The sequence below is a fragment of the Gossypium raimondii genome, chromosome 9 (genome assembly GCF_025698545.1).
Source record: "Gossypium raimondii isolate GPD5lz chromosome 9, ASM2569854v1, whole genome shotgun sequence".
Classification (NCBI taxonomy): Eukaryota; Viridiplantae; Streptophyta; class Magnoliopsida; order Malvales; family Malvaceae; genus Gossypium; species Gossypium raimondii.
The window spans coordinates 30,235,912-30,308,000 of record NC_068573.1 but is presented as its reverse complement, the minus strand read 5'-3'; the positions used below and the strand labels follow the sequence as shown (position 1 = coordinate 30,308,000).

General features: G+C 32.6%; 5 protein-coding genes across 5 annotated transcripts; all 5 read left to right on the top strand.

Moving 5' to 3' along the window:
• The first annotated feature begins 18,315 nt into the window (after positions 1–18,315).
• LOC105798932 (hypothetical protein) lies at positions 18,316–19,701 on the top strand. Its single transcript, XM_012629192.2, has 2 exons — positions 18,316–18,539; positions 18,682–19,701. The coding sequence occupies exon 2, from the start codon at positions 18,691–18,693 to the stop codon at positions 19,228–19,230; it is 540 nt and encodes a 179-aa protein (XP_012484646.1). The 5' UTR covers positions 18,316–18,539; positions 18,682–18,690; the 3' UTR covers positions 19,231–19,701.
• Positions 19,702–29,759: 10,058 nt separating this feature from the next.
• On the top strand, positions 29,760–30,218 carry LOC128032469 (uncharacterized). Its single transcript, XM_052620641.1, has 2 exons — positions 29,760–29,897; positions 29,988–30,218. The coding sequence occupies exons 1-2, from the start codon at positions 29,771–29,773 to the stop codon at positions 30,179–30,181; spliced, it is 321 nt and encodes a 106-aa protein (XP_052476601.1). The 5' UTR covers positions 29,760–29,770; the 3' UTR covers positions 30,182–30,218.
• Positions 30,219–38,798: 8,580 nt separating this feature from the next.
• Positions 38,799–39,509, top strand: LOC105797894 (hypothetical protein). The gene has a single exon (XM_012627776.2). The coding sequence runs from the start codon at positions 38,822–38,824 to the stop codon at positions 39,341–39,343; it is 522 nt and encodes a 173-aa protein (XP_012483230.1). The 5' UTR covers positions 38,799–38,821; the 3' UTR covers positions 39,344–39,509.
• Positions 39,510–63,586: 24,077 nt separating this feature from the next.
• On the top strand, positions 63,587–67,014 carry LOC105798930 (autophagy-related protein 8C). The gene is made up of 6 exons (XM_012629190.2): positions 63,587–63,790; positions 63,882–63,944; positions 65,625–65,680; positions 65,775–65,827; positions 66,564–66,682; positions 66,773–67,014. Exons 2-6 carry the CDS (start codon positions 63,908–63,910, stop codon positions 66,865–66,867), a joined length of 360 nt encoding a protein of 119 aa, XP_012484644.1. The 5' UTR covers positions 63,587–63,790; positions 63,882–63,907; the 3' UTR covers positions 66,868–67,014.
• Positions 67,015–67,647: 633 nt separating this feature from the next.
• Positions 67,648–70,345, top strand: LOC105798929 (cysteine-rich receptor-like protein kinase 44). The gene is made up of 6 exons (XM_012629189.2): positions 67,648–68,644; positions 68,745–68,884; positions 68,977–69,187; positions 69,271–69,508; positions 69,606–69,756; positions 69,844–70,345. Exons 1-6 carry the CDS (start codon positions 67,732–67,734, stop codon positions 70,189–70,191), a joined length of 2,001 nt encoding a protein of 666 aa, XP_012484643.1. The 5' UTR covers positions 67,648–67,731; the 3' UTR covers positions 70,192–70,345.
• Positions 70,346–72,089: the final 1,744 nt, after the last annotated feature.

Sequence of the window (72,089 nt, the reverse complement as noted above, 5' to 3'; positions counted from 1 at the left end):
AGAATGAAACAATGAGATGAATGGAAAACTACTTTTAAAACTAAGTATGGCCTGTATGAGTGGTTAGTCATGCCGTTTGGCTTAACTAATGCTCCTAGCACATTCATGAGATTAATGAACCACATACTTAGACCTTTTTCAGGAAAATTTGTCGTTGTGTATTTTGATGACATGCTGATTTATAGCAAAACTTTGAATGATCATGTTGGGCATGTTAAATTAGTATTGGATGTGTTAAGGCATGAACGACTCTTTGCTAATCTTGAAAAATGCACCTTTTGTATGGATAAGCTTGTTTTTTTGGGTTTTGTGATAAGTTTTACAGGAATCCATGTGGATGAGGAGAAGGTAAAGGCAATTAAAGAATGGCCTATCCCTAAAACTGTTTCTAAAGTAAGGTCTTTCCTTGGGTTAGCCGGTTTCTATCGCAGGTTTGTTCGTAATTTTTCCACAATTGCTTCACCTTTGACTGCACTTATTAAAAAGAATGTATCTTTTCATTGGACAGATAAGCAAGAATTAGCATTTAATGAACTTAAAGATAAATTGTGTAATGCTCCCATTCTTGTTTTACCTAATTTTGAAAAGACCTTTGAGATTGAATGTGATGCTTCTGGTGTAGGTATAGGTGCCGTCCTCATGCAAGATAGTAAACCACTAGCCTACTTTAGTGAGAAAATTGGTGGAGCACATTTGAACTATTCAACCTATGATAAAGAGTTGTATGCCTTGGTAAGGGCATTAGAAGTTTGGCAACATTACCTTTTACCAAAGGAGTTTGTGATTCACACTGACCATGAATCACTTAAGCACTTAAAGGGACAAGGTAAGTTGAACAAGCGACATACGAGGTGGGTTGAATTCATTGAATCTTTTCCTTATGTTATAAGGTATAAGAAAGGTAAAGATAATATTGTGGCTGATGCTCTATCAAGGAGGTACACTTTACTTAGTACTTTGCATACTAAGTTATTAGGTTTTGAGTATCTCAAAGATTTATATGCCACTGATTCTGATTTTGCAAGCATTTATGACGCATGTGAACATAGTGTATTTCACAAATTTTATAAGCATGATGGCCATCTTTTTCAAAATAATAGACTATGCTTACCAAAGTGTTCAATGCGAGAATTGTTGGTTCGAGAGGCTCATAGTGGTGGTCTTATGGGTCATTTTGGAGTCACTAAGACTTATGATGTTTTACATGAGCATTTTTATTGGCCTAACATGCGACAACTTGTTGAGAAAATTTGCTCTACTTGCATTACTTGTAAACAAGCTAAATCCACTATGATGCCTCATGGTCTATATACTCCTCTTCCTGTTCCTAGTTCACCTTGGACTGACATTTCAATGGATTTTGTAATAGGTTTACCAAGGACAAAGCGTGGACGAGATAGCATCTTTGTGGTTGTGGATCGATTTTTCAAAAATGGCTCATTTCATTCCATGCCATAAGACTGATGATGCAACCCATGTTGCCGATCTATTTTTTCGTGAAGTTGTGAGATTACATGGAATCCCAAGGACTATCGTTTCCGATAGAGATGCAAAATTTCTTAGTCACTTTTGGAAGGTGTTATGGGGTAAGTTAGGTACTAAACTACTTTACTCTACTACATGCCACCCTCAAACTGATGGTCAAACCGAGGTGGTAAATCAAGTTTTGGGATCTTTGCTTAGAGCCATAATAGGTAAGAATGTTAAATCTTGGGAAGAATGGATACCCTATGTTGAGTTTGCTTATAATCGCTTCTGCTCATTCTTCCACGTGTTTTACTCCTTTTGAGATTGTATATGGCTTTAATCCACTTACTGTTTTAGATTTGCTTCCTTTACCTTTGAATGAGATTGCTAATTTAGATGGTGAAAGGAAAGCTGATTTAGTGAAAGAGATCCATGAGAAGGCTCGTAAAGCCATTGAGAAAAAGAATGAGTCCAATGCACATCGAGCAAATAAAGGGCGAAAGCAAGCCTTGTTTGAACCTGGAGATTGGGTGTGGGTACATATGAGGAAGGAACGATTTCTTTCTAAGAGAAAGAATAAACTTGATGCACGAGGGGATGGACCATTCCAAGTACTCGAGAAAATAAATGACAATGCTTATCGCATTGATCTTCCTGGTGAGTATAGTGTTAGTGCTACTTTCAATGTTTCTGATCTTTCTCCTTTTGAATTTGATATAGGTTCAGATTCGAGGACGAATCTTCTTGAAGAGGGGAGAATGATACGAGCCAAGGAGGTGACACTCAAGGGGTTGTTTTTCCTGGTGATCCAATCACTCGAAGCAATGCACGACAATTAAAATCAAAGATGAATGCTTTTGTCCAAGACTTTGTTGCTACAAATTTAAGTCATCATGTTCGTGACGTTGACAAATACGGGAATGCAATTCACTGGACCAATCTTGCAATAGTGAAAGCCCATGAATTGGTGGATTAATCTTTTATGTATCTTATTATTATTATTATTTACTTAATTCTCATTGGTTGGGACACATCATTTATGAGTTAAGTAATTTTATTGGTTAGGTTATTATTTATTTATTTTCTTAGATAATTTTAAAGTGTTTTATTAGGATTCAATTACTCTTTAAAGAGTTTTTATTAGGATTCAATTACTCTTGTAATTTGCCTATAAATAGGCTTGTTTTCTACACATTGGAGGATATAAAAAAAGGAGTATTTGTTTTCTTCCAAATTTGTGTGAGGCAAATTTTTGAGAGTAGAGTGATTATTCTCTTGCTATTAGTTTGGAGTTTGTTACTTTCGAGGGTATTTCGGAGTTATAATTATTCAAATTTCTTTCCCGTTCATCGGTGTTTCTAGAGGTTCTTCTTCTAGGGGTTTCGTAGGGAGCCGCTCAATCATTGGCGTTTTTGGGTACAAGTTAACCAAGGGTTCTATAGGGCAAATCTATCCTTTTTTATTATTATTTAACTAATTTTATTTATTCTCATTTTTATTTCTAATTTGTGTTTCTCTTGTGTCTAGATCCGGGATTCCGCATCAAGTGGGGTTGAGATTTTGACACATATCCTATTTATTTTTTAATTTTAAAAATACAACTTAATTACACACGACAATATCTGAACTCTGCTTGTGGACTTAAAAGTTCTCATCGCCTGTGTACCAAATAATTATTTTAATATTTAATAAATTTTTATTAAAATTTTATATATAATCATCTTAACCTTTTTTGATGTTTACATTATAGTATTATCATATAATACTATAGATTTAATTTTATGTGTTATAAATTACATAATATAAAAAATTACTAATTTAATAACAAGTTGGGTCAAGTTGAGCTCAGGCCTTGAATGTTCAAACCCAAATTAGACCCATATTTTAAATAAACCTAATTTTTCGCTCAAGCCCATTTTTTGGGCTTAATATTTTTGCCCGTACTCTTCTAAATTTCAGATGAGCCATTGGGTTTGGACAAATAACCCAACCCATGAACAGGTCGAGTACTAACTGCTTTTGGCAGTGCACAAGTCACACAAACTTGCCTTGGGTTGGTGATAATTTGAACTAGAAATAGGTAGGTTTATATTTCTATATTTGTTTGAACGATGGATGACCTATCTTTAAAGCTCAATCAATGTGAAATAACATATTTTAAAGATTGGAATGGATCTAGAAAATTGGAGTCCCAAATTAAGGAGATTGTATTGAATTGATGTAAAGAATTATTTTGGATATCTCCACAATATTTTGGACTTTATGTATATATGACTTGCTGTTTATTTTGTTAATTTGATGGGAGGATTGATTGTAATTAGTCTAATATGTTAGCAAGTCGAGAAGCTTATGTATTGAGAGTTTTAGCTTTTAATTTGTTCTTCAGGAATTTTTTTTGTAAGTGCATTTAAAAGAAACATAAACAAGTGTGTCTAATGCTGGCAAACGGGTGGATTCGGGTTGGGCTTCAAGCTCAAATTTTCTTAGGATCTGATCTGTTACACACTTAGATCTTCTCGGGCTTGGACCCTTTAGGACTCGGATTTTTTCGGGCTCGAATATTTCAGATTCAAGTTCAAATCAAGCGGGCGGTCTTTGACAAATCCAAATAATTTTGAATTTCATAAGTTAAAAATATTTTAATTTCAAACGTAATAATGCATCTTACTATATTATATATTGCTTTTAATATCCTATAGTATATAATATATTAATAGTTTATATATATGCATCAATGATTAAACATTATAATATCACATAATACTATATCTTTTACTATATTCTATAATATAATAGTTGTACATTATATATTACTTATTATCATATATTATTGTTTATTATTATACTGGTTGAAATATGCTCTAAGTCCCTATACTTTTCATATATTTGAAAGCTAACCCTCCTATTATATTATATAATATTATATTATATCATATAATATATAATATATTAATAGTATATAATATATTGATAGTATATATATAATAGTTGTACATTATATATTACTTATTATTATATATTGTTGTTTATTATAAAATTTTAATATAAATATGCAAGCTTATGAATACATTTTCAAAAATAAAGAATTATTGGTTATTTATGTAACACCTAACATATATCAGTCGTATAAGACTGTACAAGTGAGGGGTAACATAACATTTATCATTAACATAATCATTATAATCATTCGACATTTTCAACTATAAAACAAAAATAAATATATCAGCATCCAAAATCCCGACTCAATTCGACTCAATTATGGCATGTACCTCTAGACTCAATTCTGAGCTCGATTTAGCTTGAGAATCGGTTAAACCTGCAAAGATCTGATACCACTAAATGTAACACCCCTAACCTATATCCGTCGCCGGAATAGGGTTTCAAAATATTACCGAAGTTTATCGATCAAACAAACATAATTCTCAAACATTTCATATTATTAAAACAAGTCATCAAAGCATCATTTTAATCCAAATTATAAACATGCCAAATCCAAATCAATTTGCCTAGTTCATGAGTACTTAAACATAGAATTAAATTTACATGCACCTATCTAGATTTAGTTCAATTTATGATTCCATAATATGACTTAAAAAGCAAACACATATTTATATGTATAAAACCAACAAATATTAAATTTATAATCTCATTTACATTCAATCCACAAAATAACTATTATTTAGACACCCTAGGTACATGCCGACACAAAAGATAAACATCACCACATTTGAGTTCGGGATCGTTGTTAGATGCAGAATCAGAGATCGAAAGTTAAGTACCTAACATGCGCACGGAAAAACAAAATCGTACGCTGAGTAAAACTCAGTGGTATTTCTATAATCCGAATATTTAAAGACATAATAATATAATATGCACATATTAATTATAAACACAATTGAATATTTAAAACCACATTTATTCATACAATGGCATTAGCCATTTAATACTCAATTCATAAATACCATACTCAATTCTCATCACTTGCTATATAATAGATTTTTTACATTCTATTTTCAATTCACTATATCACTTCCATTTCTCATATTATGCCTTATCATTATCAATTATAGAACTTTATTATTTATTTACCCCTATTAATAAAACTCGGACTCGGATGGGCATACGGATCCAACCAACACACCAGTTTGGCACCTAGTGCCTCATCGGATAAATCCGAAGTAATATGTGCCCAGCGCAATATAAATTTGACACCCAATGTCTCATCGGTTAAACCGAAGTAAATTGACACCCAGTGCCTCATCGACTTGAGGTCAAAGAAATCCCGGAACTCTTCCTATCCTATGACATGCTATTTATATTCGACTCAGCCCAATACAGTTAATAGGGTTCCAATTCACTTTCCAAATGCAACCAATATCCAATTATCATATTTGCACATTATCACATTTACACATATATATTCATAATATATATCAATTCAATCCAATTCAATCAACTTTAATTCAATTCAATATCAAAGTACCAAATATATTTTTCATATAATCCCATATACACATGAAATCAATTCAATAGTTTCAGGTGCCAGATACTCACCTCAACCACTTACCGTATACATTAAATCAAAATACAACAATTAACAATTAGGTTCGGATTATAGAAATATAAACCAGGAATTCCGAACTATTCGAGGTCGACTTTATCTTTCCCCTTTTTAGTCGAGGATTCCAGTACGACGTTAGCTAAAGAATTAAAACAATTAAAATTCATCAATATAACACAATTCATTTTCATATTAAATATTTCAATTTTGACTCAATATTTGCCAAAATTTCAATTTAGTCCCTAAACCGAGACTAATTTTTATTCTTCACAATTAATCTTATATTTTCATAGAAATTCCACTTTAAACTAAATTTAACTCCTTATTTTTACTTAAACCCTAAATTTTTAATTTTTCACAATTTAGTCCCTATAACTCAAAATTTACAATTTATTTTACAATTAAATCCTTTTTCACTTCTAGCTTAAAAATCTATCAATTCAATCCCTAATACTAAAATTATTCAGCATTAACAACACTTAAAAACTCAATAATTGCTAAAATTTTGATATGGGTCGGGTAGTACTTAACACTGGGATTCCAAAAACATACAAATTACAAGAAAAAAGGGACTAAATTGACTAACCAATTGAACTTAGAAACTTTGAAATCCCTAAGACTTTGTGTCAGTTTCTTTCTTCTTTTCTTTCTTTTTCTTTCTCAATTTTGATTTTGCTTTTATCTTTCTTTATTTCTTTTACTTATTTGTTTCATTATATTTACTTTATTATTATATTATATATATTTACTTAAATATTAAGTAAAACATATTGTAATATATATTTTAACTTTAATTTATTAATAATATATAATAATTTTACACTTATGCCGCCTCATTAAAGAAACAATGGCATAATTGCTTCTTTAGTCCCTTTAACTTTTCTTTAATCTATAATTCAACTTTCACCTTATATGCAATTTAGTTCTTATACCTAATTACTCTTAATTCATGCCAATTTATTTAACCGAAATCTAATTAACTATACAACTAGCTTAGTAAATAATTATTAAAAATATTTACGAGTCCGATTTACAGGAACGTAGTCCCGGGAATGTAATTTTTTTTCAATTTGGTCCTTTTTAATTAATTAACTATCGAAATGTTAAAATTTCTTAACAAAAATTTAATACCACCTTAATGACATTCCGTAAATATTTATAAAAATATTTACGGCTCGGTTTATTAAAACAAGGTCCCGATACCTCATTTTCTAAAACCACTTAAACTTAATAAATCACTTATATAACATAAATTATCAAATTAAAAACCTTTTTAAAAATCACACTTGTCTCGTAAATATTAAATAATAATATTTATGAACTTACTCGTCAGACTTGGTGGCCTCGAAACTACTGAAAAACTGGCTGTTACAATTTATATTTTATTTTTATTTTTGGTAATATCATAAAATTATATTAATTATTAATGTCTAATATGGTTCTTAGTTATAAAGTTGGGCTTTTTCAGGCTTTGGATCGAATTTATCTTGAGCTCAGGCTAGATCGATTTCTGGCTCGGGATTTCTTGGGCTCGAATTTTCTTGGGCTCAGGTATTTTTGACCTTCGATCTGTTACAAGATTGGGCTTCCTTGAACTTGGATCGTTATGGGCTCAGATCAACAGGGGTGGACTTTCACGCTTGGGTCTATGTTGTCAACTCCAAGTGTGTCCACTTGGTTTACAAACAAAGTTTTCAAGGTGAAAAATTTAGAGGTGAGTAATCTAGATCTTTAAATGTAAACATGAAAGTATTTTTGAACTTAAATCACTTATTGTATGAGGTTGAAATATAGTGAATTAACTCTCCAAGTAAAGCTCCATAAACATAAAGAATCCGAACTATATAAGCAATCTTTCCATGTTCATCTTTGTTGTTTCATAGTTCCACAAGTAGTTCGCATCACTTTTTAGCACTACTCAAAGTGTTTTTTTTTTACAAATATCGATTGCATTATTCAGAGGCAACATGAAACACACAATTTTTCTTATTAACCAATTCATCAAATTAATATTTTCGAGTAAAGGATCACTACACCAAAACAGGTTTTTAGCGGCATTTTTTTAGGCCTTTAGCTGCACTTTTTAACTCCACTAAAGGTATTTGCGGCGCTTCCACAAGTGCCGCAAAAAAGGCCGCTAACGAAAACGTCGCAAACGTTTGCAGCGTTTACAAACAAAAACGCCGCTAAATACCATGTTCTTTAGCGGCGTTTTTGTTTGTGCGCCTCTAAAGAACATGTTCTTTAGCGGCGTTTTTGTTTGTGCGCCTCTAAAGAACATGTTCTTTAACGGCGTTTTTTTCTAAACGCCTCTAAAGAACATGTTCTTTAGCTGCGTTTTTTTCTAAGCGCCTCTAAAGAGCATGTTCTTTAGTGGCGTTTTTTTTCTATGCGCCGCTAAAGAACATGGTCTTTAGCGGCGTTTTTTCTAAGCGCCGCTAAAGAACATGGTCTTTAGCGGCGTCTTTTTTCTAAGCGCCGCTAAAGAACATGTTCTTTAGCGGCGCTTTTATACAAAAATGCCACTATTTTTGGGATTTTTTTATATTAAAATTTTCATTTTTTCGGCCCTCCTGTAGCAACAAATCAAAAGCAACCAGAACTAAACCAGCCAATAGCAATAAATTTATATAATATTTCAAATTAAACGAATAAAATAATATTAATATCAATAAATAAAAGTACTGTTCATATTATTTTTGCAAAAAATGTTAAATATTAAAATGATAAAAATATTTATGTCATACACTATGAAGGCGGAAGTTGCGACTTAAACATCTTCATCATAATCTGAAGCTGCTGCTGGAGTTCGTCGTATTTTTTGCTCTGCTCTACTTCTCTTGCTGCAGCCTCCGCTTCCCTCGCTGCAGCCGCTGCTTCCCTCGCTTCCGCCTCTGCTTTAAGTTGTAGCTGAAGTTCTTCATATTTCCTTTGAACCTCAACTGTGCTCGTTTGCATCTGAGCCATCTGGTCTTTTAACCTCTGAACTTCAGCTCGAGCCTGACTCCCCGAAGCCATGTATTGGTGGGAGCTGGATCCAAAATATTGGGTTGGGCTAACAAAAGATCATTGAAATCGAACCTGACCATACCTTTCAGGATCCAAAACTTCAGTAATAATCCGGTTATCAATGTCTTCAAGATTAACAGAACTATCACTAGAAGCAATCGCTTCGTACTCCGCCTTTTTATCCTTTAGTTTTTCCTAATAAATATATCACATAGTTAGGAACGCAATATTATATATGAAAAACATATGCAACATAACAATAGTCGCATTACAAGCAATGAATTAAACCATTAGAAAATAAACACTATAAATAACTAAAATAAATCAAATCGTATTAAGTAAACGTACCATTATTTCACCAGCTTCAGGAGTCATGGGAGATCCATCTTTCTTCCTATATGTAATTTCAAAAAGTTGAAGGCGTCCAACTTTTTGACCGGACGACAGTTCCTACAATATAGTAGTATAAATATTATTTAATAGAAAGTTATACATATTCGACAATATTAAAAAATTAAAATACCTCCGCCTCACCTACACATGCAAAACTTCTAATTCTACTGTGGGTGAATTTTTGTTTCTACCTGCTGCTTTTTCCAACTTGTTCACGATCCTACGTTACGAAATTTTTTAGTACGTAAATAGAAAATACTATAAACAAAAATAATTACAATAGTTTGGAAGTACGTCATACCTCGCCTTTTTTCGAATGCCAAAATCTAACTGCATCTTCCCATTGGTATCTCAACATACCCGGCGGGACATTTTGCAATTTTTCATCGAGGGTTGTTTTTGTCTTATAATAAATTTTCTTCAAAGTACTTTTGTTGTCTCTCCATCTTTTTCCCAATGCCTTCTTTACATAAGCATCCGAGACCTCTAAAGCAAACCTCGCCTACAAAAAAAAAACACAAGTTAATAAAGTAAATATAAATGAAACTATTTCCCAAGCATTACAGATGACATTAACATTTTGTTACCTTAATATTATCGAGGGCTTGGTTTTTGTTGCTATCGGACATTTGAGGCCATGACTCGTAGTTGATAGGCAACATATTCGGATTTTGTGCTAAAATGCCCATGTATCCTGCTAAAAGTCGAGCTTCTGATCCAACAGGTTGACCAAAACTGTTTCGTCCAACTTTGACACGCTCGACTGGATCTAACTCGTATAACTCTCTAAGTAGCGTACGTCCTCGACCTCTGCGCGTCCCACCATTTTCAGCTACAAATGGTATATTATAATATAAGAATTTGAAAAATAAATCAACTATAACAGAAACACGCATGTAAATTAAATGTAAAATAACCCTTAACAAACCCATCAACAATTAGATGCTCGTATACAACCTCACGATAATGCCAGTTTATGTTGACACATTTCTTACATGGGCAAAGGATCATGTTCTCTTGGCTTGCATATTGAAATGCAAAATTTAGAAAACTCTGCACCCCATTTCGATAACCTTTGCTAACCTTTGACAAATTCATCCAAGACCGGTCCATTTCTTAATTCTTGAAGTCTGACGTCGACAATAATTTGCTCGGGTTAGTCAAAACGCCAGTTATAACTATAAATGAATTTCAGAAATTTGTGATATGATATATTTTTATGTATTATGTAAGTTATGACAGATTCAGATTATGTATTATGTATGCCCCATGTAAGTAATGTAAGTTATGTAAGTAATGTATTATGTAAGTTGTGTACTACATCATTATGTGAGTTGTGTATAATGTAAGTTAAGAAGGTTATGTATAATGTAAGTAATGTAAGCTATGTAAGTAATGTATTATGTAAGTTAAGAAGGTTATGTATAATGTAAGTTACTTAATTTATGTAAGTTATGTAAGTTATTTAATTTATGTAAGTTATGTAATTTATGTAAGTTATGTAAGTTATTTAATTTACTTAATTTATGTAAGTTATGTAAGTTATTTAATTTATGTAAGTTATGTAACTTATTTAATTTACTTAATTTATGTAAGTTATGTAACTTATTTAATTTACTTAATTTATGTAAGTTATGTAAGTTATTTAATTTATGTAAGTTATGTAAGTTATTTAATTTTTGTAAGTTATGTAAGTTATTTAATTTGTGATACCTAAACTATTATTCAATTATGATTTTTAGTCTAAATGTCATAATAGGGTTTAAAAAATTGTTCGCTATTTTAATAATCACATACTGTAATGTGACATTTTAATTTCATGCAAACTATATATATGTCTTTTAATTTAATTATCTTAAATCATTATTATTTTTCCCATATTATCTTTATTACTATCAATGCATCTTATCTACAATCTAAAATGTGGATATTAATTTTAAAAATTAATAAAATTTAAGGTAAATAAATTATATAATTCCTACCATATAACTATGTTAGGAACATCTTCGATTAATTATATCGAATATTAAACAAAAATCATTCAAACTTTATTTATCATTCAAAATATACGAATACATGCAAAATTTTGAATACAATAATATTAGATTAGAGATATGTACCTTATAATCGAGATTAAAATCGAGATATATTGTGCATATTAAAAGTTCAGAGGTCATACTCTATGCAGTTATAATTGAAGCATGCATTAAAATTTTTAATGTAAGAGATTGTTGTCCCAATTTTGTAGAAATTTAAGACGGTTAAATTTGTTATCATTGTTAGAGATTAGAGATATGTATTAGATCAATAAAAAAGTCTCGTGTCAGCTTTTCATCTCTCATTTAACAACAATTAATCGCATTTCGTGCTAAAGTATTTAATTTCAAAAAGTTTAGTAATTTCAAAATAGAACAAATAGATTAGTCACTATTTTTATACTTTACAAAAAAATCTAACACGCTGTAGCTTTTCGTAGGACACTTTTACTCTGTCCGCATTGTGAAAGCAAAGCTCCTTAGCAAAAACAAATAATATTATGCAATAACATTTGGACCAAAGACATATAATACATTTGGATACAATTAATTTAGACCAATTAATTTTTTACGTTGTGCACCAAAGGCATATAATATATTTGGATACAATTATTTTCAAATTTGAGTACTTCTAAGTATTCAAAAGGATGAAAACCCAAATCTAAACATTTTGGACCAAAAGAAAAAATTTATTGTGGAATTCATTTTCCTCCTAAATATGTAAGTTGTGAGCTTAGGGCATGGGCTGATTTGATTTTAAAACATAAATAATTTTACCAAAATTTACACATTTTGGTAACAAAAACTTTATTCACAAAACTCAACAAGAATGACAGCAATTTGATAATACGTGACAGTCCATTTGGGTTCTCTTAAAATAAGCCATTACCTATAAGCTCAACTGTGTCATTACATAACAATGTTCAAAACACTCATATTTTACAATGAACCACTAGCAATGGCTACTGCTATCAACAAACAAGGCTCATCTTTTTTTTAACAGTAGGCCGTATTTTTTTAACAACCATGTGCCTAAAGCTTCATGTTTTTTTAAAAACCACATCCCCTCAATTTGCAACTTTTATCATAAAGCAAAGCTCAAATTTATCATAAAATAATGCTCAAATTATGCAAGTTATGAAAAACGATATTGCATAATGTAAGAACAAAAAGCAGAAAATTGATATTATACCTGATAACTTGTTATTAGAATCTAACCGCAGCTTCGAAAGTGGTCAAGTTTTCAATATTTGATGGCCTTTCACCTAGAAATATAAATAAATTGGTCAAAATAGCTTCATTCCATTGCTTTCTGTCCAACCTAATTTTAAGCTTATTCTGGCTAAATTTTAACAACACTAAATTCAAATGGCAATTTTAGGTAAAATTCCAATTTTAATCCCTCTGCAGTGTTTGAAAAACCTTTCGATACAAGATAGGGCCGTTCTCACATGAAAGAAGAGAAGAAAGGATTGATTCTATTTTTTCTCTTTCTCGAGGAGGAAAGAGAAATAGAGTCTTATGGGGGGAGGGGGAACATTCGGGCGCATTTATAAAAATCCTCCACTGCATCCAGAATCACAAGTGGAACACTAAGCAGGGGTGGGAAGGCAGCAAACTACTGAAAAACATTGATATTTAATATTTAATATAATTATTTGTATTGCTAAAATAAATAATTAACACTGTAAAATACCGATTAAAATACTGGGGCTATGATTTTCATCGAAAGCCATGAAATTACTGCCATGTAAATGCAACTGAAAAAAATCGTCAAAAACTAATGCATCATTTTTTACCGATGCAAGAGGTATACATAGCTTATTTGTTACATAAGGCACACTTTAAAAGTAATTAAATTAAATTACAACAATTTAAAATATCGTAATTGGGGCAGGAAGAACAAGAAGCAAGTACGGACGGATATTTTGCAGCAGAAGATATCACAAAAACTTACCGATTGTTGCGGCAGAGGAGACCGACGGAGGGAGACGGTGATGCGCCAGAGGAAACGGCAACGTTGCAAGAGGTTGGGTTTGGGGAAATGTGGATTAGGGGAAATTTCTCAATATTTCAGGGAGAAATGGATTTTGGGGATAGGTCACAATTGGTGGGGTTTAAGTTTCGGTTAAATGTATGGGGCAGAGGAGACCGACAGAGGGAGACGGTGATGCGCCAGAGGAAACGGCAACGTTGCAAGAGGTCGGCTTTGGGGAAATCTGGATTAGGGGAAATTTAGGGATTTGGGGGAGAATGGGATTTTGGGGGATAAGTCACGATTGGGACTCTAAGTTTCGGTAAAATGTCAGGGAAAAAAATGATGACGTTTTTCTATGAAATTGAAATCATTTGCGGCGCTTAACAATAAGCACCACTAATATCAGTACAAACGCAGCCGTTTAACACACATTAGAGTAAAACTTGTGGCGCTTAGAGTAAAAACGCCACTAATAACACGGACAAAACGGCATCGTCATAAGATAACATTAAACATTTTTGCGGCGCTTTATCTAAAGCGCCACTAATAAAAATAGGAAACGGCGCCATTTCCTCAGCTCGTAGTAAATATTTGTGGCGTTTTTAAAATGCGCCACTAAAAGAAAAAAACAAAACAACACCGTCTTCGTTACAGTTAAACGAAATTTGTGGCGTTTCTTCGTAAAACGCCAGTAATATATCACCTTTAGCGGCGTTTTTCATATGCGCCACTAATAACAAGGACAAAACGGCACCGTTATAAGGTAACATTAAACATTTTTGCGGCGCTTTAGCTAAAGCGCCACTAATAAAAATAGGAAACGACACCGTTTCCTCAGCTCGTAATAAATATTTGTGGCGTTTTTAAATTCGCCACTAAAAGAAAACAACAAAACGGCACCGTCTTTGTTACAGTTAAAGGAAATTTGTGGCGTTTCTTCGTAAAACGCCGGTAAAATATCACTTTTAGCGGCGTTTTTCAAATGCGCCACTAAAGGAAAACAACAAAACGGCACCGTCTTTGTTACAGTTAAAGGAAATTTGCGGCGTTTCTTTAGAAGACGCCGGTAATATATCACCTTTAGCGGCGTTTTTTTATGAAGCACCGCTAATGCCTTCCTCCAAGATTGAAGTCAATTTGATCCAAAATTAAAACAAAATTTATAAAATGAAATTATTAATTAATAAAAAAAAGGGAGAATAATGCATTTTAAAAAATAAATTCATGTTCTAAAATTTTTTACATCAATATATTTTTATATTGAATAAATATAAATATTTATGTATGCAATATATAAATGAAAAATGATGTTAATTATATCAATAATTGTGTTAATATTTTACAATATTTAGATTAAACTAAAGTTCATGTATACAATTGAACATTAAACTGTTGTTCATGTACGCTTTTGGGATTTAACCCATTTTGATATATATATTTTTTGAATTAATATTTTATATTTATCTTATTTACATTTATATTCTAAAAATCTAACCCCTAAACCCAACAACCAAACCCCAAAATCCGACCGTCAATATACCATAAACCTTAAATCATAAATCCTAAACCCCAAACCTAAAACTCTAAACTCTAAACCGTAAACCCTAAACCGTAAACCTAAACCATATTTTTTGGAATTCGTGTGGCCAGTGTTAGTGTAGTACAAGACATATATTTTATATTATTATATTATATATATGGCTGTAGTACAAAATGGCATGAATCCGAGTAAAATCCAAATGTTCTTCAATTTCCAAACTAAACCCTAAAACCCTAAACTCAAACCTTAAACCCCAAACTCAATCTCTAACACATAAACACTTAACCCAAATTAATAAACAGTATACCATAAATCTTAAACCCTAAACCGTAGACATTAAATCTTAAATTTTAAACCCTAAAACCTAATAAAATAAAACGATGGATTTTGCTCAACACTTTGATGCGTTGAAACCCTAACCGTAACCCCTAAATCCCTTAACCCCTAACCCCTAAAGCATAACACCTAACCCCTAAACTTTAAATCTCAAACCCTAAATCCATACCCAAGACTACTCCTTAAACTCTAAACCGTATACTATAGAGATAATTAATTCAATATTTTAAAATTAATACTATCTCTTTTACGATTATATAAGAAATTATTTAATATATAATCTAAAAAAATCAGTAATGTATCCAAAAAATTTTAAAATTATTTTAAATAATAGTATTTTAATTTTTCCATTTTTAACGAATATTTTAAAATACTTTAAACCCCTGAGCATTAGCGGCGCTTCCCAAAAACGCCGCTAAATCCCCAAAAAGCTCCGAAAACGGCACCGTTCGGCTTAGTTTATTGCGGCGCTTTCTGAACAATGCCGCTAAAGGAAAGCATTAGCGGCGCTTTCTTAGAAAACGCCGCTAAATCCACTGAAAGTTAAGAAAACGGTGCCGTTGGGCACCCCAAGCATTAGCGGCGCTTCATTAAAAACGCCGCTAAGGCCTCGAAAGATCTGAAAACGGTGCCGTTGGACATATTTTTTTTTGCGGCGCTTCTCTAAAAACGCCGCTAAATCCCTGAACATTTGCGGCGCTTTTGTCAAAGTGCCGCTAATTCCACGAAAACTGAGAAAACGACACCGTTTGGCTTAGGGTTTTTAGCGACGCTTCCCCAAAAACGCTGCTAAATCCCAAAAACTATGGAAACGGCACCGTTTGGCTTAGGATTATTAGTGGCGCTTAATTAAAAACGTCGGTAAATCCCCAAAAGCTTGGAAACAGCGTCGTTGGGCTTTGGTTTTTGCGGCGCTTTTTGGAAAACGCCGCTAATTCTTATTTTCAGCGGCGTTTTTCGTTTTGCGCCGCTAATGATCTAACTTTAGCGGCGTTTGTCATCTAACCGCCGCTAAAAGCCTATATTAGTGTAGTAGATTATGAATGTAATCATAACTCAAAGGAAAGAGAACCATTGCAAGTCTCAAACTGGGTAAAGGATGAGCAATACTAATCCCACCCGATTTACATGAACAAATCGCACTGTTTTTTAAGGCCATGTGCTTTCTCAAGGAACTTCCCAATCTAGTATCATTGCTTAAACACACCATCTACTTTAATCTTAATGGTATCACCTATTGATGGCCTCCCTACCACGAGACGAAAGAATGTGAACCCACTATAATTGTGAAGGAAAACATATAATTTTTTTATTTACCCACTTTGAGGGGAAAGTTGAGAAAACAAAGACAATATTTTTAAAGATGTAAAATATCATTTTTGTTCTAATTATATTTTATGTAAATATTTCATGACATGATTATAATTGGAAAATCTCATTAAAATCAGTCTTTTCCTTTTCTTTACACCTTTTACCAAACAAAGATGGTTAAAATTTATTTATTTTTATTTTTATTAATTTTAATTATCTAAATAAAATACACATATTTTTAAAACCAGTCTTTTCCTTTACTTTCTACCTTGTACCAAACAAAGATGGCCCGAGCAATGACACTAGCCAATCTGTTGTCACATTGCAAATTGAAGTTGCATGATATAAAACCAGCCTAAGAATAATTCGATAAGATGAAAGAATATTGTAAGGTCAAAATTGATTATGCAATCAGTTGAAGATTTCGGATTGTTTTGTCCTTTAATGATGTTGAGAGTTTTTAGTGTATGAAAAGACGACAAGTTTACTAACTTATCGAGTGTCTGAGAAAACGAATCATGCATATTGTGCAAAGTTGGACTCAAACTCATGTTTTAGAGTTTATAGTCCAAGTGGTAGTATTCTCCTACATAAATACCTTAAATGCTATAGGTTCGAGTCAACTCATGTTGTTTTGTGAACTTATTAAAAATACCAATGATAAGAAATTAAAAATTAAAATCGTGGGGTAATTTCAAGAATGAAAAAAATTAAGAGGTTGGTTTATCTTCCCTTGCTAGCCACTAAGGTTGCCTTAACATTGGGTGACATTGAAGGGACCAACACCTAAATGGAAATTATAAAATTGGTGACTAAGATTTTTAGATAGATATTCATGGGAGACTTGCACTTATCTCCTAAAAAGGAAAACCAACAAGATATACCCAAAGATGTGCTTATCTTATCAGTCCTTTTTATCTTTTTTTTTCTTCCAATGGTAGCAACGAGGTTGTTCTATACTGTAATTATCAACAAGGTTAGCTTTGGTAACTTCATTTCTATCCATCAAAACTCAATTCTCCTATAGCATTCAAGTAATAATATGTATAGTAGTTTTGGGTTAAATCTAAAGTTCTGGGGTAAATTTTTCTCTTAATAATCTAAAATTTGGAAGGGGGATAATATGCTCCCACTTACCAAGTTTTGATAAAATAATGCGAATGATGAACCAGATAAATTTGTGATCATATATATGTATCAAAAAGCATCTCAAGACCCTTAATTCACCATGTAGGAATGAGGTTGAACAAATTTTGATCTATTGAAACACTCACCTCTAATTCCACCATTCCTATCATTGATTTTAAAAATCTATAGTCCGTTGTATTTTATAATGTGATATTAAACTTGTAAAAAGATTGATGTTGTATTTTTAAAGTAAATTAGATGTTGCACTTATATTATAATAATTTTATTACTTGTGATGATTTATAATATTATAATATGACATAGCATCCATTTAATTTGATTTTTTAAGTATTATAATTCTATTTGTAAAATTAAATAAGGAATTAATTTCATGTAAAAAAAATCTTCATTAAAGTGTCTTTTCTGTTAGTTTTTACCCAAGTTAATCCTTTGAAATCCCTCCGATACCACTACACCAACAACACTTGTTGTTGTTAGCTCTATATAAATAAATCTCATCAATGCAGCCTCAATTCTTATAATAAAACTACTATAAAGCAATAAAGCCCCATATGAAGAAATCTGTCGACTCTGAATAACAGAAGTAGGTTTCTACTATATAGCATTAGCTGGTAAATATGCTGTGATCTGAAAAGACTTGCTTCCTTCCTAGATTTGCTCAATGCCCCCTCCTCTACTTCTACCTTTACCTCTACCCTCTTTTCTGTGGGTGCCAACTGCCAAATACAAATCCGCCTTCACACATTAATCCGTTTGGAGGTGAGCTTATTTATAGTATCATCATGCAGCAGCATTCATGTCATCACTATATATATATATATATATATATATATATATATATGGGGATGACAAAAAGCATATGAACTAGATGTACTCCTTGTATTCTTTTTTTTTTTCTTAGATCAAAGTCATGGCAGATTGGCATGGTAGTGGTCGCAGTAGGAATTCAATCAACGATGGAGATTTTGATGAAGAAGAAGTTTGGTCCTATGAAAAAGAAGATTCATCAAGTCCCACCTCGAGCAAACCTAGGGAACCCTCCTCGAGTTCTTCATCTGCATGGCGGCTTCCAAGCGCACCGAGAACGATCCGAAGAGGAAGCAACTCATCATCAGCAGCAAGGCATGAAACCGAGGTGACTCGGCAATCATCGGCTCCGTTGAACATCCCCGATTGGTCCAAGATATATGGGAAGCATGCAAACATGGAACCATCAAGAAACGAGTCATGGGTTAATACAGGTGATGATGATGGTGATGATGATGATGATGGTATGGTGTATGAGGATGGAGATATGGTCCCTCCACATGAATGGCTTGCTAGGAAGCTTGCAAGGACTCGAGTTTCTTCTTTCTCGGTTTGTGAAGGGATGGGAAGGACACTTAAAGGCAGAGATCTCAGCAAAATGAGAAATGCAGTTTTGACAAGAACAGGTTTCCTAGAGCAGTAATGATGATCATCATGTAACCTTTTTCCTTTTATTAGCTTTCGGTCATAATACGTTGTGGGCATGTACTATTGAACTTGGGAACAGAAAAAAAAGTCGTAAATTGCAACTAGGAGCTGCATTTTTGTGAGATTTTTCTGGAAGAGGGAAAAATTAGATAGAATTTTCAACGTGACGGAAATGAAAACTAGTGCATAGTTGAGTGATCAATGGTGCAATTCATCCTTTTAGTACAAGATTTAGCGAAGGAGACTGGGAGTGGTTTACAAGTGAGTCTGAAGAGCCGTTAGAGGTCATTCCTTGAAGATTTGAGGAAGTCTTGTGATATTTGGGCAAAGCTTTGGTCAATGCTGCAAAACTCTGATTAGTAGTGAAATTAATGTGCTTTTGATTCAATTAGTTGAATTGTTAAATTGCAATAATTAAATGAAAAATTATAAAAAATATAAAACATTGCATTGATTTTTTTATCAATTCAGATCAATCTGTTTTATTATTATTATTTATCATGCCGAATCAATTTTGGATTCAACGGATTGATTCAGTCCGACCTAAGAAGTAATGAGATTTATATAGAAAAGGGGCTTGTTGTGGACTCCTCCGGACACATGTCTTATTATGGTAGAGTCATGGGGTACTCTATTTGGGTGTGGCTTGATAGAGTCAACGATAGGGTGATGAGAGTAGCTCTTCAGTGGACTTCAACATGATGGGCACACTTGGGTGATCCCCCATGCAGGCGAGCCCTTCTAACTGAGCAATTGATCGTCTTTGCAAAGGTAGTTGGGTAAAAAGGATGCAAGGGTGAAGTAGTAATTTTAAAGGTGAGACAGGGTAAAGTGGAGCAAATATTTACCAAACTGTTCTGTTCTACCATATTCATGAAAGAAAATTTCCTATTCGAAATCATCACTACATTTTACATTTCATTATTCCTTTTCTTTTTTTAATTTTCGATAGTTTCTTTGTAGAGTTCTATTTTGATTTTGATCTCTATTATAATAGAATATAAAATATAATCTTTTATTTTATTTTATTTAAAATTTGATATAACTTGATATGTAAAATTTTATTAGCCAGTCTAAATGCTAACTATTTGGATTAATAATTTGGACAAATTAATAACATTATAATAATATGGGACTAAATTGTGATAAGTTAAAATATGAAGAATAAATGTTAAATTTGAGTATAATAAAAAGACCAAAATTAGGATGATGATTAGAAAAATTGATATCTGAAAAATGAAACTAAACCCAACATCTTTTATATAAAAGTGTCCACTCCAAATATTGCCATCACCTACTCTAACCTAATAGTAATAACACATTGATCATATCGTCTGTGATGCTTTTAAATTCTACGAAAGTCAAAGATCCAAACAAAAACTTGAAGCCTCAAGCAGTGACACTCGCCACTCGGCTCTCATATTGATAATTGATGTTGCATGATTTCATATAAAATCATCCTAGGAATAATATTGTACGGTGGAAATTGATTAATGCAACCTTTGTTGACTTAAAGATACTAATGATTTCCAATGTGCAACTTAATGGTGAGAATTAAAATTGTGGGGGCAATTTCAATAAAAATAAAAAGAAAGGCTGGTTTATCTTCCCTTTCTAGCCACCAAAGTCGCCTCAACATTGGGTGGCATTGAAGGGACCAACACCTAATTGGAAAAATATATTTTTTGTGAATAAGAGTTTTTTAGATAGCAATTCATGGGAGACTTACACTCATCTCCTAAAAAGGAAAACCAACAAGATATACTCCAAGATGTGCTTATCTTTTCAGTCCTTTTTATAATTTTTTTTCAATGGTAGCTATGGGGTTCTTTTATACAATGATTAGAAACAAGGTTAGCTTTTGGTAACTTCATTTCTGTCCATTAAAATTCATATCTCTTATAGTATTCCAAGTAATAATTATGTATAGTAGTTTTGGGTAAATCTAAAGTTCATTATCTTTTGGGGGGTAAATCTTTTCTTTCTTAACAATCTAACACTTGGAAGGGAGATAATATTCTCCTACTTACAAAGTGTTGTATCAAGTAATGTGAATGATGAACTAGAAAAGAAACAATGAAAAGCTAAAGCGTTGACCCATCACACCCCTTTGATAAGTTCAGTCACAGTTAAATCTGTGATTTTATATATATATTCACCCATCAGATGCTAAGATCTTAACCAAAAACAAAGGCACCCCACCATAAATATATTATGAATGCTGCTATACATCGTCCAACCAAAAGATTTTGCTCCTTAAGCAAGCAAGCAAGGCAGGCACCGCCACCATCAACACCACCAGCCTTTGAAAATTGTAAAGTTTGTTCCCCTAATATTTTCAACACCATCAAAGCTTTTCACTCACTAACTAAGCCAGTGAGCCCCCTTTTTCTTTCTCCTTCGCTATTAATTTCCAATGATCTGAGTCGCTGGTTTTGAATACCGGTAAAGTTGGTCGCTTATATATGGTATACCCAAAATAAACTTGCTAGGGAGTAACACCGTCAACCCAACAAAATCTAAGAACCGACTCAAATCTAATTAGACGGAAGCCTATGAGAATAGAAGCTCACTATAGAGGCAAGGATCCCCTGTTCCTAGATTCAAAAAGTGCTCCATGCACAAATTAGCTCTACCTCCAAAGTCCTTAGCACGGGCGTCACAATTGGCACTCAAGTTGCCACAAAATCTTGTATAAATAGCAAACTCCTTTACCATTTGTAGATATATATCACTTATGGCTAGGTAATCCAATTTCACGAAATTAATTCGTATTATTTTATCCCATAATCCCCTTATGAAACAGTCTTTCATTAACTTCATAGATTACTTAAACGACATTATCTTTCACCTTCACATAGTAATTTTCTTGTCCTATACACTTCGTAATTGTTTTATAAAATTATACCCGTCATTACTTACAATGAGCACTTATTCATTAAGGGTCAGTTTAGGAATGCTTCTCAAAAGTGTTTTTAAGACAAAAACATTCCTAAACAAGTTATTTTTGAGAGGAAAAAAACTGCTTCTCTCAAGTCAAAAATTGGTCCAAAAGTACTTTTTTTTAGAACTTGAAAATTTTAGCTTCTCCTCCAAAAGCACTTTTGAGAAACATTCCTAAACTAGGCCTAAGTACTTTACTACGTCCAATTACCTTTGAAACATATCACTTACATTAATAATTCATCACTTCTGTTTATAATTCATATCACTTATCACCTTTACAATAAAATTTTATGTCTCTTCTATTATTTTTCCTCCTCCTCTTCTTCAATCTGCATCCTTAATGTATGTGTGTGTATGAATTTTAATTTTGAGTATAGTAAGCTTATATGTAACATTAATTATGATTTTATTAATTGCATGTATGTTTTTAGCAAAGTTGTCCACTAGAGCAATAGTCACTAAATTATTTATATCTTGGCTACACTAATCTAAATTAAGATCCGATTTTTTCTTTTAAAACTAGACTCAATAAAGTTTTTACCATAAAATTTTAGAATTTCTACATAAGTCAATTAATACAATAAATTCTTTAAATTCTCCCATGTTCTGCTGGTAGGAATCTTTGACCTTTTCCACTAAAATTAATTATCTTTCCGTACAAGACTCATATTATGTTGCCATTTGTTTTCATTTAAAATGGACTTGCTAAGATTTTATTCATATAAATTTCATAGCCTAAACATATTTTTACAAATTATAATAATTTTCAAAGTTAAAACAGGGAATCAAAATCATTTTGACATTGTCTCACAAAAATTATTATATCTCATAATATACAATTTCATTGCTTACAACTTTTCTTCTATGCAAAACTAGACTCAGAAGATTAAATTATTTCGATTCAACCTTTAACTCGATTTCCATAATATTTGGTGAATTTTCAAAGTTGAAGAAACTGTTTTAATGTTAATACTTACTTTTCATGGTTCTTTGCATTAATTTTCATTTTACATATATAATCATTATACTTTTAATTATTATCCAATTTAATTCTTAAAACTCACTTATCATCAACATATAGTTTTATCATAACTTCTCTTAATTCAATGACAAATTTTAGAAGTTTACAATTTAATCCCTAACATCATAAAAATTATTATTTACTATAATTTCACCTTACATCACTTTATAATTAATTCACTAACACTTAACGTTCCATTTAGACTTCTTAACACAATACTTTATTTAAATGTCAAGCTTTTGTACACTTTAGAATTTAGTCCTATTATCATATATTCAATGCAACTTGTAAATTTTCCCACACAATCACTTTTTATACCATCACTATTTCATCACACTTTACTTACATTTTCTTTTCAACATTCAAATTCACATAACTTATTTCCTTTACTTTACAATTTAATCTTTTTCTACTACTGCAGTGTACTAATTTAATTCCATACATAATGTTTGCACATTCACAATTAATTCAACCAATTTAGCATACTCTATACTTGATTTAAATTAAATAAAGTAAAATTCTTAAAGTACTTAGCTTGTCTCTTTAATCTCCTCACTTTTTCACAACTTTTCCATTTCCACTTCCATTTCTTTATTCCAAGATGATATTCTAACTTTCTAGTATCACTACTTCATTTCTTCTTTTGGGTGACTATAGAAATTATCAAGAAATTTGGGAAAATAAATGGAGTTTTATGATAAGGGACCAAAATGTAATAAAATGAAACCCTCGTTCGCATATTTATAGAACCGTGAGAGGTATGGGAAGGTGGAGGAATTTCCTACACATTTCCTACATTTCCTCAAATTAGTTTAATTATTTAAAATATCAAAATATCTTATAAAATATTAAAATATTTAACCAATCATATTGTAAATACTTTTCTTTTAATTATTACACCTTATAATTATCTAATTTGAGTAATGACCATTTTGCCCTTCATGTTTCTTTAAAATTCCATCATTGAGTCACTATTCACTTTTGGTACAATTGTAATTTAATCCTTCATATTTCTTCATTTATTCAATTTAGTCAATATACACCAATTTTATGTCATAAGAAATTAAGTTATTTTCACTTTCGGTCCTTCAATTTTTCTCATAATTATAGTTCAACCCTCAAATTTTGAATAATTATACTTGGACCTTAAAACTTTTTACATCGTTACGATTTAATCCTTACTATTAATTTATTAAGCCACAACATACTTCTTAATTTAACTTTCTTTGATACTACCCAACTTTCTCTTTTATCACTTTCATTTCTTTATTTTACTTTATAATGAAATCAATTATACATATTTTTAATTTATTACTACTTTTATAGTATAACAATTTTAGGGGCGTTACAACAATTCTACCAGTTTCTATAATAAAGAGATTTAATTTCCTACTAAAAGTAAAAAAAAAATATTTTTGGTTGTGTTTGATTCGAAATTGTTTGAGCCTACACTCGAAGCAGCTTGTGGTACGAGAATAGCAAAGAAAGTCTTTTGGTTGAAAGTCGAGAATGTTTGGGATCCGTGTTGGGGATCAGTCTGATTAAGCAACGAATAAGTAAAAATTGCGGAAGAAATTGAGAATTTGAACACACAAATTTAACGTGGAAAACCCCTTCCAAAGATGATAAAAAACCACAGGGCAAATATAACTTTATTATAATGGCAAAAGAACGAAGAGTACAAAAGATGGAGATTAAAACTAAACCCCGAAACCTAAAAACAAAGAACCCTCAAAACGTAAATACAAAAATCTCCAAATGTGTTATGAGTTCTAATCTTTAATGGGTGTATTTTCTAAGGTTGTAAAAGAGCCTATTTATATGCTAAATTTGTATGTCAAATAATAAAAAATAATCTAGACTAATTAGAGTTCAACTGAAACAAATAAACAAAGTTTAATTGAGAGATTATCTCTCAAATTTGACTAAAATATGAGTAATACTCAACAAATCTCCATATTAACTCGTATTTCCACAATGCCATTTTTTCCAAATCCCACCACGAGCCTATCTTGAACTATACAGGGAATTAACTAAGTAAAATTTGTTCTTAGAAGTTGGAAGACTTCTAGCCTTCGACTTGTGCATTGCCAAATTAAAACTAACCCGGGTCTGATTTTCACGAACATAGTGCCTTAACTTTTCAAAACCTCCATCCAAAAGAGAACCTCTGTTCAACGAAACGGTCATACCTTATACCTTCCTATGACCAAGTTGTCTCCACTCCAAACGAGTTGACTTCGACTTTGTAGCAGACAAGGAACGTCCGGTTTCACCAGTCACTATAGAACCTTCCAGAATATAAAAATTGTTGGTCATTTTACCTTTTAACAAAACGAGATCCCTACAAGACACCTTAATACTGCTCAACTTGATGTTGATTCTGTAACCTTTCGGGTCTAAAATACTCAAAGAGATGAGATTCTTTCGTAAATTAAGTACATACCTGACATTTGAGAGTGTCCTAATCGACCCATCGTGCATCCTAATTTTAACAGTTCTAATATCGATTACCTTACTGGATGAATCGTTTCACATGTGCATAACTCCACCTTCAACCGAACTGTATGTGGAGAACCATTCTCTGTTGGGACACATGTGGAAAGAACATCCTGAATCTAGGATCCACTCAGACGTAAGCTCAGAGTTATCGCTCGTTGACACTAACAATAACAACATGTTTGGTTTAGTGTATTGGCTATGCCAATACACCCCTAATCGGTGGGCCCCACCTAATCCCCCTCTAATCTGCCGTTTGGTTTAATGTATTGCTAATCCCCCTCTAATTCGTTACTTTCCTAATCCTCGAAATTCTCTGTTTCGTAATCCCTGCATTCTCCTCAGTTTACATCCGTTTTTGGTTTCACGCCCTAATTTGCCCTCCCAACTCGAAATCCACCTCCAGCCTCTCCCTCCCAACATCAAATAGAACCTGCGAGCGAAGTCACCTCCACCCGACTCCACCGTCTCAGGTCTCCGGCCCCATTGTTTCGGTAAGTGCTTCTTCACTGTATCTTTCCATCCTCTTTTTTACTGTTAGGAATTTTAGCTTTGATTTTTACTGGAAAATCCGGCAACTTCGGTTATTCCAACAAAACCAGCCACCAGAAACCTACTAGACCTTGTAACTTTCTAGTCCACCAGAAACATACTATTAAAGGATTACTTGATCATTGCGGTTTCAGTTTCACATTTATAAATGGAACTTTATTACTGTACTTTCTACTACATTTTTTAGCAATATAATTTGTGACTGAAAGCATGTAAAATAATTCCATGCCTTTCTTCTATGTTTAATTTTATTGCCTTGCTGTTTACCTTCTGGTTTGGAGTGTGAGAAAGTTATCTTATTTCCTTTCAGGAGGAGCTAGAAGGAAAATTCTTTAAAGACAGAAGACGTTTTGATTTGCAAGGTTGGTTTTGCATTTGTTTTCATGATGTTATTCTTTCAATCCATTGTCTCGAGGTGATTAGCATTTTCATTAGATATAAGCAAAATATGCTTGATTTTAGTATAAATTCTCAAATAAAATGAAATTAAATATTTTGCATTGTTAGAGGCGGATATTTGTTTCATTGAGCCATTTTCTTAATCTTTTGTTGCATATGACACATAGATTCCTTTTCCATGATCTTTTAGTTCCACAATGCTAATTTTGATGGTGTCTATATAGGAAACCTACGTTGCGTGGTATAGAAACGTTTATTGCTAATCGTAAAGAAAAGGTTTAAGGATGCGCGATATTGACAATATGGGGTTTGGAGATAAGAGTCTACTTAAGAAGTATGTTCAATCACTTCTTGGAATCTCAAGAAACCGGTTTCATTGTTAATGGATTGATGACATCAACCTAAGAGAAGGATGGGAATTTTGATATTAAAGAAGGTAGAAAAGAAATGGGTTGTGTTTGCTAAAAACTAAGCACAACAATCATAGTTCTTAGGCTATTCGGGGCCTTATACTATAATTGTGAATAAAAGAGCCAAACCATCGTGGTTTCAGTGTCGACTATCTTTGTCTTGATGTGGTTTAGGGAGAAAACAATAGCAATTAAAAGAATTAGAGCTGAACAAACGAATAGGAAAGATGGAACTCTAGAAAACTTAGGTTATAGAAAACCTCTAACTTTTCTATTAATTCAAAGGAAATAATCGAATAATAATTATGGTCAGAAAGTCTAAAACTTATTTATATAGGATTTCTCTCTTGCAAGTTTCTAGGCTTACTTGCAAATAAAGTTTTATTCTAACCTTAGCTTCAAACCCTAAAGATAACTAATAACCCTAGCCATCTATAATATATCTAATACTTAAAATAAATATTGTGAAATAAACTAAAATAATAAAATATTATAATAAAAATAAAAGTCATTGCGTCATGAACTCTTCAAAGAAGGGTTTAGGTCGTTGAATATGAGTGCCTATGCTGATATAATGCATGCATATCTCAATAGATGGTTGAGTGGTTATGTAGTGTTGGCATAGATGCCACTGCATGTTGATTCAAATATGTGCTTTATTGGTTTTCAATTCGGATCATGCCCCAATTGATTGAGACAAAGAATTGATAATTTGCATTTATTCAAATTGTATTTTTGCCTATGTTTGTGCTTCATAGGCATGTCGTCTGAAACATTGTCAAAATTTCCTCCGATGAAATTAGGACATACATTTATTAGTTGCCCTTTTTTGCGTTTCAACTCTAAGCAAAAGGAAATAACTTTTCTTTGAAACAAATAGTTTAACCAGCCACAGACACATGTAGAAACCTATGATATCATGTAAAGTTACTAAAATAAATTTGGTTTGCACACTGTTGATATCATAAAAATGCCTTTTTTTGGCAGAAAATGTGTAGGAGAGTCGATATACATATGTTGTTCTATGCTCTTTCCAATTTTAGTTGGTAGTGAGGTTTATATATATATATATATATATATATATATATATATATATATATGTTGCATAATGATAATGGGATCATACCAGAGCAGAGAAATATGCATTCCTTAGTGAGTTTGAGAGAGGTGGACGGAAAGAGGAAACTTGCTTACAAATGCATCCTACAGCAGTTGACCAAACTCATATTAACCACTGCTTCAAACATTTTAATACAACATTATTCGAGTAAAAGCTATTTTAATAAGACATCATGTAATTAAAATTTAATTTAATCTTGACTTATCATCCACATGTATAACAAATGTTAACTTTTCCATCTATTTTAGAATGATTTGATAAAAAATACAAATTGGAAAAATAAAAAATTAAAATGGTTCAGAAATTGAAAAGCAAAAATATTTTCCTTTAAGTTTCGGTTTTAATTCCTGTGGATAAGAGAGTTTTGTTTCGGTTTGGAATCTAAGTTTACTCAATTCTAGAGTCAAATATAAAGTTACAATTTACATGCTTGAAACGTATGCCATTTATGACTACACTAGTGGCTTATTTAATTATTAATAATATTTGAGATTATTTAAAATTTGATATCTTAATAAGATTTTATAATATAATTTGATTAACATTAATATTGTTGTCAATATAAGAAAACGTGAATTCAAACACATTAATACGTTTTTATTTTCCTATTTTAAAATTAATAAAAAACCTTTTATCATCCATAAAAATTGTTGTTATATAATATACAAAACTAAAGACAGTGTTTAAAATGTTCATATCATATCCTATTTTAATTATTTTTTCTATTATGTTTATGTCTACTATTTTATTGGGCTCCGAACTAGCATATTCATATACATTGCTCTAAAATATACAATGTCCATAAATTTGCATCTCTAAAGTGTGCGGGGATTGATACTGAGTTCTAATTTTAATATGGTGCAGTAATGGCTCGTTTGCCCTTAATTGCACAAAGTGTGAGGCGTAAAAGAATTGGTGCTGCATTGACAATATGGCTGGAAATTTGTAGAATTGCGATTTGGTTCTTATTTAGAATGGGTACCAGCCTTAGCCTACATACTTATAGACCAAGGATTAGGTCCTATACCTTAGATTTTTATGCACAACGGGATTATGTGAAGAGGCTTGTATATGCTAGTGACGAGACTTGTATTGAACAAGTTAGGATGAATAGAACTGCCTTTTTTAAACTATGTGAGATGTTAGAGTCGATAGGGGGATTGAAGTCGTCAAGGTTCATGCTTGTTGATGAGCAAGTAGCAATGTTTTTACATATCATCTCCCATCACCTGAAAAATCGAGTTATCAAGCATCACTTTAGAAGGTCCGGGGAAACTGTAAGCAGAGCATTTCATAGTGTTTTAAATGCTATCATACGCTTACAAGATGTCTTATTTAAAAAGTCAGAGCCAATTACAGCCGATTCATCTGACACAAGGTGGAAATGGTTTAAGGTATTAGACTGAGTTTTATATATATCTTGTACAACATTTAGTTGACTTAGATTTAAATTAGTATTCTAACTCAAGGTTTTATATCATGTGATATAGAATTGCTTAGGTGCTCTTGATGGAACCCACATCAAGATTAGGGTGCCAACAGTTGATAAACCCAAATATCGAACCGAAAAAGTGACATAGCAACAAATATGCTAGGTGTTTGTACACCTGAGATGCAATTTGTTTATGTTCTTCCTGGTTGGGAAGGTTCAGTTGCCGATGGACGGGTGCTTCGAGATGCCATTAGTAGAAGACATGGACTAAAAGTTCCTCATGGTACAGTGTATAGTTAGTCTAATTTGAATTATTCATTAAGATCAAACTTTGTTTGCTGAATTAATCATTTTTAAAAAATTTATTTTATAGGTTGTTATTATCTAGTTGATGCTGGATACACAAATTGTGAGGGATTTCTTGCACCATTTAGAGGACAGCGATGTCATATGAACGAGTGGCGTCAGGGTTATCAGCCAAGTTCTCCGCAAGAGTTTTTTAATATGAAACATGCCTCAGCACGTAATGTCATTGAAAGATGCTTTGGCTTATTAAAACTTAGATAGGGAATACTTAGGAGTCCATCGTTTTATCCTGTAAGGGTGCACAATAGAATTATTATTGCATGTTGTTTCCTCCATAATTTTATTCGAACCCATATGAGTATTGATCCCATTGAAGCGGAGGTGGAGAAGGATTACCTACTAATGTGGTGGATGACGATGAATGAATATCACAAATATTCATCCATCGGATGCTTGGGCTACTTGGAGGATGGAACTAGCCAACCAAATGTTCGATGAATGGCAAGCATCTAGAAATTAGTTAGGTTTAGGGACAAATTGAGTTTGAATTGATTTGTTGATGTTATTTTATATATCTAGTTTATTAAACTTTGGTGGTCTTTGATTAAAATTTTGTATTGTACTAAACTTTGTTGAATTATAATTTAATTATCTTTTCATTCAGCATGTGTCCTAAATTTAAATTTAGTATTGAACTACCGATATAATATTATAAACTGTTCACCTTTTGATTCATGATATTCAAAATAGTAAATAATGTTAATTTGTTTTTTTTTCTTAAGAATAATATGTCAGGTGTTCCATCAACGGGTGCTTCTTCTCAAGCTACTCGAGGAAGCAAAAGAAAATGGGTTCCAGAAGAGGATGCAGCCTTGGTTGCTTGCATGGTGGATTTGCACAATGTAGGAACATTTAATGCTGATACCGGGTTCAAAGCCGGTTATTTGAACGAGCTAGAGAAAATGCTAGAAAAGGCTTTACCAAGAGCAATGTTGAAGGCGAGACCAAATATTGAATCTCGGATTAGGTGCCTAAAAAGGGAATGGTCAGTCGTCTACGACATGCTTAATGGTCAAAACAACAGCGGTTTTGGTTGGGACGAGCATAAGCGTACTCGTTGTTGTTGAAGATGCAGTTTAGGAATCCTATGTTAAGGTAAAATGTATTTCAAGTATTTATTTGTTTTTTTACAAAACTTATAACTAATATGATTTACTCGTTTTTTTTAGAGTCACAAAGAAGCCTCTCAGTTCAGACATCGTTCTTTCCCTTACTACAACCAGCTTACTGCCATATACGCAAGAGATCGGGCGACTGGGAAAGACACTCAAACAGCTACTGATGTTCTTGAAGAAATACATGCTGAGGATGAACGTACTACGATATGAATGAAGAGAAAACACATTCTATGATCATGGTCGACGTCTCTTTAGACGACATGGATGTTTCTGGTACGGATCCGCGAGGAGATAGAGACCAAGGGGGTTCCTCATCTTCAAACAAGAGAAAGAAGAAATCTGATGCTCGTGATAATGTGTATTCTTCATTTGATGAGGCTGCCACTTTGTTGGGGGAAAAAATCCAAGCCGTTGGTGATCAAATCAGTAGGAGTATTGCCTCCGAGGTGGTTGTTCAGCAGAAGTCAGAAGAACATCAAAAGATGGAAGAGAAAGCTTCAAATTTATATTCAGCATTATGGTCAATTGAAGGTTTAACCGACGATCAGCGGTATGATGCTTTGAGTAAAATTCCCGAGCATCCAGCTCAAATGATCGTTTTCTATAGTTTACCTTCATTGTTCGATTGGAATGGGTCAAGATTTCTTTCTCACCATTAAATATCAATGTTCAAACTTTTGATGTTGTAAAACTATATAAAATATGAATTATGATGTACAATTTCATTTTCATCTAACCTTTTCTTAATATAAGTTAATTATGTTTATGCGAATATAATTCTCAAGTTATATATTGATTTTAGTAAATTCATATAAAAACATTTTATTATTAAGAATTTTATGAAATTATATATCACTATTAAATTATATTTAATATTAATTATTTTAAATTGTATAAATTCATATAAGAAAATTTATTATCAAGAATTTTATGAAATTTAATATTAATTATTAAATTATATGTAATAATTATTATTTTAAATTATACAAATTCATAAAATATAATTTATTAGTTATAATTATTTTAAATTATTTTAAATCATATATTTTAATTAAAATATATTTAATATTAATTATTTCAAATTTTCATTTACCGTATCATATATTATGATTTGAGTAAATTCATATAAGAATATTAATTATTAAGAATTTTATTAAATTATATATTTTAATTATAATATATTTAATAATAATTATGTTAATTTATATTTTACAAGATCATATATTATGATTTGAGTAAATTCATATAAGAATATTAATTATTAAGAATTTTATTAAATTATATATTTTAATTATAATATATTTAATAAAAATATGTTTAAATATGATTAAATTATTTATTATTGATATTAATAATCTTATTAAAATTTAAATAACAATAACAATAATAATTTACCAAAACAAATTTCGCTAATTATAAGAATTTTATTAAATTATATATTTTAATTAAAATATATTTAATAATAATTATGTTTAAATATGATTAAAAAATTATTACCGATAATAATAATCTTATTAAAATTTAAATAACAATAACAATAATCATTTACCAAAACAAATTTATGCTAAGGGTATTCTAGTCATTTTAGTTTTTTCCATTATTCTATTACACATCTATTCCATTCAACCAAACACCAGATTACTATTACGCCTCTATTCCATTACATTCAACCAAACAGTTGATTTGCTATTACACCTCTAATCCAATACACCTCTAATCCAATACAGCGAACCAAACGCACTCTAAAATCATCACCGCTTTCATCGGCCAAATTAGCACTAGCTGCATCTTCCTTGGTACTCTCAGTAGCCATTTTATTTCGTAATTTATAATAATATACTTTGACATGACCTAACTTCTTACAATAGTGACACCTTTTGTCTCATTTTTTTGATGCTACCAAAACGGAAGCTTGCCTTTCTGCCTTGCTATCCCAACCAAACTCATTCTCGAGTTTGTCTTTACTCAACAAATGACCCTTCACATCCTCAAACGAGAGTTTTTCTCTACCATAAATCAAGGTCTTCTTGAAAGACTTGTATGAAGAGGGTAAAGAGCACAATAATAACATAGCCTGATTTTCATCGTCAATCTTAACCTTAACATTTCTTAAATCATTCAAATGAGTAATAAATTTACTAATACGATCTCTAAAAAGCTCGCAGTCGTTCATGCGAAACGTAAATAGACGCTGTTTCAACACTAAATGGAGACTTAGTCGCATAAAGAGTTTCTAACCTTTTCCACAAGGTGGATAATGTTTTCTCCATCAATACCTCTTGCAATACCTTATTCGCGAGGCACAGCTGGATTGCTGACAAGACCTTTTCATCAAACTCTTTCCATTTGGTTTGATCTAGATTCTCAATCTTTTTCCTAGTAATGACTTGTTTTAGGCCGGTCTAAACTAGAATTGCCATCATCCAAACTTTCCACAGATTGATGTTTGTGACACCATCGAACTTCTCAATATCAAACCTTGTTATTTCCATATCTGATTGGAGTAATCTACGAAAATTGAACAAACTCTGATACCACTTGTTGGAAATCGATCTAATTAAGAAACTATCAAGTAAAAATAGTAAAAGCAATTGAGAATTTGAACACACAAATTTAAAGTTGAAAAACTCCTCCAAAGAGGATAAAAAACTATGGGTAAAGATAATTTTACTATAATGACAAAAGAACGAAGAGTACAAAAGATGGAGATAAAAACTAAACCTTGAAACCCGAAAATAAAGAACCATTAAAACATAAACACAAAATTCTTCAAAAGTGTTATGAGTTCTAATATTTAATTGGTGTATTTTTTAAGGTTGTAAAAGAGCCTATTTATAAGCTAAATTCATAGGACAAATAGTAATAAAATAATCTAGACTAATCAAAATTAGACTAAAACAAATAAACAGAGTTTAACTAGGAAATTATCTTTCAAATTTAACTGGAATATGAGTCATACTCAACAACCCGTCTAGATTATTTCGGGGAAAAAATTATTGCTATAAATATCCCAAACCGACTCAAATTTCAAAATTTTTAATTTTTCACTGTGCAAAAAAATCGATTTTGAACCGGATTTTTTCGAGCATCTCTACTCCCAGATTCAATGTGTGCTACATGTACCAACTAGTGTCACGACCCGCAGTTCAAAGCCCGTGACCATTGCGCCAAATGCATTCAATGGAGCTCTATTGTTTAGATGAGGATCATTTGGCCCGCAAGAACTGGCCCGATTCACGAAGCTATTGGACAAGCCTGTCAGATTGAAGCTTGGTTGGCCCGATAATAAAGATATAGCAACTTAGGCTAATTTGGTAACTAATCTTAGAAAATTGAAGGAATCATATCTTGTAAAGATTAGATTAGATTAGACTAGATATGACATATCTTGTAAATCCCTAAAATCAAGGGATTTGGTTAATCTCGTCCGTCGATGTAAACGTATCTTGACTGTCGGTTTTAGGGGATCTCAACTATTAATAGAGTCTCCCACTCATTTGTACTCACTCTATTCATTGTTTCATTATTCTTTGTGAATAAGAGAATATTGAGAGCATTTACTCAAACATTTTGTGTACGCTCTTTCTGTTGTTCTTTGTAGCTTCTTTTGGCATAAATTGCTTCCGCTCTTTAACTTCGAGCCTTGGAGGAGTTCTTAAAGAATCCTCACTTGAGTAAAGACTGACTTAGGTGAGTTTGGACGAATGGATCGCCTAAGGCTGCACGGATCACGAGACGAGAGATCTAGCCCTGTGACAAGTGGTATCTGAGCTATTGGTTTGAAGGCACCGTTGGGATGTCGAAAGAATAGTTCGAACAAAGGTGGGCCAAAATTTTTTTGAAAGAGATACTGTTGGTCGTTGAGGAATGTGTGGCTAAACTTGAGGATCCCATGGAGTACGCAAAAGAGTGAGACAATGCGTTTAGGGAAAGTATTGAAGACTTGAGGGAGAAGTCCAGAGACTTTGTGACCATGTGTCTCACTTCCTAGAGGGATAGCGTGCAAGAGTTGCTAGATTCCCAAAGAAAGAAGCTGACGGAGAGGAACGATGGTCTTGAAGCCGTGGTGAAGGCTTTGAAGGAGGAAACAATGGCCACGACAATGGCCTTGAGCACAAGAATAGAGGAGCTCGAGGGAGAGCTGGCCTTGTGCCAAGCAGTCGTGGGGAAATGAGTGTCAAGTGCAGAACTTAGTTACGAGGATGTCCCAAAGCCAAAAGAGTTTGTGGGGACAATGTCTGTATGTGATGTGGAAAATTTCTTGTGGATGATGGAAAACTACTTCCGTGCCAAAGGCATCGTGGATGATGTGGTTAAGGTAAACATTGCTTCAATGTTTCTTACTGATATTGCACTTTTATGGTGGCAAGGCAGGACCACAGATAAAAGGCAAGGTGAGAGTGGGACGTGGCAAGAGTTCCAATGTGAGTTGAAGGGACAGTTTTACCCAGAATTTACCGAGAAAGAAGCTCGGGCAAAGTTGCAAGGGATAATGCAATGGGGCACAGTGAGGGAGTATGTTCGAGAGTTCAATGAACTCATGGTCCAAGTTTCAGATGTGACCGAGAAAGAAGCTTTGCTTGCTTTTCAGAATCGATTAAAGCCGTAGGTCAGACAGAAGGTGGAACAAAGAGGTGTCCAAAAGCTGTTGGAAGCCATAACGGTAGTAGAGTCCGTGGTCAAGCTTGGTCTAAGGAAAGACAAGCTTGGGTCTTCCAAGTCAGAGGAAAGGCGTATGTGAAAAGGATTACAAGGAAGATGTTGATGGAAATGGCAACGACGACAATTGTGGTAATGGGAAATCACGAGTTGGGAAGAAGAAACCCAAGAAGAAAAGGGACAAGTTGAAATGCTTTCTCTGCGACGGTCCACACATGTTAAAGAAATGTTCGAAGAAATCAGCGCTTAAGGAAAAGCCCGTAGGTAAGGCCTTGGTACTTGGTTCGAGCGCAAGGGGTGTTGAAGCCAAAGAGGCCGAAAGTGAGAAGAAACCAATGGAGTGCTTCTTGTGTCATGGTCCACATAAGTTGCGAAAGTGTTCGAGGAAGCCTGTCGTCAAAGGGAATGTTGGATCAGACAATTAGCCTAAAAAGCTTGGTCCGAGCAAGGGAAAAGCCGAAGCCAAGAGGGCAAAGAGGAGCAAAAAGAAACGAGTAAAGTGTTTCTTGTGCCGGGATCCGCATGAGTTGCGAAACTGTCTAAAGCAAGTCGGAGTCAAAGGAAAGGCAACGTTTGAGCTTAGTGAGTTATCGGAGGGGCTTCCACCCAAGGAAGATGTGAGTTTGTCATCGGACTTAGAGGGAAAATTTGCGATGAAAATAGTGAAGTTGGGACCAATGAGGCTCAAATTGAGTAAAGCGTCAGAGTTGGCCGAGTCATTGACTAGGCTTCTACCTATGGGAGAGGTGGGTGGTCCATCGGGCTTCTAGGAAAAAGAAGTGATACATGTGGGATTGTTGACTAGAGTAAATGTAACGAGTAGGACAGATCGAGTTAAGAAGCGACATAAATCGATGCAACAGTCCCGAAGAAAGGGAAAAGCTAAGGCATCGAGACGAGACTGAGGTGAATCAAGTCAATGCCATTCGGAAGTCGCAACGAGGGCGTTGCAAGAATGGGTGGAAGAGAATGTCACGGGCCGCAGTTTAAAACCCGTAAACATCACACCAAATGCATCCATGGAGGTTTATTGTTTGATGAGGATCATTTGGCCCGTAAGAATTGGCTCGATTCAAGAAGCTGTTGGAGAAGCCTGTCAAATTGAAGCATGGTTGGCCCGATAATGAAGATATGACAACTTAGGCTAATTTGGTAACTAATCTTAGAAGATTGATGGAATCATATCTTGTAAATATTAGATTAGATTAGATTTGATATGTCATATCTTGTAAATCCCTAAAATCAAGGGATATGGTTAATCTCGTCCGTCGATGTAAACGTATCTTGATCGTCGGTTTTGGGGGAGCTCAACTATAAATAGAGAGCTTTCCCCTCATTTGTACTCACTCAATTTATTGTTTCATTATTCTTTGTGAATAAGAGAATATTGAGAGCATTTACTCAAACACTTTGTGTGCGCTCTTTCTGTTGTTCTTTCTAGCTTCTTTTGGCATAAATCGCTTCCGCTCTTTAACTTGGTGCATTGGAGGAGTTCTTAAGGAATCCTCACTTGAGTAAAGACTGACTTAGGTGAGTTTGGACGAACGGATTGCCTAAGGTCGCACGGATCGCGAGACGAGAGATCTAGCCCCGTGACACTAGTACCACCTCCAAAGCACCCAATAAGATCATGACACTTGGAACTCAAGTTGTATCACCCCACCTTAGGAACCTTAACTCGTGTCATGCGTTTAGGTAACTTCGGCCCCTCTTCCTCATTTACTACTAACTCTATTTGTAATGTCCTCTAACTATGATCTAAACATTACTTACTTTTGTGTACAAATGATCTCCTTTTTTATGGCCTAATAAATTTTCTAGTTGCAACAAAACTCAAGCCCACAAGGGTCCAAGTAACTGGCAAAACCATTTGTCATTATAAGGGCAAGGCTGCCTGGCATGTGAAGAAATTGTCAAGACTCTGCTACACTATCAGTTAGTATACTAAGCAGCTACGCAACCAATTATAAATAGCAATAGGTATGTTTCATCATCATCTTCACTCTCTCTACATAAGCTCTTTACTTAAGCCTCATTATCATCCCTTTTATCTATACTAACTTATGTGTCAAAAAATGTATTAAAAGCACAAACTTTGATACTCACCTTATCTTAAAGGAGTATCAACCTACTCCAGAGGACCATCAACACTATATTTCTGTAGTTTCACCGTTCCTACCATTTATTTCAAAAATATCTAGTCATTTTATAAAGTCGTATTAAATTTATAAAAAAATTTGATGTTGTATTTTTTTACAATGCTTACTTTTATCCATAAATTTTGAACCTTTAAATCGAAGGAAAATGTACTTAAACATACTCGAAACCATATTTTTCTTGTTATTGCAATATTAATAATGTTAATTGAGTTACAACTCAATTAATTGATATAATGTTGTACTTATATTATAATGATCTTAGTAAATTTTATGGTAGCGATGTTTGAGGCTTTTAATTATCTGTGATGATGCAAATATTGATGCATGAGAGTTTGACATGATTGAGAGATATCATCCATTTTATTTGATTGTGTTTATTTATAAGTACACATTACTGATTCTTAACATCATTCGGATACTTTGAATAATTTAATACAGTTTAAAATCAAATAAAGTGTTAATCCTTTTTATAAAAATAAATTTAGTAGAAAAAGGTTAACCCTATATAAATAAATAATCATCAATGCAGCCTCAATTCTTATAATAAACTACTAGCCATAAAGCCCCATATGAAGAAACCTGTCGACTCTGAATAACAGACGTAGGTTTCTACCATATAGCATTAGCTGATAAATATGCTGTGATCTGATAAGACTTGTTTCCTTCCTAGATTTGCTCAATGCCCCCTCCTCTACTTCTACCTTTGCCTCTACCCTCTTTTCTGTGGGTACCAACTGCAAAAGACAAACCCGCCTTCACACATTAATCCATTTGGAGGTAAGCTTAATTATAGTAGATTATGCAGTTGCATTCATGTCATCACTATATGTATATATGTAAATACGGGATGACAAAACACATATGAACTAAATGTACCCCTTGTATTCTGTTTTTTCTTAGGTATCATGGGCAAGAACAGCGGTGTTTGCAGTAGGAATTCAATCAACGATGGAGATTTTGATGAAGAAGAAGTTTGGTCTTATGAAAAAGAAGATTCATCAAGTCCCACATCGAGGAAACCTAGGGAACCCTCCTCGAGTTCTTCATCTGCATGGCGGCTTCCAAGCGCACCGAGAACGATCTGTAGAGGAAGCAACTCATCATCAGCAGCAAGTCATGAAACCGAGGTGACTGGGCAATCATCGGCTCCGTTGAACATCCCCGATTGGTCCAAGATATATGGGAAGCATGCGAACATGGAACCATCAAGAAACGAGTCATGGGTTAATAAAGGTGATGATAATGATGATGGTATGGTGTATGAGGATGGGGATATGGTCCCTCCTCATGAATGGCTAGCTAGGGAGCTTGCAAGGACTCGAATCTCTTCTTCCTCCGTTTGTGAAGGGGTGGGAAGGACACTTAAAGGCCGAGATCTTAGCAAAGTCAGAAATGCAGTTTTGACAAAAACAGGTTTCTTAGAGTAGTAATGATGCCGGCGCCGCCGCCACCACCACCACCATAAATTACATGTTCATCATGTAACCTTTTTGCTTTTATCAGCTTTGGGTCATAATACGTTGTAGGCATGTAATTACAAGTAGGAGCTGCCTTTTTGTCTGAGTTTTCTAGAAGGGGGAAAAATAGAGAGGATTTTCCTTTGGCTGCTCTTGCATGTAAGGATTATCAAAATTTAGATCTTTATAGTTGTTGTTTTCTCTATGATTTAGCAATTTCTTTCTTTCTTTCTTTTTTCTGTTGAAAATGATTTAGCAATTTCTAGTAGTTAGTAATTGATAATTGTTGTCTACCTTTGTCCTTAAATTTTTACTCTTTTTTAGGTTAAAATATACTTTTTTAAGTTTATGTGATTAGATAAAATTTGAAATTTAGTTCATATACTTAAAAATTAAAGATTAATTCTTCTTCTTCTTCTTCTTCTTCTTTTTATTATTGTTAGTATTTTTCAACAAAATTTACCAATTTGACATGTTAATTAGATTGTCCTCTAATGAGGTTGCATATGATTAACAAAAAACAAACATGTTAAGTTGATAAATTTTGATAGAAATTAAAACAAAGATAATGATTGGGGTAGAATTGTTAAAATAAAATGTAAATGATTAAATCTTTAACTTTTAAAGTATAAAGATTAAATTTTAAATATTAGATAAGTAGAGGGACTAATAGCATATTTTAACTTTTTAATACTTTTCCTTTTCTTGCATTTTCTATTGGTTTAGCTGGTGGAAATGCAAGACAATTAAGTCAATTTACCTTAAGCCACAAACATTTAGGTTCACTAAATTTAAATTATATTACTAAATTTCTATATTAGTAAATTTAAATATTAGAATCTCAAAATTGATTTTATTTAGAAAAATTGCATATACTTATTAAGATAACTTTTACGTTTAAGTTATATATTTAACAAAATTAGAATAAGTGATCTAATTTAGTAGTAATAAAATTTTAGGATAACATTTGATAAATTGAAAACTATATAATTTATATAAAACTTAATGCTAAATTTAATAATTTAAAATGAAAATTACTCCAAAAATAAATAATAGAAACTCTATCTCTCCAAGTCTGACTTCTTTCTGGTAATATGATTGTAAAAGCATAATGTGTTTATGTTAGGAATTTGCATTTTGTTTTTTTACTCAAAAATGAATAAATTAGTTCATATACGGTAGATCAAAGAGCAAATTAGTCTTTTGTATTAAAAAAAATCATCCAATTCTACTATTAAAAATTGACGTGGCTGACAAAATTATCTGACAGCCACACATGGTGTGCCACATGTACCTTATACTGACATAATGAGACCAATTTTTAATAGAAAAAATGGATGGAATTGTTAACAGAATGATTGGTTTGCTCTTTAGTCTCACATAGTGACTAATTTTCTATTTTTCTAAAAAAAGAAAAAAAATACAATCTAACTTTTAATATAAAGATATTTACACCACGTTTGGTTCACCGGAAAGGAATAGGGTTGAAATGGAATAGAGCTGTAATGAAATAGAGCTATAATCAGTAATTCAATTGTTTGGTTGAATGGAATGAAATATAAGCGTAATAGTATTCTTGTGTTTAGTTGAATGGAATAGAGGTTGTAATAGTATTAAAAAAACACTTAAATGACTAGAACACCTTTAGTAGAATTTTTTAAATAGACGATTATTGTTATTGTTATTAAATTTTAATAAATAAATAATAAATAATTTAATCATATTTTAATATAATTATTATTAAATATAATTTAATAATATATAATTTAATAACATTTTAATATAATAATGTTTTTATTTTTTAAAAAATATTAAAAAAACCAAAATATATCCTTTAATTAAATTTAGTGATCATTTTGTAATTTTTTAAAATTGAAGGACCAAAATATAAACTTACTAATAATTTAATGATTTGAGTATAATTTACCCATAAAATCCCACCGAATACCCAAGCCCACCCACCAAAATCCCAAAATGCACCGGCTATCATCACTTTCTTCCCCGTTATTTTTTCCTTTTCACCCAAAATTTCCATCAACAAGAACAAACTAAAGCCCAGCAACCCAATCCACAAGAAAGTTCTAGGAGCTATCGATGCTTCAGCCAATGAAACACAAGCAGTAAACTCTCCTAGGAAGCAACAATCAACAATTAATTTCCTTCGGTTACCTAAATAGTCCCCTTCCTAAGCTTCTTCAACCTTTCATTTCCTGCAAAAATACCCTTTCCAGATCCTACATCCACCCAAGACTCCCCTCCCTTGAATCAGAAAACATATGTTTAGAAAGCCTCCCCCTTTCGATCCTTTTCCACCTCTTCTCTGGCAAAATCAGGAACTTCGTCTCATAGGCATTGATGTATCCCTCGTTTTAATCCTTCAACAACCAACAGATGGGCAACACCATTCCAACATTTTTATTTTATCTGAAATGATAAAATATTTATCCTTCCATTCTTATCTACTTGTTATGCTTAGAAATTTTGGATCCCAAAATTCCCAAAGAACAACTAGCTATGGCTTTCTTTTCTGCCTTAAAGACCAAACAGCAACAAAGATGAAGAAACATGCAAGCTACTTAAAAATTTAAGCAGATTTGGTTCCTTTAGGTGTTCCTACAGATAGGTTGTTGTTTCTTTCTTTGCATTTTGTTTGAGTGTTTGAGATTGAGATGATTGAGTCTCTGTTTTTAAAGATAAATGCTATAAAATTTTGTTACTTTTTTCTACCATGGTTTACTTGTTGCAATGTTCAGATTAACATGTTGATGTTTTTGATTGATTTTCTTTGTTTAATTTTGGAGTTTTAGATGATTTTCTGCATGAGTAAATTGGGTAAAAAAAAAGAAATCTATTCTGGGAATCGCCGAATAACCCATTCAGTGGTGGGTGTTCGTAATGGTGATTACGAGATTTTGCCGCTTAGTCTCGAAATGACCATTAACGGTCATTCGGTCAACCAAACACCTGCTTTACTGTGGCGAAGGGAATACACCTGGAATGGCTTAGCCATTAGGTGAACCAAACATGGTGTCATAATATTTTTTCTGTAATGAACTGTTTTTATATTAACTCAAACAGAGGCAAATATAGGGGACAGGGCCCAACCCCCTAAAATAAAAAATTATTATTTTGACTCTTTAAAAAATTTTAAAATTTTAAAATTTTAAATTAATAAAAGTAAAATTACACTTTGGACCTTTTAAAATTATGAAAATTTAATTTAATCCTTTAAAATTATAAGATATAAACTATTAAAATTAAAATTTCATTTCGAGCCCTAAAAAATTTTCTGACTTTACTCACTTCTAAACTCAAACAAAAATAAAAATATATGATATTAATGATTTTTTAATTTAGTACATCCAAGTTGATGTGACTTGATAACACTATTGTTTATGAATTGGTATAATTTACTTTGGTTGAGCAAAGAAAATAGTAAATTTGAGAATGTTAAAATATGCTTATATCTTTCGTATTTCGACATAATTTGAAATTTAATTTCTACATTTAAAAGTTACAAATTAAGTTTTATTTTTTTACTTTATTGATTTAAAATATTTAATTTAGTCTTTAAAATTATAAGTATTTTATGTTAAAATTTGTTAATTTAAAATTTTAATTAGTCTATCCCCATATGATATGGCATATAATTGATAAAAGAATAAGCATGTGCATGATAAGTTGGCAAAATTTGACAAAACTTACCAACAATGATATTGATTGGAATAAAATTTTAATTTAAAAAAGTATAAATTTAAATTTTAATTGTTAAAGTATAGAAGCTAAATCTCAAATTTTTGAATTTTAACCTTTGAAAATTAGTCTAAATTAGTGGTGGTTGAACAAAGTGTTTTATCAGTTAAAAGTATAATTTCAATTAAATTTTATTTTATTTAATTTATAATTAATTTTAATTTTATGATATAAAATAAATATTTTATATTTAAAATAATAAAATATCTTTAAAATACTATAAAAATATTTTTCCAAAAAACTCTATAAAAGTCATGAATTGTTTTTATTTACTTGAAAAGTATTCTTTAAAAAGTATTTATGAAAAGATATTATAATTTTACTAACTGATGTCAAAAGCTATAAAATAAAATTAGGTTAGAAAAAAATTAAAACTTGGAATTAATATGAAAAAATCAAGAAATAAAGTTAATCAATGTAACACCCTAAACTCAGCCTAGACGATGTGGTCAAATCTAGAGAGCTACATTAATCATTTTGGAAAAGCCCAATTTTTAATAGTAGACATTCAAATGATCCACAGACATTTAAAGTCTTATAAAAGGAACATAAAATCCAATATTTAAGAAAAAAAACAGTAATCCCAGAAAATTAGTAATACTGTAAATCCTGATAACATGATAACTAGTTAAATGGAATGACTGAGCTCCCAATACACCGACCCAATCAAGTTTAAGGGTTACCTGAAATTCATGCAGACTGAATAAACAAGCTAACGGCTCAGTGTGTAACTTATGAACTAGTTAAGTAAAAAAAAAATTCCATCTTATTTTCAGATCTTATTGGATCAGATATCAGAATCAGAAATGAATACGTAACGTATCAAGTACATATACAGATACAGATATAGTTATAGAACATATCAAATACAAATGCAAAATCCTACCCCCATCCGCTACACATCATCTCTGATAATCCCTACACACTAAATAGGGTATCAAGTACCCATCCATCCCTACACACCGCATAGTGACTGTATGTCAAATTTCAGAATGTTGTAGACAAGCTGCTAGATCACAATGCAATATTTCGCCAAAATCAAATATGAATGTGGCTTGGCCACTAGAATTGATAGATAATCAAACTGCCCACACTTCCTCCTTTATCACAATTCCCACCCCAATGCAGATGCAGAATTAACATACATCAAATATGGGTATACAGTGATACAGATTCAGATCATGCTCAGGTAAAATGGATCATATTTACTTGTCAGATTTCACATCAAATATAAGCCTAGATAACATATTATACAATAACAAATCATCAGATAACAGGTTTTTTAGCCTAATTCAAGCCATACGGACCCTGCGGTAGGCCTACATTCGATTAGAATGATGTTTACGACCCTAAGGGAAAATTCTATTTTTTTGGGCCACACGCCCGTGTAGATTCGCACGGCTTGGATGGCTGGCCCGTGTTGCGCACACGACCTGGCACACGCTTGTGTGGCCTATATCAATGTTGCACATAGTCTATCACATAGCCTAGCACATGCCTGTGTGATTTAAAACCCAAAAAGTCTCTCACACGGCCTGGACACACACTTGTGTCTCTTACTCGTGTGACACAAAGTCCAAAACAATCTTTAGCACGGGCTACCACAGGCTGTGTTCTAGGCTGTATGGTGTCGACAGCCATGGATTTTGGCTTCTGATATTTGCAAAATGTTTGGATTTTCGCTACACACTTAATACGATTTCGATGTAGAAATAACATAAATGATCCCGGAACCTAAACACAATAATCAATTGCCCAATTAAACGATTTAGTCGCAACCAAAACACTAAATTCACATCCAAAATCGAACCACATTGTATAACTTCGACACAAAACCCCAACTCAAAAATTAGGTATTCACCCTTGCACGTACAGCAACACACGAACCTAATTCGCTGGAGGCTTGTTACCCTCAAGAGCTTCGCCTAAAAAGAAAACCAATCAAACACTTAAACAGATAAATCAAACAAAACAAGCAGGAAACCAATTTTGACAAATAACAAACAATAACGAACATTAATAGAAATTCGAAAACAAAACTTACGCAATTAACCTTCAGTCGCACAAAAAAACACAATATCCTTGACAAATCAGTAACAAAATAAAAATACCAGAAGAAAAGGAAAAATAATAGATAAAAGGAAGAAGAAAGGGGAAAAAAAGAAAAAGAAGGAAAAAAAAATGTTAAAGGGATTTTAACAAAAATAAAGGAATTTAATTACCTTAAAACAAACAAGTTTTTATAAAATACAATAGCTTTCATAGAGACTCAAACATAAGACCAAAGGTATACAAACACTTAACCATTAAACCAGCAGGCTCATTCTTGACATAAGTTTACGCAAAATTAATCTTAAGCCAAAACTTCAAAAGTAAGGGTTGATTCAAAACAATAGCAACATTTTCGAAAGTAAGACTTGTGTAACACCCCTTACCTGTGTCCGACGCCGGGACAGGATACGAGGCATTATCGGTCTTAAACACAAGCAACCATACAAAACCATGCCATAAATTTTCATTCAATTTAAAACTATTTATACACATGCATACCGTCCCTTATAAGGGCCTACGAGGCCCTAAACATACGTTGGAAGTGATTCAGAACTAAACCGAAAACTTTGGAACACTAAGAAAATTTTCATGTTTTGGAGGGTCACACACCCATCTGGCTCGGGACACGGCCGTGTCTTCAGCCTGTGTAACTCTCTACTTATGACGTCATCAACAAATGAGGGTCCCACAACTCATAATGTATTATGCAAACACAACTCACATCAGAAGAATTTGACATATAATTAATATATATATATATAGGCTTACAACCAATTAGCCAAAATAAGCCAAGTTACATGGCTACACATAAATCAAACCTTTAACCATCACAAGCCAAAACATTTGGCCAAAACATAATAACTCATACACAAAATGACTGAGTCCCTATACATGCCATAATCTTAAAATGCTTGAATACGTTGATACCGATCAATAGCTTGATAGTGTGATAGAATCTCCGACGATCTCTAACCCGAGCTAGTATCTGTGACACTATAGGAAAAAGAAAGAAAGGGGGTAAGCTATATAGCTTAGTAAGTTGGTATGTAAATAATAAGCAATATGTTAACATGCTTTTACCAATCCTCACAATATGCTTTCAAGATAATACAATCATAATTGCACATAGTTCCACTATTTACTCATGTTCACATCAAGCTGTCTACTCGAGTCATAGTCACTAAATTATTTATGTCTTACGCTACGGAACTCCAAATGAAGATCTGCTTGATTTTCCCGAAACTAGACTCACGTATCTTCTTACCATAAAATTTTAAGAATTTTTGGTTTAGCCAATAAGTACAATTAATTCTTCAAAATCGTCCTTATTCTGCTGTCGAACAGTTCTAACTTTTCTTCTCTAAAAATTAATTATCTCTTAGTACGGGATTCAAATGATGTTCTCGTTTGTTTTCTAACCCATAATTATTTTTATACAATTTTTAATGATTTTCAAAGTCAGAACAGGAGATTCTGAAATCATTCTGACCTTATCTCACAAAAATTCAAATATCTCATAATATGAGATTCTTTTGCTTACACCGTTTCTTCTATTTGAAACTAGAAGCTTTAATTTCATGTCTTATTCAACCTCTAATACGATTCCCACAATTTTTGGTGATTTTTCAAAGTTATACAACTGCTGCTGTCCAAAACTGTTTTATTGCAAATTTTACTCTTTCAAGATTTCTTTGTATTAACATTTATTTTGACACACATAACACCAAAGCATATTCATAACTAGCCATTCCAATGGCTAATCATTATCATATATTCACATGCCATTCATTGGCTAATTTCACGTATACATCAACAAAAAAGACTTAAACATAACATGTCTCAATTTAATTTGGCCTAAAAGCCTCCCACATTCATCAATCAAATTTACCACATATTTATACCTTATAAGTATAGACCTATAATCACAAGGTGATCACAAGATCATTCTTATAAGTATGACTTACTCATTTACATTCTTGCCAAAATGTCCAATATACATTGAGTTCATTACTCATGATTTTTTCGTACATACCTGTATCCTTTCTGTCGAAACCACTTTTTTGAAAAACAAAAAAATTTAGCTGTCGACTAAAAAAAAATGGAGTCGCCACCGATCCTTTATTGGGGTGTGATCGGTACACCTTAAAACAATTTTGGTCTACGAGATTTGAGAAAATAGGTTCGGGAGTCGGTTACGCACGAGGAAGGGTTAGCTCCCTCGTAACGCCAAAAATTGGTACCGAATCGATTGTTTAATGTCTTAATGTCGAATTTTTGAATAGATTTTAAAATACGATCATTTGAAAAGAAAATTTGAGTAAAATGAATTGGACGATGAGATTCTCTTATTTCAAAGAAATAAATCGTCACACTGAGTAAGTTAGAGTGCAGCATTTTAAATCCTCAAAATTAAATTTATCTCTTGACTTTTAAAACCTAGGCATTTTGCGAAGGATTTCTGATTATCTGGGTCAAACGAGAAATCAAAACCCAGTAAGTTAGGGTTTGATTTCACAAAATTCCTAAATATCGAATACTGCCTTTAATTTTACTTGTTAGAAGAATCCTCGTCTCGAGAAAATAATATGTCATATCCAATAAGTTAGGACATAACGTATTGAATTCCCGAGAATGAGCTTTTTATTTATGAAATGTGTATAATTTTATTGGAAAAGAGAGACTTGGCCACCTAAATTCAACGAAGAAAATTGAAACCCAGTAAGTTAGGGCACAACTTTCTCGAGAAACTTTTGGATTCCGAGTATTTTGAAAACTTATAAATAAAGCGATTTCGATATTTTAATAAAACATAATCTTTTAAATGAACGTATTGCAATTGCATGATAACGTATGACGCAAAAGGATAATTTGAAAATAAAGTATACATTAATGAGCAATGAATGATCAATAAATACAAACGAACATAGCATCTATAATCTCAATTGTATATTAGGCCAATATCAATATCAACATTCAAAAGCCAATAAAAACGAGCCAATTAATGCAAATGCAAACCAAATGTACAAAGTTTTGAAATAATTAAAAACAAATGGTGTGAAAGAAATGGAAATCGTAAATTAATAAAATAGGGTCTTAAGGTATAAATTATATATATGTAAAAATAAGTTTCCTTTTAAAAATATAAACACACTTAAAATAAGGCTTAGAGTTAACAATTATAAAGATACGAAAACAATAATATACAGTGAAAAAATAATTTATTATGAACTATATGTGAAAATAAAATAATATTACATGAAAGCTTTATCGTATAAAATTTTAGACATAACAATGTATAAAGAAAATTTTATAATTAAATAAAAAATTATTTACAAGTTATAAAGAAATATATAAAATAATATGTGGTAAGATTACATAATGAATTTTAAAGTTTTAACGCATAATAAGTTTTAAAATACAAATACACAATAAATCCAAAATAATAACATAAAATGAGCCTAGAATGATAACATAGAATAAATTCATACCACTAACAATACACCATACTTTAAAGAAAAATAATGCATAAAATTTAAAATGCTTATGATAATTGTACATACAAATGTAGAAATGTATATAAAGAACAAACATATAAACAGTTATACAATGATAATAATAATAATAATAATAATAATAATAATAATAATAATAATAAATTGATTAATAAAAAAACACAAAAAGGATTAAATTGCAACCTGAACAAAATTAGTCGGGAAATAACATAAATAAAACAAAATAAGGGCCAATGTGCAATGCGCGAATAACATGGAGGACTAGTCAGAAATATCCCCCGTCCTCTCAAAACGCATCGTTGCATTGGATTAAAATGAAACAAAAGTAAAATAAGAGATTAAATTCAAAAAGAAATAAAAGGACTGGATTGAAGCGCCCTTGAAAAGCGGAGGGGCCAGGGTTGCAAATAACCCAATTAACAGGAGCGCGCAGATCCCCCATGGAGCGGGTCAGGTCGCGCGCGGGTTGCTGGGTAATGGTCAATACGACGTCGTTTATTACACTATAAACACCAACTTTAAAACCCTAAAATTAGCAGCTGCTATAGTTTTTTTTTTAAATAAAATAAAAAAAACTAATAATATCTATCCCCTCCCCAGCACCGCTTCAACATCGGAACCCCCAACCGTACGGTTCCGATCAGAACCAAAGAAGGGTTCGACGGCGGCTTTAATCAGGTATGGGTTCTAATCTCCCATTTTTCTCTTTTATTTTATATATATGCTTATATATGTGATTAATAACGAAACAGAAAAAGAAAGAAAAGCAATCAGAAAAAGAACAAAATGGAAAAGAGAAAAAAAGAAAACATTTTTTCTTTGTATTGATTTTGAGCCTAAAAAAAAATCGAGTACATCCATGGGGGTTTTATAACCCGAAAATAAAAAGAAAAAGAAAAATAAAAAAGAATACAAATTTATTTTTTCTTTCTGTTTTCCTTTTTTCTCTGCTTTTCTCTTGCTGTTTGTTTGTGTGCTGCGCAGATACGGTCGTACAGAGGCCAGCTGGAGGCTCGTGGTGGCGCTACATGTGTGAAGAGGCAGACGCACGTGGGAGGAGCGGACGTGTGTGTTGGCGTCGACTGCTGAAGGGGAGTTAGAAACCCTAGGGTTTCTGTTTCCTGAAACGTAGTGGGCTATTGAGTGTTGGGCTTGTGCAACCGGGTTAGGTTAAGTTGGGCAATACAGGTTTAGTATGTATTAGGGCTGGAGGGTTAGGTCTTGGTTTCAATTGTATGGGTATGGGGTTACTGTAATATGGACTTTTGGACATTTAATTTTTTGTTTGGTTTATATCTATTATTTTAAAATTGCTTTTTTATATTTCTGATTTGGGCCAGGCAAATTTGGGTTCTTACACTTTCAACATGATCATCCCTTGTCTTTTCTTTGACATAATCTTTGGATTACCCGTTGAACCACTTGGAACACTAAGGATACTTGGGAAAAACTCGTACATAATGTATCGTACCAATGCCATGTCCCAGACATGGTCTTACATGAAAATCTCGTATCGATGCCAAATCTCGTATCGATGCCAATAGCCCAGCTATGGTCTTACACGAAATCTCAAATCGATGCCAATAGCCCAGCTATGGTCTTATACGAAATCTCAAATCAATGCCAATAGCCCAGGCATGGTCTGACATGAAATCACACCTCGGAAGTCCTAATATCATGACATCAATATCCAATACATTTACTAAGGTTCATTCGGAGCTTTCGACTTTGTAATTAAATCAATTCATGTACGAAACAAGTCATCCAATGCTCAAATCAATTCGGCAATATATATCCATATACGAATCAAATTCGGCAATGTCTAAAACATATACATTTAAATTCAAAAACATTTATTTACTTATGAACTTACCTCGTACGAAAACGAACAGATTGGATCAACTACTCGTCAACTTTCGATTTCCCCTATCTAAATCTGATTTCTTTCTTTCTTGATCTATATAAATTCAAATTTAACTCATTTAATCACCTATTCATTCAATTTCATCCAAAAATACCTTTTTGGACATTTTTTCTCTTTAGCCCCTAAAGTTTCACATTTATTCAATTTAGTCCCTATTTCACAACACAAAATTCACATAATTCAATATAACCCAAGCTTAGCCAAATTACTAAGGTGCCCCTATCAGCCCAAAACTTTCATTATTTCACATTGCAACCACTCAATTGCATATTTCACAATTTAATCCCTATATAACATTTTTGTCAAAAATCACTTTACAAAACATATTAATCTATCAACATTTATTCATTTTCCGTCATCAAAATTCAAAAACATCAAGCTATCATCAACGGTAACTCAAAAATTCATCAACCAATTCAAAATTAAGGCATGGGCTAGCTAGAACACGAAGCAACGATCTAAAAAATATAGAAATAATTAAAAGCGGGACAAAATATCTTACCAATCAAGAAAAACAAGCATGGCCGAACCCTAGCTATGGTTTCTCCATTTTAGAATCGGTTTAAGTGTTTTTTTGAAGAAGATGGACATATAATTCTTACGTTATTTTATCATTATTAATTATTGTACCTTTATAACCTTATAAAATATTACTAATTTCAAAAATGTCAAGCCAACACATACCACTATCACCAATTATGGTCTAATTATCATATAAGGACTTAAAATTTAATGTTGTATAGCTATTAGACACTTTTAGCTTATAGAACACAACTTTTATGCTTTACGCGATTTAGTCCTTTTTACCGAATAAAGCATTCAAACAGTAACATTTATTTACGTAACTTTCACACATATATAATCACATGCTGTAAATACCAAAAATAAGATTAAAATAATTTTCCTCGTCGGATTTGTGGTCCCAAAATTACTGTTCCGACTAGACCCAAAATCGGGCTGTTACAACTTGAACCTTTAATCTCAAACACATAAACAGAACACTTAACCACTGAAACATATACTCAACTAAGAAAGAACTTAGCAAAAAAATGCTCAAAATTTTGAGGCATTACAATCAAATCATGTTACAACCTTTGAACTAATCCTAAGACTACTTTAGAAATCATGGTTATCTGAATCGAATACAACCAGTCAATCAGATCGGCTAAATCGGAAATCGACCAAGGTATTGGTTCGGTAAAATAATTTGGACCATTTGAACCAAGAATTAGTATGAACTTACTGAATTGGGCTAAAAGAACCCGTCGAACCAGTTTTTAATAATTTTTTGCTTTTATGAAATTTTTTTGTAACGACCCGTTTTTAGTGAAATCGGAACAGTGATTTTTGGACCAAAAATTTGATGTCAAAAAATTTATTTTAATATTATTTTAATATCTACAGCATGATAATATTATAGTATAAAAATTTCGTTAAGAAATTTGACTATTTGCATGTTCAATTTGATGAAAAGGACTAAATCGCGTAATATGTAAAAGTCGTGTTCTATTAGCTAAAGGTATCAATTAGCTATAGAACTTTAAAGTGGAGGTCCTTATATGGTAATTAGACCATTAAATGAGTTAGTGGATGTGCATGGATTGGTAAATGTGAAATATCATGGTATAAATTGTGAATTAATGAGATGTATGGGCTGCTATGAATATATATGATAATCGGCTAAGCTTGGGTAGGGAGGAAATTACATAAATTTGATTTTACTAGCCTAGGGACTAAGTTGTAAAGAAATCAAAAGTATAGGGGCAAAATGGTAATTTTTCCAAAACATGATTTTTGGACTAAATTGACTAGAATGAAGTTTGAAATAGTTAAATTTGATTATATAGATCAAGAAAAGCAACATACAGATTTAGATCAGGGAAAAGTTAAAATGTTGGATTAATCGATCGTTTTTCTCCATACGAGTTAAGGTATGTTCGTATAAACTATACTATGTATATTGTTGATTAAATTGAATATTATTATATAAAATTTTATTGAAAATGAATCGATATATATATATATGTTATTATACGATTTAACTTATGAAACGAGGAAAATTCAACGACGTATGACGACCGTCGAGTCCCGTTTGAACCTTAGGAATATTTAGGATACAAATGACATGTCATTATGGGTTACCATGTTTTGGGTGCTGGTCTCGTACGTCCTACCAGTGGCTGAGTTTTCGGCCTGTGCTACGGTTACTTTACAGCTTGTGTGAGTAGCACCGTGTAGCTACATCTTGACTGACAGCTTGTGTGAGCAGACCTAGTTATGGCTCGAGAGACAGCATTGATACGAGATATGAGATTGTAGTGGTTTCAACCACGTGTTTGCATATAGTGTGCGAGATACCCGCGTATCCAATAGTTTTCCAAGTGATTCAACGGGCATAGTATTACTATGAGGTCATAGAGTTCGATACGAACTAGTACAGGTATGTACGCGAAATACGTGGAAATGGTATACATTTATGACATATGAATAGATGGCATGACTAACTTGGTTGATGATTATGTGTTAGGCTTTTGGGCCAAATTGAGTTGTGATATGCCTTGTTTTACTTACTTAAATTGTGGTTAAACGAGTATGAGAAGAATGAAGGATCGACAAATGCTTCTATTAGAATTACTATGAAAGTATGGAAAGGTATGAGTTATTAGATGATCAAAATATGCTCAGACACATGCTTGAAAATGTGAATGCACTTAAGTAGTGTGTACTTATGCTATGATGTTTTGAGATGATTGCTAGTTTATGTGATAATTAAAATTGAGAGGCTAATGTTGTTTAAGCTAAGGCAAAGATATGTTGGATTGATTAAAGTGGATTATGCTTATAAATTGAAGTGGTAAGCTTTATTTTTGAATTACGAACTTACTAAGCATTACATGCTTACTTTGTGTTAGTTTCTTTGTATACTTAAATATTGGAAACTCGTTCGGGTTGGAAGTTGGCGGAGATTTCATCACACTATCAATCGGCTATTTTGGTATTTGTGGTTTTATAATTTTGGTTATAATGGCATGTATAGGTCATTTTGGTTAATGATAGCATACATGTTTTGTTATGTTTGTATCCATCTGATTTGACTTGTATTTGAGGTATATTGTGTATGTATATATGTGTGTAAATAACATTATTATATGTGGTGTATGGTTGCCATGTAAATGCCTTGTTTGTGAATTGGTGTTTTGAGTATCAAATGGTTAATTTTGATAAGTGACATACATGTTAAGCTTTAGGCACAATGAGGCATATATGTATTTGACCATTTAGGTATGTTTAAGATGCATAGTTTACTTGATTATAAGTGGTCGATTGGGGTGCTTATGGGCATCATGTTGTTATGTGTGGATATTACATGTTATAAGCTTGATGTTGGTTGGTTTTGCATGCCTATTTATGTCATGGTTGTTGGAACGCTGGCACCCCTACGGCGCAATGGAAAAATAAAACACCTAGCGATCCTAACCATGGATCCATGTGTGAGGAACAAATCAGGGTGAAAAAGGGTTTCGAAATTACCGAGTAGTGATTCTGAGAAGACAACGATGCCTCGGCAATGAGTAATCTGATCTACTATCGAACCAAGCTGCAATATTTGATGACTCCGACCTCTACGTAATCCACCCAGTTGACTATGAACGGAAGGAATCCCCAAACAGTTTTGGAGATGACTTTGCTTTGACGGCTGCTAGACTCACCAAACAAAGAAAAACGAGATTTTATATCTTATTATTTTTTAGGGTTTCTCAAAATTAAATAAATATAATAATGTTTAAAAAACTGAAAATTATAATTACATTAATTATAATAAAGATTTCTGTAAACTATATTTATTTGTATACGAACCAAAATCATATTCTCATTATGTGTACAACAACCTTGTACATATAATGTGTTTGATATTTGATTGCCTAATTAAATTAATTATATAATTAATTTAATTCATGCGACAACCAAACACAATACCAATTATGTTTTATTCCGTTCATTTCAACTATAGGGTGTGACCCTGTAGGTTCTTGTAACGTTACCAGTAATGTTAGAACGATTCCAATGTTACAAACAATGAGTGGCACCTAGCAATGCATCATTGCTACCTAAGTCACAAGAAATCATGATTCGACATAACCTTTTTATGACTAACCTTTTCATGCACTAATCCTTAAGTCCTTTATCTCTGGATTGAACACAAGTCATGGAATAGTCACACTTGTATAGTCCATTCCATGTTTCTTTATATCTTAAGTAGACTATGATATACAAATAAGTATGATATCTCATATCAGCTTATTTGAGCATGTCCATGCATTTCTAGTCTCACTCAATCAAGTGGCCTAAGATATTACTCTCATTATGTAGGAGGGACTTATTCTATATCGATCAACCATGTCCATCTACATATATTGTGGTATATCCAACATCAGCCTTTATAGAACAACCAGTTACGGTGTACGTTTGACTGTATCAAAATATACAACTCATGATGTTGGGATTATGATGATCTCAAGTTTGAGGATTATATACATATTAATCACTATAAGTAATGTCGTGATAATTACATAATAATCCAATAAACATACTCATAACGGGCCAGTCCAATATGTTGTTCTCTAACACACATATTCATGCATCGATTCTGACACTCCATATCAATGACAACTCTTTATCATCAATTAACTACATGTTAGTCTTAATACATTATCGTTGTCCTATCCAACAATAAAACTTGACTAAGGACCTTTTAAGAATAATCATATTATTCTCAAGACATTATTATAAAACAATTTATTTATACACACAGAAAAGAAACTGAAATACTAATGGTAACACCTTATATTAATAAACATGATAAATCAAGTACGTTATTACAACCATCTCATGATTGATCTTTGGGCATACTCTAACAATAGTCATATGGAAATTGTTATGTTTAGGTTGGTACCAATTTGGGTGAGAAATATGGCTTGGAAAATGGTCTATTGTTGGTCCACATAGGCAGAGACACGGGGGTGTGTCTCAGCCGTGTGTGACATACGGCCAGGTGACATGGCTGTGTGTCCCCTGAAATTTCCTTAGAAAATAAGTCAGTTGCTTCACACGGCCTAACACACGGGCGTGTGGTTTTGCGACGCGGTACAAGTCAATATACCCTCCAATTTTCACACGACCTAGCACACGGCCTGGCACACGGGCGTGTGAGGCTATTTTGAAGGGTACACGGCCTGACATACGAGCATGTGGTCTGGCCGTGTGACCCAAGTCAGTGAGTTACAAGGGGTAGGACACGGGCTGGGACACGGCTGTATGTCTCCATTTCGAATGCCTACACGGCCTGAGACATGGGCGTGTCACACGGCCTGGCCACACAAGTGTGTGTTCCCTGCACTTTGAAAAATTTCAATGTTTTCCGAAAAATTTCTTGAGTACTCGGTTTAGTCCCGAACTATTTTTAATTCTATTTGGGGCCCTGAGAGCTTGTATTAGGGATTATATGAATGAGTTTGAATGTTGTTTGATTTGAATGAGAAATGAATATGACATGTGTGATTGTTTGATCTATAAGTCCAGTAATGCTCCATAACCTTATTCCGGCGTCGGATACGGGTTAGGGGTGTTACATTTTTAATGATTTATTTAATCTAACCATCCATATCGATGAATAAGTAATCTAACCAATTCAACTACCAATCCGATTTTGAAAATCTTGTTGAAAATTTTCGAGGTTCCATCATGACCAACAATGTTGGAATCAAATATCTAAAGAGAACATGCTTTGAAAAGTAAAAGAAAAGAGACACGACAAGCTATCCAAATGCTCTGAGCACAAAAGAAAAAGAGGAACTATTTCGGAGCACCGGGAAGGTGAAAGAGTCTGAGATTGCAAGGTCTATCATGAATGATGGTTCTAGCAGATAGTTGATGTCTTATAGATTATAAAGGGGAAGAACCCATACTAGAAAATGGTATAGATGAGGAATAAGGTGTAATACATATCACATTGTCTAATGAGGAACGAAAACTCATTTGTTGTCGGTGGATGATTGCCTCCAAACATGTGAACGTTTAGAGTAAAAATCGTGCAAATAAAAATATATCAAATCAGTGCTGCATCTACAAGCGAACATGTCAAATTGTAATATAGAAGTGTTATAACGGAACACTGATAAGTATTCCAATGATCGTACCCTAATGATTGTAGATTGGAGAAATTTATTATTAAATTAATTATAGAAAATTAGTAGTAATCTAATCAAGTCCTGAAATAGTAGTGTGAATCCAAATTAAAGTAATTAAATTAATTAACCTAAACTAAGCTAATGGAATTCCCTATTCCTAGTGTCGACAATGCGAGCTCTCGACCTATGATAGATTAAACCCCTAATCATCTAATTGAGTCATTAATTACCCTAAACTAAGTTGTTTACCACCCTCAGCTAAGAATACCATTTCGGTCTCATCTTCACTAAGTATTACTACCTAATTCACCCTTTCGGCCTCTTCCTAGGCATATAGATACCCTCTCGGTCTCACCGCTTGGCACAAGTTATACTCAATAGGCTACCCACCTCTTGGTCTTACTGTCTCGATATTCTATTAGGGGCGTCACTTCCTAATATACTAAATACTCTTGAATAAACACCTAACTTTAGATAAATAATTACTTAATTGATTAATCGGTTCCATAAACGAAACATGCTAGATATAAATAAAGCACATAATTTATTCTAGTATTCATATAAATATTAGTTGATTAGACTAACGAAATATAAATAAAAGAATAAAAGAGAGATAAATAAATTGCTCATTAATAAATATAAGCGCAATTTCAGAGCAATCTCTGCTCGCAATCATCTTTACATCGGAACAAGAAGAATTTCGACTACACGAACATAAAAATAAACTAAAACTAAAAACCAAAGAAAAATTGCATCTCTCTGTCGACTCCCTCTCTAATGGGGTTATAAGGGTGTTTATATAGGAAAACATTTGGGTTTTAGGTGCCTAAAATATCCTTGATACTTTGAGTACAAGTAAGAAATAAAATCTAAGAAAATCTGCTAAGATATGGCTGCTGATGTCATCACTGCATCATGATGTTGTCTAAGTTGTGCTGCAACATAGGAGGCTGTATCACGACACACACACGCCCCTGTGTTGCAACACTCACTGTTTCGTCCCAAGCTTTCATTTTTTTGCTTCGGAGTTCTGTGTCGCAACACAGCATGTCTGTGTTGTGACACAACTATCGTTCTCTACATTCTTAGGCTTGAAATGGCACCCTGCACACTCAAATAACCCATTAGTCATCTCTGAGGCTCGAGTTAGCCTAACGGGTAATCAAAACACTTAAAACATGCGTAAAAATGCTTATTTTGCTATAAATCAATCTTAAGCTATGAAAATTGAAAATGTAATAAATAAATATAAAATGGCTAGAAAATAAACTTGTTAAGTGTCAAAATGTACTTAAATTGCCACTACGATTTGTGACAGATTAAATATCCCCACACATAAATCGTTGCTTGTCCTCAGGCGGCCTAGACATTATGGCCAAATCTCGAAGATCACATTGGCCAGGATGATGGCCCAGGAAATTATTTAACTATTTTCTCTTGACAAACATCATTATTTAAAATCATCATTTTGATTTGCTTAAGAAAAGCCAAGTAGTGTTTATAAATTTTATTTTCAAAAGAAATTGTCAAAACCAATTATCTTTAGAAAATTTCAAGTTTTGAATGTTTATAGAAAACATCATATTTCAAAGGAAATGTCGTAGTGGAAAAGAACTAAATCTCACTTGTCGATTGAAATCAAAACTTTGACATGTCTTGTAAAATCAATCATTGGGTTTAGTTTGTCATTAGGTTGAAAAATCTAGTTTTTTTCTTACCATATCTTTAAACCATCTTAAAATTTAGTTTAAAAACCAATCATGCAAAATGACAAAAAATCCAAAATAATGTCCTGTGTCACAGTCTACGAAAAATAAACAGGCATTCCCAAAATACCGAAACATATAATTTATCAATTAATTCAAATAGATATCTGAGAGCACCTTTATAAGCTGAACTCATGTCCTAAGCTCGATTATTATCTAAAAACTCAGAACTAAAAGGGGCTAGCTTTTAAAGCCCAGTGTGGGTCTATTTGCATAACAACAGGAATTAAAACAATATCTCAATAGTATAATAGATCACATATACATAAATATACAATCACAGAATCGCATTTATCAGTATGCATAGTGATGATGTCAGTGCAATGCTTTTTCAAAAACAGTGCAGATTTTCAGAAAACATTTCCTACCCATCTCCACTACACACCATAATGAGTTCCCCAAAACTCGTTCATCCAATAACACACCAATAATGTAGTCAAGCCACTAGATAATGCAGTCAAACTTCCAGATACAAAATATTGTGGTCAAGCCATTAGATAATGCAAATAGTGTGGTTAAAACCACTAGAATGTGTAGGTTATTAAGCTGCCAGAATTTTCCTCCGTACAACCCCATGTATGTGATATGGCATACATAACATAATTTCAATAGATATGCTTTACATGCGATTTAGAATCAGTATAGTGACATGTTTAACATGAGAATAAGAATTAGTAATAATTGCATGCTTAACATATGAATCAAAATATCAAAAAAAAAAAACGGCATGCTTATTTTCATGCATATCCAATAACGCCATAAGTCACGATACATGAGTGTCAGGAAAATCATATAACATCACATTTAATAGATAATCGCATAAACGCATTCTTATTATCACAGATCTGAAAGTCTAGAAATCTTCATTTTTAACAAATTTTTAATCTGTGTGAATACAATATGTATTCACCCATTTTCGCGTTACATAATTCCTTAAATAAATATTTAATATTATCTTATTTATTTAATTAACAACAATTTCACACAATTTAAGATAAATAAATCCCCACACCTGATTTTGCGAATTTCGATGGTATTAACTCCTTATCCAATTCTAAGGGAGGGGGTCAATCCTTGAATCCCTAGTTTTTGACAAAATTTTGTATCATATCAGAATAATGATATTTTGATGAATATCTCTCATTTAAATGATTAAGTAAAATACTTACTTAATCGGCTGCCCAAAATGCATGCTTCTAAAATATGGAGTATAGATCCGGGATTTACGAATGTCACTTCACGAATGCACAATAAAACTTAATGTTAGAATCGTCTTCATTAAGAATAAAATTAAAAGAATTTATTGTGATTCGAGGATCTTCAATACTTACACAATATCGAGAGTAAGAAGGCTTAATGATTCTTATGACAATTTGTTTTAAGAGAAGGGTACTCTATTAACAAATAAAATAAAGATGAAGACTTATAAATATTATCGATAAATCTTTTCAAAAAAATCAGAATATAATGTTTGTACATATGGAAAAAAATTACGAGATAGAGGAGGAGAAGAGGATGAAAAACAGAGAAGGAATGTGAAGGATGATAGCAGTGGTGCGACAGTAACTGCAGCAATGGAGGTTCAACGGTGGTGGTGAGATGGTGGTTTGGTTGGCTAATAGTGGTGGAAGAGTGGAAGAAATATGAAGAAAAAGGGTGGTTTAGGTGGTGAAATGGAAGAAAAATGAGAGAAAGTAGAGGGGTAAAGAGGAGAGACAGTAAAAAGTGAGGAGGAGAGTAAAATGAACAAAAAATAAAAGTGTTTCATGTGTTTAGGTGCATTGAACGGTTAAGGTATGGTAAAGGAGGTAAAATGGTATGTTGAGGGGACAATGACAAGGAAAGGGATCATGAGAGTGAAAATGGGGCTATTGAGGGAAAGTTGACTATGTAAACAAGGGAAGAATCTTCCCAAGCATGGCAACAATGGGTTGGATGGCAAGGGGGTTGACCAACCTTTTTTTAAATGTCAAAATTTCTATAAAAAATGTAAGAGGAATTGAACTAAAGATCTCTAAGAACTTAATTAGGCATTTAACAACTTGAATACTCAATTACTTATTTATGAATTAACAAATTAATAAATAAAAATAGGGGGTGTGACAAAGTAAGAAAAATAAATGTTTAGAAACAAGAAAAATTTAATAACAATGGCTGCATGAGGCTTTGAAGGACAGAAATGACGGGGAAAAGAAGAGAAAGTTGTTTTGGGCATTTTGGCTAGGGCTCATCATGACGAGGCCCTTGTATTTTCATTATCTCTTCGTGATGTGGAGGTTTCTCATCATGATGTCGTGAATTTTCTCGTCACAATGTCACTGTTTATTTCGGCCTTCCCCGTGTGCGTAATTTCACTTCTCGATTCGTTAGTTTTCCCCCTTCACGAGCTCAGCCACCACGGTGTAGAATACGTAAAATCATTTAAATTAGGATTTTAAATAAAAAATAAAAATTGTCAAATTACAATTAAAATTTAAAATAAAAACAAATTTAAACGAGAAGCTCTTTTTCAAATTTGGGACGATTCGTATCGCCATCGAAGAAGAACTACCAACTGGTTCTCGACACTTCCATCGTTTGTTCCACTTTCGATGTATCTGAACCAACAACTTCGATCAATTCCACTAATTTTGCCTTATTCTTTTACAGGCACAACATCTATATTATGAGCCACTTGGTGTTGAATCTGAGCCTACCCCAAATTGTTTTTTTGGGTATTATTACCTTAATACACTTCACCTCCATATTGCATGAGGTTCTATTAACCCGAGCTTACTCTTCATCATCAAATGAGAATGAGACAAACTCGTTGGTCTCTTCAGTTGGAACTTCATTGGTTTTGGCCAGAAAGTGTATCGGCTCATATACACTTTCATTCAGAATCTGGTTAAGCTCCATGTTAATGGTTAGATCTACTTCTACATCTACATCTACCACTATGTCTATCTCTATGTTAATTGGATCGAAGATGCCTTCAATTATATTCAACGTCTCCCCGTGGTCTTAGGTTCCAAACTCTTGCTAACTATTATCAACTAATTCGGAGTGATTGACGATAAATTGGTGGTCCTCTGGATCGAAGTTAGAAACATTATACACTACCACTTCTAATGGAGTTATCGCTTCGTTTCTTTGTTGGAACATTTTCAATAAATATATAGTGTTCCACTAGTTGTAAATAGAAAGTTATATTACTTGGTCATTAACCAAGAATTGTCACTATTCATAGTGATGAGTTATGTCTCTTGTTATTGAAAGTTATGTTGTTTGATTATTAACAAAGAGACATAATTATTCAAGTGAATATCTAATTATGTTTATTTCTAAAAGATGTGACTATCCATTTGGATAGTTATGTCTCTATGAAAAGACATGAGACATCTTATAAATAGGAGTGAAATTTCATTTGTGTGACACGCAAAAAAACATAGAAACTTTTGTTTCTTTTGATCCTCCTTCATCTTCTATTATTATTAGATTTTCAATAGAGAATTATTGCAAATATTTTTTTTATAGGAATTAATATTCTTGCTATATTTCGCTCAATGCACAATGGATTGTTTTCATTAGTGTAAAACGTAGACAGTCATTAGGTTTCATTGTATCAACGAGGTTCATTTGTCAGCAACTCTTTAGTACACCAAAATATAGGTAGGGGGACGAATAAAACCTTAAATAAAATGATATCGATATACGCATTGAAGCCTTCATTAGTTCCTTATAAATTTATTTTTATTCCCACAAAAAACAAACATATTAAAACTATATATGCTTAATATGTTTAAAACTATAATTAATATATTAAAACTATATAAGACAAAAAACATAATTAACCATAATATTAAGTAAGTGATAGTTAATATGCTTAGAATTTTATTCAAATAATAACTTTATTTTACATCAATAAAATTAACGTAACTTTTATTTATTTTAAAAAAAGTAACCGTAAATTATAATTGTAATTATCACAACACTTTTCCTATATTTTATGATTAGAGTTTTATTCAAGTAATAACTCTATTTTAATTTAGAATTTTTTAAATTAAAATTGTAATTTAAATTCTACTTATTTTTAAATGCGTAAACTTAATAAAATATTATAATTAAGATTAAATGTGAATTTAATAATATGATAGAAAATAAAATGTATTCTCATCAAACTTTTGCTTTTAAAAATAGGCTTAATGATAAATTTGGCTATTAATGTATGTATGTTTCATCAAAATGACCCTAATTGTATTTTTGAGCCTTTTCCGCCATCAACCTTTGTTCTTTTTTCAATATTCTTTTCTAATAGATTTAATGAATAAATTTAAGGTTTCAGCTTTTTCTTTTCTTTTCTTTCCTAAGTTTGTTTATTGAGAAGTTTTTTACCGAGTTAATTTTTTAGATAATTACATTTATTTTCTTTAAATTAATAGTTTTTAAAATAAATTAAATTAAATTAAATTAAATTATTTATTTATTTTATTATTTTTCTTATTGAGTTATCTAATTAATAAATTATATCTCATTAAAATATTTCACATATAAAATTCCACATCATCCCCATTAACTTTTATAATGGTACTTTTATTAAATCATTAAAAAAACAGATTGAAAAATAGAACAAAGGTTGATAGTAAAAAGACTCAAAAATAAAATTAGGGCCATTTTGACAAAACATGCAAACGTTAGTGGCCAAATTTTTATTAAGCCTTAAAAATATTATATTATGTTATAAATTATAGATATAAATTATAGAAAATTAAAAAAATTATTAAGAAAAAATAATAATACTGATTTATTTGTAAAAAAATGTTAAAAATATATTTAAAAAACAATAAAAATACATAACAAATCAACTTCATTTGTTAAAATTTGTTAGACTATAATCCCATAAATAAACCAAACCAATCCATTCGTCCTTCATGCCAGCAAATTCGGAGGGTAATTTCAACTTAGAACGACTGAAACGGCATCGTTTACATAAGAAAACTCTGGTAAACCAGGACTAGATTAAGAGATTCCTTGTTACCGGGGAAAAATCCAATTAGCATTGCTTTCGTGTTGGCTTCGAATTAAATCCCTAAAAAGTTTCCTTCTCGCTTGAAAAATCTGTCCTCTCTATTTAAACTCAAATTGGAACAAACCCTTTTTCTAATTATCTCTATCAATCAATTGGGTTCTTGTTTTTAATTGAAACCCTAATTTCTTAAAGCCTCCATTGGTTTTTTTTTTGGGTATTTTTTTTCGCCCTTTTCTGTTTTGTCTAATTTAGAAAAAAAAAGGGTTGAATTTTTCATTGATGTTTCGATGTTTTGAAATTCGCAGTGGATAATCAAGGATCAAATTTAGCAATGGCGAAAAGTTCCTTTAAGCTTGAACATCCTTTGGGTTAGTTTCATTGATCCTCTTCTCTTTTTCATGAATTTTTGTTTAACATTCTGCTTCATTGAATTAATTTTTGATTTGGGCATTCTTTAAATTTTGTTTAAATATACTTTGTGTTTTGATTTATTAGTGAGGCTTAGTCAGATTCTGCTAAATCTCGGGTGCAATTGGGCATTCTTTGTCCAATGTGTGAGATGTTGAATCATTATATTGATAGTCCTAAATCACCTTGATTAAGCTGTTGCAAATTTTGAAATGAGCAAAACATGATGATGAATAGAAGTTTGCTTGTATTCTATGTTCTGCTGCAGTCTTCTTTGGTTTGCTTTTCTAGGTTATTCCTTTCATTGCTGGTAATGAAATTTGATTGGAAATATTGGTATTTGATTCTTTATTTCTCTCAACATTGCTTAGCAATGGATTTTTTTAAGGTTAAAATATGCTGTTATTCCCTTTACTTGTATTAAGTTTGAATTTAATCCCTGTACTTTAAAAGTTAAAAATTCAATCCTCCTACTTTTTCAATTTAAAAATTCTAGTCCCACCGTTATTGTCATTGGTAGTTTCTGTCAAAATTTGTCAATTTAACATGTTTATTTTCTGTCAATCATATGAGGACACCCTAATAAAAATTCCCTTGAAAATTTTTGACAAAAAATGCTTACAATTTTAATGACTGGACTGGGATCTTTAAATAAAAGAAGTAGGGCTTAATTTTTAAATACAAGTACTATATCTCAAATTTTGTCAAAGCACAGGGACTAACAACTTATTACATACATTGTTTAGGCTAATGTACTAAAATAACCCTTGAACTAGTACACTTTTTCATGTGAGCTCTTATGTTTTTATTTTTTTAAAAAAGAAACTAAATAAGCTCCTATACTTTTTTTATTCATGAAAGTGTTGAATTTAACTAAAAGTAAAAAGGAAAAAGGAATTTCAAGCTAAATTGCTAATCTGGCAGAATGAAATAATAAAATTTTGTTGATTTGGTCAAAATCATTAAAAAAAATTGCTTCCTTTTGTTTCAGTTTGAGGCTTCACAATTTTATTGATTATAGAAGATTGAATCTAAATATCTATCTATGTGATTAAAACTAGTTTAACCTATTAAAATTAAAAAAAACCAAGATTCAATATTGACAGCTGAATATCTCATGAACAGTAGTTGTAACTTGGTATTTGGGTTTCTCCAAAAGAGTTTTACTTTTAGTAAGGGCTTACATGAATAAATATCAAAGTATAGGACTTATTTAGTTATACAAAACATAAGGGCTTATTTAAACAAAGTGTACTAGTTTAAGGCCTTCTTTAGTACATTAGCCTTTTAGCTCTATAATAGAAAAACAAAAATCGAATATTGATAACTTAATATCTCTAGAATATTGATTGTAACTTGGTATTGAGTTTCTCCGAAAGTATTTTTAGTTAAAACTAAGGGTTTACATGAATAAAAATAAAAGTTTAGGAGTTATTTAGTTACCAAAAAAAACATAAGAGCCTATTTGAACCAAGTGTACTAGTTTAAGTCTTTTTAGTATATTAGCTTTTTAGGGTTGTATTGTATAGGAATGGATGCTATAGTTGCAGCATCCTCATTTCCTTTGCTTGTCTTGCTGCCTTATTCTCCTATCCGATTAAGCTAATTAAAATTTTGTTTTACTTGTTTCCAATTCTCAGAAAGGAGGCAGGCTGAATCTGGTCGCATCAGGGAGAAGTATCCAGACAGAGTTCCTGTAAGGATATTTAAGCTGCTATCTTCCCTTTCTGCTGAATAATTTTCGTCCTGCATCACTCTTTTAATATTCTTCTATACTTGCAACCATGCAGGTTATCGTGGAGAAGGCTGAAAGGAGTGACATTCCTGACATTGATAAAAAGAAGTTAGTCACGTTTGACCATATTAAAGTTTAAAATTTCATTTGCTGTCACACTTTTTAGTTGTTTTTATCTTCCTGAGACTGTTATCTAATCTTTGCTATGCATCTAAAGGGTTAAACCACATGGAGGGTCCTTATAGGCTTAGGAGCAAATTAGTCATGCTATAGAAGTGAGCAATCTAGTCTTTGTACATTTAAGAAAATGGGTCGTAAATGCCGGTAGAGTAACATTACAAAATGCCAACTTGTATTTAAAGTGACGTGAAAGAAAATGAGCAGTTTATTCTGTTTGTCATGCTTTAAAAATGTTTAATTTTGATTTTTCTTTTCGCATTACTTTAAAACACAAGTTGGCAGTTTTTAACTCATTTGAAATTTTGTCTTTTTTGCTTGAAAGTTAAATGTACAAAGACTAAAGACTAATTCGGTCACCTTTATAGCAGAGACCCTGTCTATAATAGTACAAGGACCTTCTAGTAGTTTTAACTACTTGTAAAGTCTCCTGCTAAGTTGTGCAGGAAGGAAATCGATTCTAACGAAACATCGGTACAGCAATGCTTAACTATTCTTATTCAATCTGTTATTTGCCAAACTTTGTTTCTAGTGAATTGATGTTTTATGTCGTTTATTTGCCCAAGTTAATTTGGGGGGTTTGGAGAACTGAACAAGATATACGACTTGTTTGCCGGTGACTGTATCTGGTTTTTTAATACATATTCTTGTTTGATTATGGATTCAGGTATCTTGTTCCATCTGATTTGACTGTGGGGCAATTCGTTTATGTTGTACGCAAAAGGATTAAGCTTAGTGCGGAGAAAGCTATATTTGTTTTTGTGAAGAACACTCTCCCTCCTACTGGTTAGTGATAATATATTACTTTCAAGTGTCATAACATATTACAATTTTGTTGAGAGTGAGGTTGAATTTGGTTCTTTTATTTGGCTGCAGCTGCTTTGATGTCTGCAATTTATGAAGAAAACAAGGATGAAGATGGCTTTCTGTATATGACTTACAGTGGAGAGAACACATTTGGTTCCCCATAACTTCTTTAGCACTACGTTATTATATCTATGTAAATGGCTAAAAGGGAAAGGCGTAAATTCTCAATGGTTCCACTTAGGCTATGGTTTCTGTTCTTGACGATGAACTTGGAATTTTATTTTCTTAATGGAAGAAATTAACTTTATCAATGATTATTAAATTGTATTTTTATATTTTAGTTTAATGTTTTCGAGTACTTGGAATTATTTATATATAAGACTTGGTATGTATGTAAGTTCAGAAATACACATAAAACTACATTATACGAATAATGTTGCACAGAATGTTTTATGTTTTCCTACAACATTTACAGAAGAATCAAATGACATGAGAAAATTAGCCATTGAAATCGATAAAAAATTAGCAATAACAGAGAGGGCTTATGCAGAATGATAACACCAGCACCAGTATACATTTGAAGCAGGAAATTATTATCCAATCATGGTATCTACTTGTATCTTTAGGGTCAATAACCATGGATAACGCTTCTCCAACTAAGTCCACAGTTTGCACGCAGAGAAGACAAAACCAAACAAGTTGGCTTTGTCTTCTTATGGCAGATGATTAGTATATTAGAGCGTATGGTCAAAGGTCACGGAACCAGAACTATTTGCCAGGTAACCTAAGGGAACTTCCTAGTTCCTACATGTCTCTGCATGACAATTTTGAAGCCACCATCGACTTTGATTAGCTTATTCCAGATCAGTCCAAATCCACGGGACCACAGCCATGTAGTGACTTTCTTAGAAATTTTATGATCAGTTAAGTCTATATCAACCCTAAATCATGGAGGTTGCAAGCAACCGTTGATCATTTTAATTTACGCTGAAAATCATACATAAAGCTTTGAATATCTGCAGGCAAACATGGCAATGGATCTTTCATGGCAGTTTTTGTTCTTTTCTTTAGTTACAGCATTCCATGTTACTGTTACCGTTGCTCAAGAACAGCCTCTACGCCATTTTTGTATAAACAGCACTGGTAACTTCACCAGCAACAGCACTTACGAGACAAACCTCAATCAACTGCTTTCATCTTTCTCCCTCAACACACCAAATGACAGGGGCTTCTACAATTTTTCATCTGGCCAAGGCTCCACCATAGCTAACGCAGTTGCATTTTGCAGAGGGGATTTGAACTCAAGTGATTGCTTTAACTGCATCAATGACGCATACCGAGAGCTCAGAAATCGCTGCCCTTACCGAATAGAGGCGATTATATGGTATGACTATTGCACGTTCCGCTACACACATCGCTCCATTTTTGGTGTCAGGGACGTCGACCCTTATTTCTTCATGCGGAATTCAAATAACGTGTCAAATGTAGATGCTTTTAATCAGGCCTTGGGTTCCTTAATGGACAAGCTAAGAGATGTCGTTCAAGTGGGGACTTCCCTTGGAAAGTTTGCGACAGGAAGCATACAAGTCACACCTTTTCAAACAATATATACGCGTGTTCAATGTAGTAATGATTTGACACAGTATGGTTGCCGATCTTGCTTGTCGCAGGCCATTGTTTATATACCACGTTGCTGCGACAGCAAACAAGGAGGCAGGGTATCTCTGCCTTCTTGTAACTTTAGGTTTGAGATTGTACGCTTCTACAATAGAACTCCTGCTGATATAGACACTAACGATACCACAACAACAGGATATAAGAGTAATTCATCTCGAACTACTATTATCATATCCATCTTGGCTGTTGCTTTTGCTGCACTACTCATATCCAATGTCATCTGCTTCATTTTACGGTTTAGGAAGCGAAAGCTGAAACCTCAAAGTAAGTAAAAAGAATCAGTTTATTGTTTTTCATTCTTTTGCAACGTTGTGACTGAACCTACAATTTACTTGTTTTTTTTTTCTTTGCTACAATTCTAAAGAGCATGAAGCAACTGAAGAAGGGGATGAAATCGCAACTGCAGACTCCTTACAATATGATTTCAACACCATTAGAGCTGCTACAAATCGCTTTTCTGATGCAGATAAGCTCGGACAAGGTGGATTTGGAGCAGTTTATAAGGTAAGACGTCAAAATACAAAGCAGTGTATTGCACCAAATCTTAAGTTCAATTAGCATATTCATATATATAATTCATTATGATATCGTGTCAGGGCATACTTGCTGGTGGAAAATTAATAGCAGTGAAAAGGCTGTCTACGGATTCTGGACAAGGAGACCTTGAGTTCAAAAACGAGGTTCAGTTAATGGCCAACCTTCAGCATAGGAACTTGGTTAGGCTCCAAGGTTTTTGCCTTGAAGGAAATGAAAGACTTCTCATCTATGAGTTTGTGCATAATGGAAGTTTGGACAAATTCTTATTTGGTATGATATATCCGTGTATTACTGCATTAGAGATTCGATGTTACAGAGAATTAATTCGGATTTGCACAATTATGTTGATGTAGATCCAGCTAAGCGACCGTATTTGAATTGGGAAATACGATACAAAATCATAAAAGGTGTTGCTCGTGGGCTTCTCTACCTTCATCAAGATTCTCAACTCAGAATTATTCATCGTGATCTCAAAGCTAGCAATATATTGTTGGACGCAGAGATGACTCCTAAAATTGCAGATTTTGGCATGGCAAGATTGTGTCCTGTTGATCAAACACAAGGTGCTACTAGTAGAATTGTCGGGACATAGTAAGTATTACAAAATAATCTTGGCTTTGATTAACATAAATCAAACAATTCAAAATTTGATAAGTCATTGGTTTTTCTTATATTGATTGATCTGTAGCGGATACATGGCACCTGAATATATAATGCATGGTCAATTTTCAGTTAAATCAGATGTTTTTAGTTTTGGTGTACTGGTTTTGGAGATTTTAAATGGTCAAAGGAACAATGCTTTTCAAAATGGGAGCTACATGGAAAATCTTCTAAGCTTTGTAAGTATCCAAATCTTTTGATTCTGAATATTAAGATGCATTAAATGAATGTAGAGTTCATCAATTTGCATGAATTAAACCCTTCAGGCTTGGAGAAATTGGAAGGCCGGGACAGCAATGGACCTTGTAGACCCCAGTTTGAGGGATGGATCAACAAGTGAGGTGATGAGATGCATCCACATAGGGCTGCTTTGTGCTCAAGAAAATGTAGCTCAGAGACCAAACATGGGTTCAGTTGCTCTAATGCTTACTAACTACTCCACCACTCTCCCACTACCCTCAGAACCTGCATTTCTTATGCACAGCAGAACTCAATCGGTGATGCAACAGTCAGAGGACTTAGATTCCGAGGCAACAGCATCAAGTGGATCCAAAAATGATATTGGAGTAGTATCAGAAAATGAGCTTTCCATTAGCGAGACGTATCCAAGATAGCAGTCTCTAGTTGCATTTGTATGCATTTTTATGTCAAAATTCAGCCTCATTATCATTTTTTATTTCTCATTCATACAAAAGGGTATAAAAGCTGAAGCTTCACAACTCTCTCTTTCCACCACTCCCATATCAATAAAATGCTCTCTTTGGATTCTTCAACATTTGCAAAGAAAAATCAAGATTAAAATGAAAATAGTTCTTCAATTAACGTTTTAAAAAGCTTGGGAAACATTGAAAGATCCCTACCAATTGGGTTGTACGTGGAATTTCTACTTTTAATTGCTTTTGTACTGTTTAAAGGAGCTAAAAGAAAAAGGTTCTGGATGACATGAACAAATCGATCAAGGCATGCCAAGTCTTGTTTTCAATATGATGAATGTAAAGAATGAGATTAAGGGCCTGAATGGTCATAGTTTATGGAGATACATGATTGAAGTTAATATAGATCGATTCAATGGCTACTCTTCCTTCTAAAGAAAAAATTATTCTCAAGTACCCATATCGGATGGAAGGGGAGAGGTTAATGGATTACTTTTGGTGTATGGGATGATTTTAATGTGATAAAATCCAAGACAATAGTTTGTATTCATGACAAAAGGGGTTTGCTAGGTTTCAATGCACAATTTCGATAAGGAAAATCTTGAACACACGAACGAGACACAAACAACAATTCGAACAGAAAAACGAAGCAATAGGTGTGTATTAAGCCACTATCTTTTAAGCTTTTATTTGCTCTCACCTACAGTCTGTGTGCAAATGAGTTTCAAGCAAATGTGCCTCGAGGATACAATGAAGTCCAATGATTATTTGAGTATTGCACTGATGAAAATAGTCCACTATGTACTGAGCAGAGTATAACAAGAAAATTAATTTCGATAAAGAATTAGAACAATCTAAGAATAGTAGAAGACGGAAGAAGGATAGATAGAGCTTTTGAGAAATTAATGAAGGCTTCAAGGCATGTATCAATGTCACTTTCTTTAAGGTTCTATTCGCCCCACCTATATTATGGTGTGCAAAAGGGTTATTGAAAAATCAACCTCGAGAATACAATGAATCCTAATGACTTTCTACGTTTTGTACTAACGAAAACAATCTTCTGAACACTGAGCAAAGTATAACAAGGATATCAATTTACAAAAATTCTTTATAGAACAATCTAGGAATATGAAAGATGAGAGAATAATATAAAGAAACTTTGTTATAGAAACAAAGTTTCTATGTTTTTGGTGTGTGAGACAAATGAAATTTGGCTTCTATTTATAGGAGTTCTCATATCTCTTTATAGGAACACAACAATCTAAATGGATAGTTACATCTAACAATAAGCATAATTATTCAATAGATGTCTCATTGAATAATCATCATTCATTGTTAATAATAAAGTGATATGATTTTTGAATTTAAGAGGCATAATTCATCACCATGAAATGTGATAACTTTTCGTAACAACTCGATTTCTAGTTGTGTCGAAAAATATAGTTTCAGGACCTCGTTTGCGTAAACCAAGTTCGTAAATATTAAATAAAGATACTTACAAAGTTAATATATAGGTGAATTAAATTTTGGATATTTAATTTAACCGAAATTGTGGTTAATTAGGGCCTTGTGACTAAATTGTAAATTCTAATCACTATAAGTTTTAATTAGAAAATGATTTGAGGATTTAAATTGAAATTAATCAAAGGTTTAAAAAATTAGACCATACTATTATATATATATTAGTGGACGGTATGGTGGTATGATAATTAGAATTGATTAAAATAAACTTTGTTTAATTAAGTAAAAGTTAATTAACTTAATTAGTAAAACAGTCCTACTATAAAAGAAAGAAATATGTGGAAGGAAAGAGAAAAACATCATCTTTTCTTCCTCACAAGACCGAACGCCATTGAAGA

Excerpts from the sequence above, each read along its gene's own strand:
- LOC105798930 (XM_012629190.2), top strand. The coding sequence starts at position 63,908 with ATGGCGAAAAGTTCCTTTAAGCTTGAACATCCTTTGG. Across the intron at positions 65,681-65,774 it reads AGTATCCAGACAGAGTTCCT|GTTATCGTGGAGAAGGCTGA; the intron begins GTAAGGATATTT and ends GCAACCATGCAG. Across the intron at positions 66,683-66,772 it reads GAACACTCTCCCTCCTACTG|CTGCTTTGATGTCTGCAATT; the intron begins GTTAGTGATAAT and ends ATTTGGCTGCAG.
- LOC105797894 (XM_012627776.2), top strand. The coding sequence starts at position 38,822 with ATGGGCAAGAACAGCGGTGTTTGCAGTAGGAATTCAATCAACGATGGA.
- LOC105798929 (XM_012629189.2), top strand. The coding sequence starts at position 67,732 with ATGGCAATGGATCTTTCATGGCAGTTTTTGTTCTTTTCTTTAGTTACA. Across the intron at positions 68,645-68,744 it reads GCGAAAGCTGAAACCTCAAA|AGCATGAAGCAACTGAAGAA; the intron begins GTAAGTAAAAAG and ends ACAATTCTAAAG. Across the intron at positions 69,188-69,270 it reads TTTGGACAAATTCTTATTTG|ATCCAGCTAAGCGACCGTAT; the intron begins GTATGATATATC and ends ATGTTGATGTAG.
- LOC128032469 (XM_052620641.1), top strand. The coding sequence starts at position 29,771 with ATGCTAGGTGTTTGTACACCTGAGATGCAATTTGTTTATGTTCTTCCT. Across the intron at positions 29,898-29,987 it reads TGGACTAAAAGTTCCTCATG|GTTGTTATTATCTAGTTGAT; the intron begins GTACAGTGTATA and ends TTTATTTTATAG.
- LOC105798932 (XM_012629192.2), top strand. The coding sequence starts at position 18,691 with ATGGCAGATTGGCATGGTAGTGGTCGCAGTAGGAATTCAATCAACGAT.